This window comes from Pan troglodytes, chromosome 3 (genome assembly GCF_028858775.2).
Source record: "Pan troglodytes isolate AG18354 chromosome 3, NHGRI_mPanTro3-v2.0_pri, whole genome shotgun sequence".
Taxonomy (NCBI): domain Eukaryota; kingdom Metazoa; phylum Chordata; class Mammalia; order Primates; family Hominidae; genus Pan; species Pan troglodytes.
In genome coordinates this window covers 133,039,725-133,111,813 of record NC_072401.2, presented here as the reverse complement: position 1 = coordinate 133,111,813, position 72,089 = coordinate 133,039,725, and the positions used below count along the sequence as shown (strand labels likewise).

General features: G+C 48.8%; 1 long non-coding RNA gene and 1 pseudogene across 1 annotated transcript; both read right to left on the bottom strand.

Moving 5' to 3' along the window:
- Positions 1–25,574: 25,574 nt before the first annotated feature.
- Positions 25,575–40,357, bottom strand: LOC134809918 (uncharacterized). The gene is made up of 4 exons (XR_010156708.1): positions 35,416–40,357; positions 26,782–26,908; positions 26,105–26,194; positions 25,575–25,881 (listed from the first exon to the last, which is right to left on the bottom strand). It is a non-coding gene; the product is annotated as an uncharacterized LOC134809918 (long non-coding RNA).
- Positions 32,232–32,341, bottom strand: LOC129143913 (small nucleolar RNA SNORA70; annotated as a pseudogene).
- Positions 40,358–72,089: the final 31,732 nt, after the last annotated feature.

Genomic DNA, 72,089 nt, shown 5'->3' with positions numbered 1-72,089 from the left:
AGTCAATAAGATTCTCTTGATTAAATCTAGTGATCTTATTATTTATTTATGAATTGACATATAATAATTGTACATACTCATGGGGTATAATTTGATACCTGGATACCTATCCATGTTGTATAATGATCCATTCAGAGTGAATCTATTATCTTACATATTTATCATTTCTTTGTGGTGAGAACATTCGAAGACAACTCTTCAAGCTATTTTGTAATATACGATATTTCACTGTTAACCATACTTTCTCTACATGCAACAGAACACCAGAATTTATTGCTCTTATCTAGTTGTAATTTTATACCATCAATCAAAGTTTCCTCATCCTTCTTTTCGTCCTCCCGTCTTTAGTCTCCAGTAACATTTTTCTGCTTTCTGCTTCTATGATATTAACTTTTTTTAATGTTTGTATTTTCTTTTTTTTTTTAGACTTCACTTATGAGTGAGATCATGCTGTACTTGTCTTTCTGCGTCTGGCTTATTTCACTTACCACGATGTCTTCTGGATTCATCCATATTGTCATAAATGGCAAGATTTTATTTTTTATGGCTAAAGAGTACTTCATTGTATACAGATAGTGCATTTTCTTTATGCATTCATCTGTTGCCAGACACTTAGGCTTATTCTGTATCTTGGCTATTATACATAGTGCTGCAATAAAAATGACTAGATGCATTGCAATTAGCTTTAAAAAGATGGAACAGCATTGTAAGGACAGACCATGAATCTAAGCCCTTAGGTTGAATACTTAGGTTGAATAAAATTGTTGGAGGAAGTGGCTATTTGATGTATGTAGTGAAAGGGATTCTTACTTGGCAGGTATTATTAGGAGAAAAAAAAAGAGAGAGAGACAAAGTTGAAGGAGAGGGGAAAACTGCCACAGCAGGTTAAGCAACTTGCTTTAAAATAATTGGGATTAGTAAGTGTGCAAAGATAGAACTGGTGATGAAAGAGTGAGACTGGAATTAGGAATTAATTTGTAACACTAATGTTGCAGGTTGGGTCCTGGTTATGAGACTAAGCGGATGCTCATTCTTTGGAGCTATAACTCTGACCAGTGCCACATTAACAGATTTGGAAAATATGAGATTAACTATGAAGGTACAGAAAATAAAGGTGTTAAAATTATTTCTATATTTTAGATCTAATTGTTAATAATATAGTATATACACATACATACTATATTATATATATATTACATATATATAATAACATATATATGCAAAAAGCTATGGTAAATAGAAAACATTAGCTGGGCATGGTGGCTTATGCCTAAAATCCCAGCACTTTGGGAGGTGGAGGCAGGAGGATACTTGAGCCCAGGGGTCTGAGACTAGCCTGGGTAATATGGCAAGACCATGTCTCTACAAAATGTAAAGAAAAGTAGCTGGGCCTGGTGGCACACACCTGTCATCAAAGCTACTCTGGAGGCTGAAGTGTGAGTATCACTTGAATTCAAGAGGTCGAGGCTGTAGGGAGCTGTGTTCCAGCCCCCTCACTCCAGCCTGGGTGAGAGCACAAGACCCTGTCTAAAAAGAAGAAAAAGAAAAAAGAAACATTATTGAGGAGAAGAGATAAATAGAGTCTTAGAAATTTGAATTGATACATGAGTAAAGAATGACCCAATTATTTTATACTGGGAATGGGAAAATAAATTTTATACAAGTCCACAAAATAGTTTTTAAAGGATAGACAATATAATACAGGGGTTGGGGGCATGGTTACAACAATGTTAGAAATGCTGAAAGAGCAAAAGAGGCCTGCTACTCCAGATGATGAGCAAATGAAGGAAGCCACTTCCATCCTTAACTGTGAAAAATGAATAGGGGAAGGTGGTGCATTCTGGGTCCCATGATTCCAGACTGACCATTGGCCCTATTTGAGTGCAGCTGCTGTTAGGCAGAAACTCTGGACTCCAAACTCTCAGTAAAACTTCTGAAGACACTGCTGTTGCTATTGCAGCTGTCAGCACCATTGATTCAGCTGAGAAGCAGCCCAGAATATCACACTGACACCCACGCTGTTGGTTGTGTTTTTTGAACCAGATTGAAATTAATATCTATTGTATGGTTCAATTTCTATGAAGTTCAATGTCAAGCAAATGTAATTTATAAAGATAAAAGTAAGAACAGTGGTTGCCTATAGTAATGATTGGAGGTTCACAACAGAGACTCCTGGATTCTAGTAATACTCAATTCATATTCATGTAGGTTGTGATGACATTCTAAAAATGTTTAAAGCTATATGCTTAAGATCTGTGTCTTTCGCATGTTCATATCGTATTTCATATTCCAATTAATAAATCAGTAAAAAAAGTTCCAGTTCAGGATACAATACTGTAGAACAATCCAAATTATTAATTTATTCCTAAAGTTTTTAAAATATTAGAATAAATACACAGCATTTTGTTAAAACAATATGGTAAACCTAAATGTAAAAAAAAAATTAAATTGAGTTAGGAGTTTCAAAAAGACATTTCGTATGCCTTTTCAACTTTCAATTTCATATGAAAGTTGAAAAAACTTGAACTCAGTAAGTGTGCATGTGTATGTAAAACAAATTACTGCATATAAAAACTTCTTTGAGACATCTAGAAAATATTTAGCAGTGTGCCATAGTTTAGAGGCATTTTAAAATGCTTTTTAGTGGTACATAAAAAATTAATTAATGACAGAGTCTATGAAAAACAAGTAGAGCAGCTTGAAATAATTCACATATTTTTCACGTAAAACTTTTAGGAGAAGTCCAGTGATGTCACGATAGCTCTACAATGTTGATTTATTTTGTTGCTTTTATATGCTTATTTTATATATAGAATAGCTGAAAACAGCTATGAATTCTAAAGCATGGTAACAGGGGTAAAAGGTCACACACATTTCTTTTAGATGCTGCAAATATTGCTTCTGTTCACATGTTATGGTCCAAAAATTAGTTACATTGCCTCATCAAAGTGCAAGGAGGCTGGTAAATGTACTCTAATTTGCTAAGTGCCTTGCAAGATATAGAGATGTATATTGAGAAGACAAAGAATGGAAGTGAGAATTACTTGTAATTTTGACTTCCAAGTATCGGAGAACATTCCCAAAGAAATATTATACTAAATTTCTGCCTGATTAATTATTTCAGCATCTCTTTCATGATCTTTGCTTAAGGGCAGTGCTTCCAGCTGAGGCTGCATAGAGTCTCATATTCCATAGACTAACTGTCTAGGGTAATTCAGACTTATAACCTAAGTTTATGTTACAACTTTTCTAACTTATGTTCCTTTGATGGAGTTTATCCTCATTGCCCCACCCCCCAACTGGTTTACTAATAAAGTATAGTCTAAAACAGAGACATTATTCTTTTTATGTTCTTTAATCTCCATTGAAATAAACATAATTTGTAGAATTATTAACTAATAGAAATTAATTGAAAAGAAGCATCTTTCTTTTATATGAACAATGACACAGTTCAAATTTATCTTGAAAACAGTTTTAAGCACAAGTAATTACCCTGAATATGTAAATAACCCATTTATAAGTAGGTCAATAGGAAAACCTTTCAACCAATTTCAAACATGGTATCATTTCTAGATCTTATGAAATAATGGAACATGTTTTGGAAGATAAGAGAAGTTTACTCAGCCAATAATAACAGGTCTCAATAAATTATTTTTTAACAGCTAGTTTATCCCTGGATATACCTTACTATATCCTATTTTTAGATATGGCATTTGAAAACCTCCAAGAATATAGAGATAATTTAAATTGAGCTATTATGGTTAGTATTTATTTTTAAAGTTCTGAATTTTCTTAAAAAATTCAATATTCTATGGTATATTAACAAGATTGATTGGAATAATGCATTTTTTTAATGTAGTGGGTTGGTGATATGTTTTTCTGCTGAGAAAGAAGGCTGTTCATAATCTTAAATTATATTAGGTTTTAGAAACAATGAAAATTGTGGGATTCCCTTAATGGCTTTCTTACACTTGAGTTCTAAAATATTTATCAATCTGAAATATATTTTACATTATGTTGAAAAATGACTATTAATAGTTTTTGCTAAAAAAATTATCAACTTTTTGTGCATCACCATTTCAGAGTTGGGCTTATAAAAATATCAGTATCTGTCCTACATATATACCAATGTTTTTCAATTTTTAGTCAATTAAATATGTTTCATTGATTTTCTGCTGTGTGCCTAAAACTGTGCATGATGATATTACAGAAGGTACTGTGAAAAGGCTTAAAGCAGTATATTTAACCACTGCCTACCAGAGTAGTACATAGAGAAGCAAACCTAATCTATAAGCAACAATGAGAGCATGCTACAGATAACTTTTAATATTGTAAATATATATGATACGGATGATAAAATCTTTATGAAATAATCTATAGGAGAGGTGAAATGGGTCTCTGCCAGGAGAATGCAAAGGCAGTAAAAAATTAAAAACCAAAATATTGAGAATTATTTTGAGGAAAGTGTTAGTAGAATTTAATAATACATTTAATAGAAACATAAGATTAAAAATGCAAAGATGAATTCAAAGTTGCTTACATTCAAAAATAACTCATTAAATGTACAGTGTTTTAAGCACACTTTTGATCTATGAAGAGTATAAATATGAATAAGACATAGTTCTTTATGCTAGACATAGAGAATATTTTTTGTACAGAAATAAAATCTAGAGTATGTAATATTAGGGGAAAGAAAATGCCCATAGATGTCAATAAACCTTGTTCCCTCTATTTTTTTTTACTCGTTTCATTTCCTGTAATAATTGTGGTAACAGTAATACTGAAACAATTAAACCTCCAAATCTTAAAACAATAAAAGTTATTGCTTGCTTAAATAATAGGAATGCTATTTGTGATTTCCCGCAGGGTCATTCAAAGATTCATTATTTTCCCATCTGTGGTTTTGCCATCCTCAATACATAGCTCTTGGGGGTTTTCTGTGGATTGTTTTAATGTTAGCCAACCAGAGAGAATAAAAAGAGTATTAAAAATTATTACCTGTGGGTCTATGTGACCCTGTAAGAAGGCTATATCACTACTATATACTTAGAACCTAAATTTCTATGCCAAAATATAGGCAAATATAGCAAATATTGTCCAAATTTACAGGGTAAGAGAAAATGAATTGTGTCTTCATCTTACAGTTTCTAATAAAATCCCCAACATTGAACTTAAATGACTCTCCAGTTGTTCATTAGGAGCATATGCTGTTGGTTGACTGCCAGCATACATTATCTCACCTTTTCTTTCTAAGATAGAACATATTCAATATATCCAAGGCTTCCAAGGCTTCAGTACTTCTCTAAGTTTACTGTCTCGTCTTCAGATTCAGGTATGATGTGATTACTCTAAGTATAGCCTGATTCTTTGCCAAAAATAAGAACAAAAATAAACATATGACCCAATTCAGTACAAAGGCAAATCAGGGCAAATTACCTTAAGAGTTTTTAAAATAAATGTTTCTCTTGGTGTCTCTTTCTTGGTCTTCTGGGTAGAGTTGTATCTGAATATGATGACCCTAAATGTCTGCAGACATTTTTGCAGCAATGTTAAGGGTAAAAGTGACACAGCCAATAGCAAAGAAGTGCCAGAAAATACGTAAGAAACTGTGACCTATTTTTACCTCTTGATTGACTTTTATGTTAAATAATGAATTTACCTTATGCTTGAAAGAATTTGAAATAGTATTTGGCAGTGAAGAATTTACTTCTCCCATATTTTCATTCAAGAGAAATTTCCATGAGGAGGGTTGTTGGTGCGTTACCTCCAACTCAACCACTTCAGAGCTACTACAGTGGTAATGCATGTTGAAGAAAAGAGTCAAACTCCGTGAAATATTTGAAGAGATTTATTCTGAGGCAAATATGAGTGACCTCGGCCTGTCACACAGCCCAGGAGATCCTGAGAACATGTGCCAAGGTTGTTGGGCTACAGCTTGGATTTATACATGTGAGGGAGACATAAGACATCAATCAGTACACCTAAGATATACATTGGTAAAATCAGGAAAGGTGAGACAACTCAAAGCAGGTGGGGGTGGGGTGGGTGAAGGCTTCCAGGTTAAAGGTGAATTCGAAGATTTTCTGATTGGCATTTGACAACTGGCTAAAATAATTTATCTAAAGACCGGAATCAATAGACAGGAGTGTATGGGTTAAGATAAGGTGTTTTAGAGACCGAGGTTCTTATGCAGATGAAGCTTGCAGGTAGCAGGCTTCACTGAGAATAGATTGTAAATGATTTTTATCAGACATAAAAAGGAAAAAGGACTTGGAATCAGGAAAAATCAGGAAAAAGACTTGGAAAGAGAACGGGATTCTCTACAAAATGGAGACTTTCCCCACAGAAACAGCTTTGTAGGGCCATTTCAAAATATGTCAAAGAAATGTATTTTTTTGGTGAAATACTTTGATTTCTTTCAAGGCCTGCTATCTGTCATGTTGATATCTTATTGCTACGAAGAGTCTATTTTGTCATTCTTAAGTCTCTACTTTAATGTTAACACTGTTCAGCTATGCATGAATTCCGAAAGGATGAAAGTAAATAACGAGGCATGTTCAACCACCCATTTCCATCATGGCCTTCATTACTGTTTCAGGTTTAGTTTAAAATGCCCTTGGCCAAGATAAAGGGCCCATTTAGTTGGTTAACGGACATTGAATTTTATTTTTGGTTTACATGCAGGTGCCATGCTCTCCTTAGGTTGCTCCCTGCCAATGCTGAGCAAGGAAGATATTACAGGGCTTTTCATTCTTGTCCCACATGGACTCATCTAAGGGTCAAAATTCACTTTGGTGCTCTTTCAGTCTGGCTGACAATTTCTCAGATCTGCACTCTTCTCTGAGGCTCCTCCTTTCCAATTATCTTTCATGCTCTCTCTTCTTTTGAGGTGCCAGGCTTGCATCATGATCTGGAGGCTCTTGCAGGCTCCTTTTGCTCTATCTTCTCTTTATTCTTCAAAGGCGTTTTCTCTGGTTACTCTCTTATATGTGTAATTCCATCTTGGTGTGTGATTCTTGGGAAACCCAAACTGGCTTATAATTTTTCTTACTTTCAGTAAAAGCTTATTTGCTGATGCATCATTCATTAATTCATTAAATGTATTGCGTTTTGTATGGGAAAACAATGATGCCAAAGTGTCTATAGCTATATAGTCTGATATGTGCTATAATAAGAATTTGGAAAAATTATTATTGGTTCACAAACGCAGAAATTTAGGAGGTTAGATACATTTAAAGTAAAATTTCATTAAGAAGTGTGAGCTTAAATAGATGAAGATAACATGGGGTGTTTGTAAAATATATTAGTAAAATACAATGACATACCCAAAGTCCTGTTAAATCAAATTAAATATGGCCTGAGAAAAACGCCATACTTCTATATTTCAGTCCTTGTGAGTGAACTGCAACCTAACTCAATAGGTACACAAGACTAAAACCTAACTTAGGAGTATGTGCCTGTAACAATCGCTGAGTCTTGGCCAAGTCCAGCAGCCATATTTCAACTAGTCGCATACAGCTGAGTGTTCAAATAAGGCAAGTGCCAAGCCGTAACCAATCCAGCTGTTTCTGTACCTCACTTCTGATTTCTATACGTCACTTAACTTTGTATTGTCTATAAATTCGTTCTGACCATGAGACACCGCTGGAGTCTCTCTGAATCTGCTGTGATTGTGGGGGCTTTCCAATTTATGAATCATTCATTACTCAATTAAACTGTAAATTTATTTTGGCTGAAGGTGTTTTTTTTTTTTTCTTTTTTAGCAGTCCTCACCATGATGATCCATACATGTGTCTAATATAATCTTTCTAGCTTTCTTTTTTGGTTGTGTTTAGTCATACTGTTGCTGATTCAGCTTTGTACAAAATGTTGGAGCAAAATGACTATCAATAATATAGAGATCTGCAAGGATTCCCACACAAGTGAAATATGCATGGTGGAAAGAGGCAATTCTTAAGGCAAAGAGCCAAGCATGTACCAAACACCAATGCCCTTGCACACCAAAGCTAAAGATTCTACAATTTGCCAAAGATAAGAATGTACCTTTCACAACAGCAAGGACCTCATATATTGTCTTATTATATATCCCTAAAATCTAGCACAGTGTTGAATAAGAGGAAGTAGAAATAATTTTGAGAAGGAATTAAACATGAATTTGTAGAAGTCAAGTCTTACCCATTGAAAAAATATCTCCCCCATATTTGTAATTCATTAAATTGTTTGAAAGGGAAAAGAAACTAAAGGGAATACTCCATAGAGAAAGTTGTTTCAGAAATTATGCAAATTTATTCTAATAACTAAGAAATAGTGAAAATGTATTAGAAAGGTTAGGTAGAGGCACATTTCAGATTTAGACTAAGGTGCAAATGGCTTTCTACTTAATGATAGAGAAAAGCGTAAATAAAAGTACATTGTATACATGAAATGGTTTTGTTTGAATTGGGTATAGAATCTCAAATGAGAAATATATAATAAAGAATTGAATATATGGAAATACAGATATAGACGGCCAGAGCACCTACTTGTAGCTCTTAATAGCAGAATTATCAGTCAACTGAAAAGATATTTTAAGACCTCCAAGAATAAGTAGATAATTTCTATTCTGTATTTTGTTAATGAAAGAAAACCAGGGTAATAACTGCTTGAATTTTCATCACTAGCATGTTTCCTACATACATAAACATAGTCAGTAGTGAGTATATTCACATATAAATTAACAAAGAATTCTAGTAAACCCCAACATCCAATCGGGAAAAATGTTGTAACTCTATATATTCATTAAATTGTTCACAAACTGACATCTTTTAGCATATAATATGGTTTCCTTTAGCTTGTTAAAGAGAATGGACTCATGACTAAAACATAAGAACACCCAATGAAGCTCAACTGAATCAATTCAACTATAAAAAATAAAATGACTAGTGATCATCTCTTTATTATTATTGAAAGAATAACTTACAAGTAAAAACATTTAATTTTTGAAAACAGCTTTATATTTATTGAATTTATGCATATACTGTTAGTTGCATTTCAAAATAAAATGGCTGCCTTAAAAGTGATGCAAAATTACATATTTATACGTTCTCTGAATTAAGCAGGATTAATTGAAAAGTGGTTATGAAGGCATGACTGCAAGCTACAAATTCAGCCTATTTTTAGTAACTTGCTCTAGCTGAGATGTTATATGTTCAGATTTGTTGACATGAAGCTTTATTGAGAAGCATTACTTATTCCCAATAACTCAAGGAGGAGCCTGTTTTGGGAGGAAAAACCACATCAAGTATGTTTTGTTGAATCAAGAGGATTTTATTTTTAGAAAACTACTAATGATTTTTTCTGAAAACGTGACTATTTTGAAATCTAAGAAAAGTCAAATATTTGATACTTAACGTAATTTGGAACTTGTCATAAAACTACTCAGTTTAGTTGGTCATAATATACTCATTCCTAACTTATTCCACTTTACAAAAAAAGTAAAAGAAAAGCATAAATAAATACATAAATAAATAAGGAAAGAGAAACAAACAAAAGAAACATTGGAAACTGACTAGGTAACAATTTATAGAATCAAGGATTAATTTCCACCAATTATGGCATGAATAAAATTAATCAACTAAAATATATTTTAAAAATCAAGAAGTTAGTAGGAAAACAGCTCCCTGAGGACCCCTGGAACAGTAATTAGGCTGGCACTCTGTGCCTGTTAGACATTACCATTTTCTTTAATGTTTGTATGAAACGACACCAATTTATCTTTAAGCAATTTATCTTTAAGTTGCTAAAGTGATGCAAACAGCTGTCATGTAACAATCACCAAGAGAGGACCCATTCTAGTTCACAAACTGCCCTGATGCTTTTTGTAAAAAACAATCCACTTCAGGATAATGTGTTGTTCCTGGTTTCTATGTCTCTTTAACTTCTTTAAATAAGAAGCATTCCATAGTCCTTCTTCAACCTTCACAGCATCCTAAACATTTTTTGAAGGTAATATTCCAATGGATTCTATTTTTAGAATGTCTCCCAATTTCGATTTGTCTGGTGTTTTCTCATAATGAGATGTCAAGACATGCATTATTGGCAATAAAATCACCAACATGATGCTATGCTCTTCTTATCATATTTCTTCAGGTTATATATGAAATTAATTTTTCCCATCAGTGGTGATTTTAATTTTGATCATTTGAAAGGTAATGTCTTCCAGGTTTCTCTACTGCAAAGGTACTCCTCATTATATTGATATAACATGACAAAAAATCATATTTTATATATATAGACTATCTATTGTATACATGTATATATACATGTAATTAATCTAAAATTAAGTGTTTTGTGGAGAGATACTTTGAGACTGTGAAAATATCCCATTTCTTCTCCAACATTTACCCACTAGGTTTAGCATCCATTGATGCCTCAAGACTCAATCAAATACAATGTGAAGATTTTCAAATGATAATTTTTTAACATACAATATCAACCCTTTTCCTTTTATTGGTTGGCACTCTGTGGGAAAATAATAGTGCTTCCTTCTTTTATTCATTCATTAATTCATGGATTTATCTCAAGTGGACCCATGGATTCCTCTTTCTTTCAGTGGGCCATGATCTGTTCCTTTACTTATTTTATTGATTCAGTTTTGCTAATTTTGCTAGTAGGAACTATTCAAGTTTCTCAGCTCTTTTAATATGTCTTTCTTAGCATTTGAGCACTCCCTTATTTTCCTTGTTTTTTTTTTATCTCAGATTATGAATGGTCATTGCAAATCTATCAAAATATACTGGATTTCTGTATATTATATCCTGTGATCCAGATAAACACACAATTTTACTAACTTTTTTGCAAATATCATTTTTATTTTCTGCACAGAATAATATCTGTGAAGAAAGACATCTTTCTTTCTAAATTGTATGTATTCTTACTTCTCTCATTGCATTGCTAAGACGCATAGTATAAGCTTCAAAAGAATTTATCAGAGCAAGCATGCTTGTCTTTTTCTAGGTATCAGGGCAAAAATATTCAGTCACCTTAACGTTATTGGAAAGTTAAGGTACATAGTATAAACCTTAGAGCACCCAACAGGACAAAATAAGCAAAAACATATGACTAATAATCTATTAGTTGAAATAAAATAAAATTCAAAATTAAACACTTAATCCAAGATAAAGCATCAAAAGTGGAAAACATTAATAAAGAACAGATTAAATTTTATGGAAAATAAATTTTATGATAGTAGATTTAAGGCCAAAATATAGATAACAATATTAAATATAAGTAGTGTAAAACTACTATTTAAAATAAGAATTTTAAGACTAAATTTAAAAAGTAATGTTAAACCAATATAAAGACAAAGATTGGTCAGAAAAAATAGGTTGAAGATAGCTGTACTTCACCATGATACAGTAAGAGGAACTACACTAAATTCTTTACAAAACGAACAAACAAAAAACAAAAACGCATACACACAAATAAAAACTAAGTGCAGACAAAATATAATCAACAGTGATTTTTTAACCATTGACAAGAAGCTGAGGATGCTGATCCCTGATAAAAGAAAAAATAAAATCTGACTTATCCCAAGTTTTCTCTCAGTTTCCAGAAGACACAGTGAAAGGATAATCCAAAGAAACTATAACTCTCCCTGTATATTGAGAAATTGGAGATTGGGGCTTAGAAAGGAAAATTTAGCTAGAATTGCAGAGCTAAATAGAAGAGAGAGAGCATTTGCACAGAGATGGTGATATGGTATGGCTTTGTCCCCACCCACATCTCATCTTGAATTCCCATGTGTTGTGGGAGGGACCAGGTGGGAGATAATTGAATCATGGTGGCATGCCATCCCATTCTCATGATAGTGAGTAAGTCCCACAAGATCTTATGGTTAAATAAGAGGGAATTTTTCTGAACAAGCTCTCTCTTTGCCTGCCACCATCCATGTAAGATGTGACTTGCTCTTCCTGGCCATCTGCCATGATTGTGAGGTTTCCCCAGCCATGTGGAACCATAAGTCCATTAAACCTCTTTCTTTCGTAAATTTCCCAGGCTGGGGTATGTCTTTATCAGTAGCATAAAAATGGATGAATACAGGAATATAGGAAGTGTCTGCTTTGTCCTGGCTTTTACCTTTGCCTGTAACATTCCACCCCAGAGGCTCACATGGCTTCTCCTTTCTCTTCAAGTCTTGCTAATCATTCCTTGTTGATTCCTTAAAATCAACACATAAATATGTGTATCCCTTTCTTAAGCAAGTGATCCCTTTCATCCTTTACCTTTCTGTATTTGTTAGTAGAATTAACCATCTGCTAGCATACTATAAAATTTACTTATGTATTGTATATATTATCTATTCTAGTGATATGATTTGGCTCTGTTCCCACACAAAATCTCATCTTAAATTATAATCGGATTTATAATCCCCATGTTTTGGGGGAGGCACCTCCGGGAGGTGATTAGATCATGGGGTGGTTCTCACATGTTGTTCTCGTGATAGTGAGTGAGTTCTCATGAGATTTGGTGGTTTTATAAAAAGCTTTTACCCCCTGCACTCTGCAGTTTTCCTTCCTGCCACAATGTGCAGAAGGACATGGTTTGCTTCCCCTTCTGGCATGATTGTAAGTTTTCTGAGGCCTCCCCATACCTGTAGAATTTTGAGTCAATTAAGCCTCTTTCCTTTATATATTAACCAGCATCTAGCAGCTCTTTATAGCAGTGTGAGAACAGACTAATACAACAAGTGAACAGGTATTTTTGCTTATTGTCCATTGTCAAAACCACTTATTGATTTTTACATTGACTATTGTCTATCTTCTGTGGTTTGTTACCTCCAACAATAAGGTAATCAAGGGTCAACATTTTTTGTTTATTCAGTAAAATGCTCTCAGTGAATTGGGCATTGGGTGGCACAGAGTAAGTATTTAATGTATCTATTAATTTTGTATATAAATGAATAAATTTTCTAAATTTTGCTAATAATGTTAACAGAAGACCCAAAAAGTATAATCAGTAAATTAGTTGTATTTTGAAGAAAAAAATTAATCTATGTAACAAATTAATGTAAAAATTCTCAGTATATACACTTGAGTAATAATCACTGTAACATTTACCTATTTAAAAAGAATAAAATTTAACAGTGAAGGCACCTGAGTCTGGAATTTGTTTCCCCTAAGAAGGTATTAAATTAAAATTCAGTATCTTTAATAAATCTAAAGATATGAAGAAATTTTATTTATTCTTGAGTAATTGTAAAGATTATTTTGCTAACCATAGAATTTATTCAACCATTATCAAATTTATTGGCATAAAGTTTTTATAATTTAAGTCATTATCATTTTGATATTTGTAGTATCTTTACAACACCCACCATCTTCCCAACCTTGCCCACTTTATTTCCTGAAAGTGGTAGCTGACAGATTTCTGTCTTTGTATCTTTCTCAGACTATCTAGAATTTAATTCATTTTATTCCTTTTATCAAAGAATCAGTTTTAAATTTCATCTTTTCCTTTTGTATTTCTGTTATGTCTTTATAAAATTTTAGTTTTTCTCTATATTTACTTTCTACTTCTTCTTGTTTAATTTGGTTTTCTTTTCACTTTTTCAGGTAGACATTTGTGTCATTAATTTTAGACATTTCTCCTTTTTCTAATACATACATTAAAAACTTCGTATTTCTCCAAAGGAATCCTGAAGTTGTAGTGTTTTTATTTTTATCCAGACCAAAATACTTTCTAATTTATCTTTTGATTTACTATTTGCTACAAGGCATCATTAGAAGTTTATTATATCTAAATATTTGGGGATTCCATTGTAGTTTTGGTTTTGTTTTTTATTTTAAATTTAATTCCATTGGGTGAGAGAACATACTCTCCATGATCTAATCCTGTTAAATTTGTTGAAACTTTATTATTTGTTGCCTAACACGTGATGAATGTCAGTGCACTTGGAAAATAAAATGAGTTTTTGCTGGTGATGAGTATAATATTCTATGCATCCTAGAACTTGTTAGGTTATAATGTCATTAAATTTGTAGATATTTTCTTTAAAATTTTTTATTTACTTGTTTAATAATATCAGAAAATAGTTTTCAAATCTTTAAATATATTGTGGATTTGTATTTTTTTTGTTCAATTCTGTAAGTTTTTGGCTTGAGTATTTTAAATGCAGAATTGTTTGTTAATGTGTGAAAAAACATTTTGCATTATCAGGTTCTCTTGATGAATTGGACCAATTATATTGATCTTTATCCTGCTAAAAATATTTCTTGATTTGTGGCCCATTTTGTCTGATATTAATAGAAGTCTTCAGTTTTTATATACTTAGTGTTTATACCATAGAAATACTGCCAACCTCTTATCTTAAAAGGCTCCAGAAATTTGAACTTTCATGTAAAATATTTTCAATATTAATTTATAATATTTTATAACATTACATAGTAATTTTGAAAAAATATTTGTTATTTATATAAAAAGCCTACTGAGGTTTTGACTGATATTGCAATTAATCTAGAAATCAATTCAGTAGAACTCCCTTCTTAACACTATAAAGCATTCAAATTATTGAACTTGGTTTCTCTCTCCATTTATTTAGGTCTGCCTTAATGTCTCTCAGCACTGCATTGCAGTTTTCTAAGTATCGAACAGAATGGTTCATAGTGGATATTTCTGCATTCTTTCTTATAGTAGGAGGAACCATTTGGTATTTCACTATATTAACTATATTTTTAGATATGTTTATTACTTTTGAAATAATTTGTTTCTCTTGACTACTTTTCTGTAAGTCTTTATTATGAATACATGTAAAATGTCATCAAATGCTTTTCTACTTTTAATAAAATAATCCTATACAAATTTTTTAAATCAAAATGTAGGTCTGTAGTTTTCTGTTAATCTCTACCTATTTTTTTCCTTTAAGGGTAATCTGTACCTCATATAATGTGCTGTTAGGGTTGCTTCCTCTTTTATTTCTGTTTTATTTTTATTTTATTTATTTGCATAGAATTGTTACTATTTATTCTTTAAAGATTGTGAGAATACAAGAGTGAAACCTTCCTGACCTGGAATTATTTTGTGTGTGAGTTTCAAATTATAGATTTAATGTATTTAATAGTTGCAGGATTATTCATGGTGTCTCTTTATTTTTAAGTGAATTTTGTAAACTCTTTTCTCTCAAGTAATGTGTCCGTTTACCAAACTTTTAAAATGTATTTGCATAAAGTTTAAACATTGTGTGCTTACTATCATTTTATAACCTATAGTATAATTAGTGACAGTCTTTCTTTCATTACTGGCTTTAGTATTTAGTATTTTTTCTCTTTTTTGTTGAGCATAGCTAGAATTTTTTCATTTTTTAATAAATTAGCTTTTTATTTTATTGATATTCCATTTTAGTGTTCTTTCAATTTTTATTGATTTTTGTTCTTATATGTATTTTATTATTTCTTTGTACCTTAGTACATTTCGACTGCAATAGAAAAAATACCTTTTTGTTGTGGCTTATAAACAACATAATTTTATAATTTATAATAATATAAACTTATAACTTATAAATTTACCTCTCACAGTTCTGGAGGCTGAGAGGTCAGAAATCAAGGCACTCAAAGATTTGATGTCTGGTGAGGGCCCATTTCCTGGTCCATAGATGTTTCCTTCTCTCTGCATCCTCACGTAATGGAAAGAGCAAGGTAGCTCTCTGGGGTCTCTTTTGTAAGAAAACTACTCATTTACTATCCTTAATGTAGTACTAATTTAGTACCCTTATAAAAGAGCCCCAGATCTCTACTTTCAGGATCTAAGCACCTCCCAAAAGACCCCATCTCCTAATACCATAAATTTGGGAGTTAGGATTTCTACATAGGAAATTCGAGGAGACACAAACATTCAGACAACAGCATTCTGTTTTGTTTGGGTTTAATTTGCTTTAGGAACTGATTAGATTCTTTTGTCTTTTCTAACGTAAACACATGGCACTATTACATTTATCTAATTTTTTATTTCTAAAAAATTTTTAATTATTATGGATACATAATACTTGCACGTATATATGGGGTACATACGGATACAAGCATACAATGTACAATTATCAAATCAGGATTCTGATATTCATCACCTTAACATGTATAGTTTCTTTGTGTTAATATTGTTTAGTTATCTTAATAAATTGACCCCTTTATAATCAGTGAGTATATTTTCGATCACTGGTAATATATTTTGTTCTGAAATATATTTAGTTTGACATTAATATAGTAACTCTAGTTTTCTATAAATTTTTTTCATACTACACACACAGATATCTATGTATTTATATTTATAGTAGAATTTTAGTAGACAGAATTAGATTTCTGATTTTTCATTGATGTGTATGAATGATTTACATGTAATGTAATGTGATTATGAATAAGCTTAGTTTTAAATATACCTTCCTGCTATGTCTTCTATTTATCTTATATGCTCCTTGTTCAATTATTTATCCTTTTTTTTACATTTTGTAGATTAGTTAAATATGTACTTCATTATTTTTGTTATTTCTACTATTGGTTTACTAATGTACTTCTTTTTTAGGTTCTGCTTTAAGGTTTAAAATATAAATACTTCTGCTTTAAGGTTTAAAATATAAATACTTCTGTTTTAAGGTTTAAAATGTAAATACTTCTACTTTAAGTTTTAAAATATAAATACTTAGCTCATCACAGCCTACTTTCAAATAATAGTATATCACTTGATATGCAGTATAATACATTGCCAGTTTTTTCTGCAGACACACATATACATCTCATAAAATTTTACTTCTGCCTTAGGAATCTTTCTTATAAATGACAATGGAAGATGGCTGACAATGAAATTCTTCAGATTTTGTTCAGTGCTGAGACAACATTGAGATGAGCAAATTACCTCTGGTGAAAAACTTAATGAGGCACTCTCTCGGGTCACACAAGGCACAAGTCTTGCACTCTCAATCTCAAATATATAACCCTGAAAGTGAGTAGCTCTTTAGGTTTTGGGACCTAGTTGTGTCATTTACTTTACCCTAGTTCCAAACCTATTTTTAATTTTCTAAAAATAAACGAGCCCTATTTTACTTTAGTGCTTAAAATTTTCTACTTGTTATAAAAATGTAGATTAAGCTGTTTTTTCTTAGTTATTTATGATTGCTCCATTGTCTCCAAGCTTTCATAGTTTCTGAAGAAAATTGCCCGTATTTGTGTGTGTGTGTGTGTGTTTCTTTTGATGTGGATTATTTTTTCATCTCTGATGCCTTTTAAGATTTTTCTCTTTATCACTGATTTTCAGAAATTAGACAATAGTTTACCTTGCCGTTTTGTCTTTATTTGTGATTCTAATAACATTTTGGCAATCATTTCTTCGAATTTTTGGTTTTATTCTTCTCTACCACATACTCACACACATACATCCACTCAGTCTTCTTCTGGGACTCCATCTCTTCTTGTATTATGCTACTTGATATTGTCCAACACAGTGTGGTAGTATTTTCAAATGTGTCTATGTTTTCTGTTTTGGATAGCTTATATTGTTATGTTATCAAAATCACTGGTATTTTTTTCTACAATGGTTAAAGTGCTGTTAAATTTATTCATACATTTTTAATCTAGTCTACTTATTTTTTCTGTTTTAGGAGTCTGCTTGTTTGTTTTTATTTCTTCCATTTTTATTTTCTCATAATATACATATTTTCCCATCTTATTTGAAAAAATAAAGCATATTTTTAACACCTGAATTAACATGTTTCAACACTAATTATTATGTTCATCGAAACCAGATATTGTGAATTCTATATTGTTTTGTGATGGATTTTGTTGAATTCCTTTTGTATATTTGTATTTTGTTCTCAAACATAGTTAAATTATTTGGCATCAGTTTGATGCTTTTAGAGATTGCTATAAAATTTTCTTAGAGAAGATATAGAGTTGCTTTAGGTTTAGGAATGAGTGAGTTCCATCACAAAAGCAGGATTCTTCCAAAGATTCTCCCCAATAGCTCATATATTACCCTGTCTTCTACTTTGGTTTGTGGCAACAATAATATTTGCAGAGCTTTCTGAGCTTTGAGAATTGTTCTTCAGACCCTTTGTGTTGGCATTTTACCCCAGGCTTCAGTTATTTTCTCTCATGTATTCACAGTTTAGTATTCAATGAAGGACTCAATAATTTCCTAGGAAGGTCTGCAGGCACACGGTCATCTGTATTCATTAGCATGGGCTGCTATAACAAAATGCCATAGACTGAGCAGCTTATAAACCACAGAGATGTATTTCTCAGTCTAACCTCACATGGTGGAAGAGGGAGGGGTCTCCCTGTGGCACCTTTCATAAGGGCTCCACTCCCATGATCCAGTCATCTATCAAATGGCCCATTTTTTAATATTATCACCTTGGTGGTGAGAATTTTAATATACAAATTTGGGGAGGTCAATTAGACCACAGCATAATTCTTGGCAGATAAAAGAAGCCATAAGAAAGCTGGTGTGATCAGACCAGAATGAGCCAGAGGAAAGTTTTAAGATACAATAAAATATTAGGCTAGACTATCAAAGTACTTTGTCATTACAAATTATATCTTTCAGGTGAAATCTACCCAGTCCTTGCTTGTACATCTTGCTAAAGTTTTAATTTTTCCATTGATTTCATTATATTTTTCATGTCTTTCCTATCAATTTAATTTTCAATTATCTTCACTTCTTATACATACTGCTATATATTATTTAATCATTCTGCCTTAAATTCTTTTGTGTACAGTTATAATACTTCAGCCTAGTTTACTAGGAACTCATTATAGTTGTTCCTCTGTATTTGTGGGGTACTGGTTCTAGGAACCCTCAGACACAAAAATCTACAGATGCTCAAGACCCTTCTATAAAATGATGTATAATAGTATTTTATACACCTACATCCACACTGTCACATACTTTAAATCATCTCTAGATTTCTTATGATACCAAGTACGATGTAAATGTGATGTAGATAGTTATACTGTGTTCTTTAGGGGATAATGACAAGGCAAAATTCCATACGTGTTCATATTGTCATAAATGTTTTTCCAAATATTTTTGATCCATGGATGGTTGAATCCACACATGCAGAACCTATGGATATGGAGGTTCCACTGTACTTTTTTCTGTCCTCCTAACTACATATTGGTTTCCATTTTTGTCTTTATTAAATCTTAAATTGTAGTCATATTACAAATTCGATCTTTTCTATTGTTTCATTTTTTTCTATTTCTTGAACAGTACTCTGTTTCTGTTTCAATGCATTAGTATCCACTTATTTATGTTTACCAAAATATTATACAGTCAAATAATTCAGGAAGACTTTGAAAATTTAAAGTCAGCAGATTTGTATTAGCCTTAATTATATCATCTGTAATAAATCAGGTTATCCTGTCATTAGGATTAAATATTAAAATCTGTTTAAGACATCTTAAAGAATATTTGAGATATTATATATACTTAATATGGATATTTGTTTTCTTCCCTTCATTTTCTGATTTATTTTAGCCTTTTCATTTGTGTGGTTTTATGTATCTTACAGTTACATAAACTCCTTAGTATCTGGAAACTTGTCTTATTTTAATGTACCATTCATCTCCTTAGCACAATTTCTTACACATATATGTTCTACAAATGTTTATTAAATGAATTAGTGTCAACTACATGCATGCTTTATTCATTAAACTGTCAAAGGATTGATCTGCTTTACGGCTTTGTCAAACTATAGAACTTTAATTCTTTTGCCATATTTTAAAAATAATACATGTTTAGGTAATAAAATCAATATTCATACTCATAAAATAACAGATTGTAAAAGCATTGCAGGCTAACCACATACATTTTGGAAAAGAAACTGAAATTAATTCTTAAATTCTTTCAAATTCTTCATCTTATTTACTCTTTTTATAAAGTAAATGTTTATCTTGTATTTTAGTTTTAAGCTCTTAGAATCTTCAACAATATAGTTTTTTGTACATAAAATATTTAAATCAACTTAATCTATGTACATGTTTCAAGTAAAATTACATAAAATGCAACAATGCATTTATTTTTCTATTCATATTTTTCTAATAAATCTTGTAAATTTAAATAATTATTTTAGTTAAGGCTATGAAATTCTACCTAGGCAGGTTAGGGGTTAATTTCCCAATTTATATGCAAACTGAACAATTTTCTCTGGGCTCTTTATCATTTCATCTTTCCACTTAACTTTCTCTATTATAACCAAATAATATTTATTGTATTTTGCCCCATTTAAACTAATGAATAAAAATTTCCCTCAGTGTAAACTCTATGTTGATGTTTCAAATAGAATATTTTATTCCCTGTGTGTTTTGAGTAGTAGCACCTTTAATGTTTTATCTATTTATATTTGTACAAGGCATATTAAACATCTGAAATGAACACAGTACTAATTAGCATAAAGTCAATGTTAGCCTTAGACTTTACAGGTAAGTCTACAGAATACAGAAAGAAAAAATATAATGTCATATGTACTTCTTAAACAGTTGTATCAGTGGAAAAACTGATGATGCATTCATGTTTTCCCCAATATTCAGTGAGGAGAGCAAAAATGAGTAATAGGAAGGCAAGAAAAAATATTAACTGTGTCACTGTAACAGGCACTAGACGATGAGGTCATAGAATGTATTTATCTTTATTTATTCAGAAATTAGCTCCATACCTAGCACATAAACACTCCCATCTCAGGTCTCAGTTCACTTGTGCTTCTGTAACAAAATAGCTGAGAATGATAAAAACAGAAACTTGTTTCTCACAGTCCAGGAGGCTGAAAAGTTCAAGACCATGGTTCTGGCAGGTTTGGCACCAAGTGAGGTCCCAGTTTCTGCTTCTAAAATGGTAACTTGAATGCTGTGGCCTTACATTAGCTAGTTCCCTTCAGCCCTTTTGTAATGCACTAATCCCATCTATGAGTACAGAGTCCTCATGGCCTAATTACTCCTAAAAGCCTGACTTCTTAATACTATTGCATTGAGGATTAAGTTTCAAAATGGCTTTTAGAGGGGAGACAAACATTCAAGCTAAAGTATAATAATCCATAATTTTAGAATGAATGAACAAAAAGTCACTTGCATTTAAATGTGAAAAGGTAGATACTTTCGGTGTCAGTTATTTTCTGTACAATTGTCATTATTCCTCATAAAAATTCAGGGCAATCAGTTGGCTTTCAATTAAATTTACACATTAGTTATAAACATTTTAAATGTTAACTCTGTTTCTACCCATTTTAAATGTTAACTCTGTTTCTACCCTTCATGATATTTAATATGTATATTAATTTTACAAGAATTACTTAAATAGTTTTCTTCCAACTTTCTAATTCTCTTTCCCTTGTTGAAATGAGCAAACACACAAAATATCAAGTGACAGACAATGCATTGCTAATGTCTTACTTTGGTAAGATACTTTCATTAGTATTTCGAATAGAACTGAGATTTTTATTTTTATATATTTTTTAACCAAACCTCACTCATATTATAGATGATCTAAAGTATTAATGTAATACAAAACCATTGTATTTCTTGGCACAAGGAAAAAATGTGGGTCATGTCAAACACCTGCAATGACAGTAAAATCATGTCACAAATAGATAAGCTAATTATGTTGAAAAATGATTATGCACACACTATGTAAAGCATTGTCCTTTTCCTCTGTTGGAGGGCATTTATTCATAGACATCATGTGTACTTTCTTCCCAAAGGGTAAGGTTGACCTAGAACCCTATGGACGACCCTTTATAGTTAAGCTTGCCAACTACTTGTCAGAAATGATTAGTGAGAAATGTTGGAAAGAAAATCTCCCCTGTTGATAACAGGGGGCAAATAGAAGATGCCCTGAAGTTGTCATAAGGAATCACATTTTTTTCAATAAGAATATTTTTTATTTGATAATATCTAATATCACAGATCAACCTTTATTTATACATATTCTAGACATGTATTGAACTTGACAGGTTTCAGTAATAGAAAATTCTGTGGCAACTCACAAAAGAGTATGTGTGCATTGTAATCATTTTTATTATAAATAACTGTGTCTTTTCTTGATAAAATGAAGATATAATAAATCATGATTTCCCCTCAATCATATCTTTTAGAAACTGAGTTTATGTGTCTTTGGATTTATAATAATCCCAAACTCACATTTTATGTTAAAATACTCATTAAAATGCGATAATTTATTACAACTTTATTTTGGATTATATTCTGAATGTCTTACAACATAAGAGCTAAAGAATGCTATACATTTTTTGAAACAGATTTATATAAGCCTCACAGTCTGTATTATGAAATCAATATTAATGTTGGAGTAACATTTTGATCTATTAGATTCATAAAATTAGTGAGAATTCTTCAGTATTATTTTGAATCCTCTCTTTATATCTCTTAATAATTCAGATAACACTGATTTGAGCTACAGGAAAATGTAATATGCATTGTGTTTGAACAAAGTGTGTTATAATTTTGGATATACATCAACCTATACTGCATCCCTATGTTGTGTAAGACTGAATATCCTAGATCATATTGGATTATTACAGTCAATAATATTTTACATTAAACATCAAAAAATAATATGGCATTCATTTATAACCCAGAAAAATGAGTAACTCCCTGGAGAAATTTAGTTTTCATTGCTCCTTATGCTAATAACTTTAAAGTTCAAATGCTAACTTTCTATCTCCATTTTATTTAGAATGTATAATAAATCTTTCATGAAAAAAGATGGATTTCTATTTTTTTTCTTTTTTTTTTTGAGATGGAGTCTCTCTCTGTTGCCCAGGCTGGAGTCCTGTGGCGCGATCTTGGCTCACCACAAGCTCCACCTCGTGGGTTCACACCATTCTCCTGCCTCAGCCTCCCGAGTAGCTGGGACTACAGGCACCCGACACCACGCCTGGCTAAATTTTTTTGTATTTTTAGTAGAGGCGGGGTTTCACCGTGTTAGCCAGGATAGTCTCAATTTCCTGACCTCGTGATCTGCCCGCCTTGGCCTCCCAAAGTGCTGGGATTACAGGCATGAGCCACCACGCCTGGCCTCTATTTTTGAAAGTTACCTTTTGTCGTTTTTTTATCTGCAGTAGTGTGGATTAGAAACCTGGCTCAGTCCTACCACTAAAATAATTCTTAAAAGTTGGATGAAACATTAAAAAAATCTTGCTTTAGTGTCACAACGATCAGGCAAGAAGACAACAATTTTACGAAAATTAAGATTTTACCTTGAGAGCATTCTCTGGTCCTGATAAGGATGAGGCCATGTTTCTTGGGATTGTAAAAAGCAGGGGACCAGAGACAAAGCTCAAAGTCCAGCCAAACTGGAAGTGTAGTAAGAGAACACTCTTACACTATTGGTGGGAGTGTAAATTAGTTCAACCATTGTGGAAGACAGTATGGTGATTCCTCAAGGATCTAGAACTAGAAATACCATTTGAGCCAGCAATCTTATTACTGGGTATATACTCAAAGGATTATAAATTATTCTACTATAAAGACACAGGCACACGTATGTTTATTGCAGCACTATTTACAATAGCAAAGACTTGGAACCAACCCAAATGTCCATCAATGATAGACCGGATAAAGAAAATGCGGCATATATACACCATGGAGTACTATGCAGCCATAAAAAGGATGGGTTTGTGTCCTTTGCAGGGACGTGGTTGAAGCTGGAAGCCATCATTCTCAGCAGACTAACACAGGAACAGAAAACCAAACACCACATGTTTTCATAAGTGGGAGCTGAACAATGAGAACACATGGTCACAGGGAGGGGATCATCAGGGAGGGGCTGTAGGGGGTGGGGGCCTAGGGGAAGGATAACATTAGGAGAAATACCTAATGTAGGTGACGAGTTGAAGGGTGAAGCAAACCACCATGGCACATGTATACCTATGTAACAAAACTGCAGGTTTTGCACATGGACACAGGGAGAGGAACATTACACACCAGGGCCTGTTGGGGGTGGAGGGCAAGGGGAGGGAGAGCATTAAGACAAATACCTGCATGTGGGGCTTAAAACCTAGATGACGGGTTGATAGGTGCAGCAAACAACCATGGCACATGTATACCTATGTAACAAATCTGTATGTTCTGCACATGTATTCCAGGACGTAAAGTGAAATATAAAAAAAAAAGAATGCCCTTTTCTGGGGTTCTCACTAATATGACCTGGGTAACTTGAAAATCCTCAAGACAGAAATTTAAAGTGATCTCATTCTGTTTATAACCCTGGGCCCTTGGTACAAACAAATTTATATAATCCTTTTGGGAACCCTATTTCAATTCTATCCTAAAATTATTTGCATAAATATACTTCCATTAGTTAGGAATTGACAGTAAAACAAAACAAAACACACAGAGAAAGATGGTGCATGAAAAGAATATAGGAGGAAAACAGGGAGATAAAAGAATCACATGAAGAAAGACTCCACATACTGGAATTATAAGAATGTATAACAAGTTTGAATTAAGTAAGAATTAAAATGAATGATTTAAAAGTTTAATTCAAACAATAGTAAACACACAACTGACACATTCATAATATATTAGAGATAGCTAAAGTGAGAATAACCACATAATGTAAAACATAGTTAAATTCACTGTGACTATTAAGAGATGTATAAAAATGAACAATAAAGAGAAAGGATTAAGTGATATGAAAGACAGAATGAAAATGACTATCATATATTAAACTGGAATCTAAGATATTCATTAGTGAAATTCACTGACATACCTAATGAAAGACATCAAATTCTCAGATTCAGGAGAAATAAGACATTACACTCAAGATACATAAGATGAATTCATTCCTCGGCACACCTAAGTTTTCATCATAACCTGTACCTTCAATCATCTTCATTCTTCCTGACCTGATCTATTTTTCTCATCGTATTTACCACCTTCAAACATATGGTACATATCCTATTTACTTTGGGTATCTTATATTACAATATAATCTCAAAACAGATTTTGTTGATTTGATTTACGAGATGTAACCAAAGGGCCTAGATTATCTTTATAGCATAGTATATGTTCAAAATTTATTACCAAATAAAGTACATTTATGAAAGGTGAAGGAGAATATAAAACAGAGGGAAGATCTTCAGAACTACCACAACAAAATGACACATAACTTAAATGTCAAAATACCAACACTGATTTCTTATCAACAGCAATAAAAAGTAGGAAAAAATTTGGAAAATATCCTCAATGAGTTTAGACACACTTCTATACATTAGAGGTTTATAAAACACAAAAACTCCTTTTATAAATGAGTCAAAATAATGACATTTTAGACAAAGAATAACAGAAAATTTATCATCCAAAAGCACCTTCTAAAGAAATCTCAAAAGACAAATTTCAAACAAAGGAAAATGATCACAGATAAAAGATTTGGGATAAATAAATAATGAGAAAAATAGAATATATACGGGAGGTATAAAAAAGAAAATAAAATTTACTTCAATACAAAATTGAAATGTGTAAAGATGTTTTGGTGGGGGTCTCCATTGCTCTTCAGCTTTGATTATTTATTTAAAAAACTCTCAGAACTCAGAGAAGCAATTATACTCATGTTTATCATTTATTAAAACAAAAGGATGCAGATTCATATCAACAAAGGAAAAAGATTCTCAGGGCAAATTCCAGGAGACTCCAGGCACAAATTTACAAGTGTCCATCACAGCAGAATCACATGCAGATACACTTCAATCTCCCAGTAATGCTGCATACAACCACATGTGAATTATTGGCAATTAAAGCAGCTTATTTATTTTTTGATGTCCCAGGTTTTTATTGGTGGTTAATCACATAGGCATGCAATGCCCACGTGGCAAAACTCAGCAAATTCAGCTTCCTTTCCATGATCCCTCTAGAACAAAAGCAGGCATTCGGCATAAATCATATCTTAGAATAAACGTATCTGGTTAAATTGATACCACATGGTTCAAATAAATACAGCATGACTCAGGGCCTCAGGCATATAAAGTCAGTCATTCACCATAAACCCAAGGCCTCAGATATACAAAAACACTCTTCATGGTAAGACTGTTTCCAGAACTCAGAGGCTAGCTAGTCCTAAAAACAAACCTTACCTTTGAATGTGCGGGGTTGAAGAAACCCTGGCCTGCTGAGTTAACACATTCTTCCCTAATCCATATTTATTGTCCCTGGTCTAATCTCTCCTGTAGCAAAACAAGCATATTTTTCTGAGCATCTACATTGAATACAGCATTTATATGACAGTAACAACAGTAATATTAACATGAATATGCCTAGCATTTTATGGACACAGTGTAGGGTAAAGATTGATTTTTAAAAATTACTAATGCATCCTACAAGGCCATTACATACACTTTAATATTTTGTACAAACCAAATTACTCATTCCTCCTCTCAATCTGCTTTTATTTTTACCTTTTGATAAATCTGTGCAGAACTATTTAGCATTGAAATTAGATAATGGTTAGCTAAATTCTGTTTTCTCAGGCCATTTATTATTCACCCAGATTACATTCTGAAGAGGCTTTAACTCAATATCTTAATATATTTGATTATCAATATAAGCATTATATAACTTATCTACATAAGATAGTTGAATCTTACCAACAATACCAGTGTAATGTCATATTGCAGTATGGTCATGTTACAATTCAGTTTTATTACAGAAAAAGTTATTAAGAACGATAGAGCTATTTGCTACAGCTACTCAACATAATTGGTTCTTGTCTTTATACCATATAGTATTATAAATAAGTGTTATTGCTACTCACCATGATTTGATTATTTCTGGGTTTCTAATGGGTTGTGGACTTAGCCAGTCACCCTGTCTCAGTTCACAGGCCCTAATTGACAATGGTCTCTACTATATGCTGTCATACACCAGGATACACTCCCTTCCTATAGACAAGACACAAGAATAAGAATAGTTTATATCTCTGCTACCTATACTACAGGATGTCTTATCCTTATCTATTCTTGGGGCAATGGCAATAACAATGAATTAATATAAATTATGAGTGACCTCAGAGATGGGGTCCCTAAGATTATATAAATGTGTCCTTCTGCATCTAAGAAGAACCATTGCCCTATGGTTATTTAGGCCTCAATCTGCGTTAAAGTGATAAAGTGATGCTATTGAGTCATAATACAAGCTCATTACCGGTGCCGGGTCCTAGCATTATCCATCATTAATTGTTGAGTCTACCTTACCCAGTTCACTGAAACTTCATCATTTTTTCCAGGTTGAATCCCATCCCTTCCTCTCTCATAGATGAGAATTCCCTCTAATCTATTTATTTTAGTTAATAAGTCTTCTTTCCTTAAAAGCCATTCATGATTAAAAATGAATTCAGCTTTTCTCACAATGCCTAGATCAGCATCTATCTCCCTGAAGGTTTTTTTCTGTTTGTAGGCCAATGCTTAACCCAAGATGGTTGTTGTCATTGTGTACTAGATTTAACTGGAATGAGGAACCATGTTTTACACTCCAGACTGTTTGGTTCTCAGTATGAGGATAAAAATAAGAAAAAACAAAATAACAAACAAGCAACAACAAAAAACAAGAGTTCTCTACAATTTTCAAGAAACAGAAGAGGAAGAAATGCTTCTCAATTCATTTTATGAAGCAAGCATGACACTTAAACAGAATAAGACAAAGATGATAAAAAAAAGAAAAGGAAAAAAAAACACAAAACTTTAGACCAATGTAACCTAGATGCAAATCTACAAATATACCCTAGATGCAAAATCCTCAATAACTTGAATACGACACTATGTAAAAAAGTGACACACATGATCAAGCCATGTTTATTCCAGAAATGCAAGACAGTTTCAATATTTAAAAAAATCTAATAATATAGTTCATCATATTAATATTCTAAAATAGGAAAACGCATGATCATTTCAATAAATGCAGAGGAAAAAGACAATATTCAACAGTTACTTGTGATAAAAATTCAGCAAACCAGAAATAGCAGAAAATTCCTTCATCTTGATAAAGAGCATACAAAAAATCCATCATATTTAGCTGTGAAACACTGAATGTTTTCCACATGTATGCTCAGGAATAAAGCAAAGATGTTTGCTTTTATCACTCTTTTTCAACATAATACTTAGAGTTCTATCCAGTTTGTAAGGAAAAAAAGGGAGAATAAAATAAATGCAGATTGGAAAGAAATAAGTAAAACTGTTCCTATTTGTAAATAATATGATTATACATGTAGAAATTTATACAGCATTTAGGAGAGAGAACGAATGTAGAAAAGCGAGAGGAAGGGGGAGGCAAAAACAAAGGGGAAGGAGAAAGTAAAAGAACAGTGGAAGGAGAAGCAGTGTCTCACAAAATTAAGAAGGATTTAGCAAGATCAGGACAAAAGGAAAAAACAGGTTTCCCGATATTTTTAACTGCATTTCAATAGCTTTCCAAACATAAATATTTCTCAGGTAGTTGAATGCTTTGGTCAATTTCGAGAGTGATGGAAGGCTGTTTTAATGAATTTATAGTGGCCTTTTGTGTAGAGGATTTGCTGGTCTTTTCAAGTGACCATAGTCCACATTGATGGGTTGATTGAATATGGAAACCATCTTGAACTCCCAAGATAAATGCCAATTAGTAATGATATATTTTACAAACACACATGCATGCACACACATACACACACAGACATGAGAGGATTTAATTGGATAATCGTTTGCTGAAGTTTTTGAAATCTAAATTCATCATCTAAATACATATTTGTCTACAGGACATTTTCTTGTAATGTCTTTTTTATGGTTTTGGTATGGGGATAATGGTAGACTCATAAAACATGTTGAAAAGTGTTTCCTCTTTTTTATTTCTTAAAGTTTTGTGTAAAGTATAAATTATATCTCCTTAAATATTAGTAAAATTTGTCAGTTAGTTTATCTAGGTGGGTATTAATAAATTTAAAACATATATATAGGAATGTTCATGTTATTGCTTTCTTTTTGAGTTTGCCTTAGTAGTTAGTCTCTTTTGAGGGATTTGTACATTTAATCTAAATTAACTAATTTACATTTATAAATTTCATCATGGTATTCATTTAGTTATCCTTAAACTATTGTAGGACAATGGAAATGTTACTTCTATCATTCTTTTTTTTGTTGTTTATTTGTTTTGAGACAGAGTCCCGTTCTGTAGCCCGGGCTTGAGTGCAGTGGCCTGATCTCCACTCACTGCAAATTCCACCTCTCAGCTTCAAGCAATTCTTGTGCCTCAGCCTCTCGAGTAGCTGGGAATACAGGCATGCACCATCACGCTCAGCTAATTTTTGTATTTTTAGTAGAGACAGGGTTTCACTATGTTGGCCAGGCTGGTCTGGAACTCCTGACCTCAAACGATCCGCCTGCCTTGGCCTCCCAAAGTGCTGGGATTACAGGCATGAGCCACCACCCCCAGCCACTTCTATCATTCTTAAAATTTGTAAATTATTTATTTCCTATTATTTTCTCTTTAGTCTGGCCAGAGATTTAACAATTTTATTGACCCCTTCAAAGATCTAAGTTTAGTTTAATTTACTTAGCTATATAATTTTTCTCCATTTAATGTTGTTTATTTCTTCATTAACCTTTATTATTTTCTTCCTTCTGATTGCCTCAGAATTAATTTGTTCTCATTTTTATAATAACAAGTTGGAAGCTTTCATCATAATTTCAAGGTAATTTTTCTTTTCTAATGCAAGCTCTTAATGGGATAGATTTTTCCCTAAACACAGAAATTTCCACATTTTGATATGTTATACTTTTTAAAATTTCTCTTACTTTTGGCTAGGTTCATGTTTAAATATACATATGTGCAAGTATATTTTCCCTTGATTTATATGGATTTAGAGGTTAAAAAAAGGCAAAAAAATTATTTTGGAAATTTCTAGGAGACTTAGTTCACCATAATTGTTACATAATTGTGCACATGTTGCAAGTAATGTATTAAGAAAAGTATTTATATCTGTATACATTTGGTACTTAAAGATGAAATTAATGCGCAGTTGTCTAACTATAATAATTTCCTTATAATCACACTAGTTTTCCTTTGGTTCCACAAGATGATGAACCTCACTGTAGTGTGACCAAGCAAAATGAGGTACAAAAACAGTCCAATTAATGTGAAAATATCTCAAATTCATATGAATTTTTAAAATATTTTATATGTAAATTAAATTAGAAATTAAATATATAATATATTTTACTTCAGAAATATTTGCTTGCCTTTTGGGACTCAAAGTTCAAAACCTTCTATTGTCATCTTTAAATAACTAATTTTTAAGTTAATTTCTACTTGGTTCTATGAAAATACTACCACACAATGTGGACATAAAGAAAACATTTACAGAAAAATTGTCCATATGGACACATTTTAAGCAGATGATCTAATTAGCATAGTAGCCACCAAACTGGTAAATAAACAGTTTTGTTGATTTGCTGCTTAATCAGCATCTACTCAGAATTCTGTAATATTGTTTAGTAAAACAGTTTATTTCAATCCATGAATGTATTTTATAAATTTATGCCCGGTAAACTTCCAGGTAAACCATCGAAATATTAACTGTTTTCTACAAGTGATGGTCTTTTTTTTTTTTTTAAGATGCTTTCTATAGTGAATTGATGAGAGTTAATGAAGACTAAAATGCTTATTCTGTAATAAAAGCCAATGCTGGCATGCTGATATATAATCTCTATAGATCAAAAAATATTCAGGCCTTATTCTCAGATTTTTAATAGTGGCACTAAGTGGTCTTAAAAATTTATTATTTAGACACCTTATCCTATATTTTAAAAACATTTTCTTAGTATACTGTGGATGTTATACAAGTCATATAATGGATAGATAATTTCTTACGTAAATTTACAATATAATTTTTTTAAATAAAACTTGTGAAATTATTTTCAAATGTTATAAATGTTAATCAGTTTTGTTATATTGGTTCCAATATTTCTCATATATGGAAAATGTCATTTTCTCTGGGAATTAATATTTGGAGCTGCTGTTTAAGAAAAACCATGTTTGATGTTGGAAAATGCTATGTCCGGTATAACTATAGATGTTTGGAAAGCAGCTCAGTTATGCTAAAGATAAAGAAAGGAGAGAAAAATGACAGAAGGGGAGGTTTGAACAAAACAAAATAATACCTGAAAATGTTGAATGGATATGTAATATTTGTGAATGTTTATGTTCTCTATTTCACCATTATTTAAACATTTATATTCTCAAAGGGAGACAATAATTATATTTTGAAATCATTTTATTTTTTTACAGAGTGCTGCATTTTTTCTTTTCAATTTCAATTTGGTGAGCAAGCAAAATCGGTCAGAATATTATACATAATTAGGTTTCCTTTTTGAGATTTGTTGAAACTCTTTATCCTTTATGTATGTATTTCAAGTAGTATAATAAAAAAGAAATATAAAATGATTAGATATACATAAAAGTATTGTAGATTATGTTTTTGATATTTTCTTTCTTTTAATATATTTTGCAGATATAGCCATTCCAGATTATGATTTCACAAACTAAGATGATTCTCAGTAGGGAAGCGTTACTGCATGTCGTTTTCATCAAAGGGAGCTTAGTTTATTTGCCTGTCTGAATATTGACATTATATTACTAATTTACACATTGGGGAAAGGGTCAAGAGAACTCCAAATTTTTGTTGACTTGATATTAACCTGAAAGGGGAATGTTAATAACTGACAAAATATTTCCACAGTAGTTAGACATCAAGATAAAGTTGTGTTTTTTAATCTACTGCATATTGTTGAATTATTTAAATAGATAGATAGATTGATTGATTTATTAGATGTACAGGAAATAGAATTCATTGGTGGGCTGAGTAAAGAGGGGGCAGCTCTTTTCTAATGCAGGGCTAGCTGCTTGTCCAGGGGCCCATGATTCCAGGGCTATATCTAGCCCCACAGCCATCCAGGATGAGTTGTTTCTCAGCCAACAAGTCTTAAAATGTATATGCATTTAACTTAGTAAAATCGCACTTGTTTGAGATGTGGCTTTTTGGGCATTCACTGAACTTGAACTTGGCCCTAAATAAGGCCTCAGTCACATGCTCCAGGTTTTGCAGCTTGGTATGGATGAACATGGCCAATGTAAACTCTGACCTCTGGGTCCTGAGGCTTTCCAAAGGCATACTACATCCGGTCTTAAACCTAGACTAGGGAAAGCACTAGATCCAAGACATAAATGTCCAATGGCTGTTGTACACAAGGAACAGGCTGCTGTACACTACCTAGGATGCTGCTGTTTGCAGCCCTTGCACACCAGGCCCCATGAGAAAAAGAGCTGCGTGGCTTAATTGATTGTAGAAATTATTTTATATATTAAGTTTTTGGGGATTAGTATCTTTTATTCAAGATAGCTAAATGTAATTTATATTAGACCATATACAGTAAGTTGTAAATTATAGAAGTTGTGCATATCAAAATCATATTCAGTGGGCAATATGGCCTTTAATATAATAAAGTTTATTGATAAAAATTAAAATAAAATAATGTGGTTTTGTAGTGCTCTTGTATGTTAACTAAAACAAATTAATAAAACCTATGAAACCCATAATCATTTAAACTATCTACTTACACTTTGGGAGGCCAAGGTGGGCAGATCACCTGAGGTCAGGAGTTCAAAACCAGCCTGGCCAACATAATGACATCCCATCTTTACTAAAAACACAAAAATTAAACAGGCGTGGTGGTGCATGCCTGTAATTTCAGCTACTCAGGAAGCTGAAGCAGGGAGAACTGCTTGAACTCGGGAAGGGGAGGTTACGGTGAGCCAAGACTGGGCCACTGAACTCCAACCTGGGCGACAGAGGGAGACTCCATCTCAAAAAAAAAAAAAAAAAAAACCACAACAAAAAAACTATCTACTTAAATACCATTTTATTAAAATAAATATTTTTCTGTGATCTTAGGTTTGTTTTGTCTCAACACTATAAATAGTGTATTGGTTGTCTCAAAGTGTTAAATAGAAGCATATTTTAGGGCATTGCTGAAATATCTACCAACTTTTCTTACTCTAAGTTATGCAATGGTGTATTGATTATTGCATTGGAACTTGTTAAGCAGTTTGTATGTCTGAAAAACCAAGGTTCAGAGGTATGTAGGTTAAATCCGGCAATCAAATATCACAGAGATATTTCAGAATATTATTTTTGTATACCAGAAAATACTTTTCAAAAAAAAAAAAGTAAGGTCATTAGGAAGGCATTGTAAAGTTAATCTTTTCCAGCAAAGCTATTACATTTATTTTTCTGGAGTTCTTTAGTTATAAAAAGCAGAATGTAGTTATAGGATCTAGTCAGCATTAAATTGATTAAAAAAATGAAAAACACTTTCATCTTTAAATAGATTAACAATTAAGCATGTTGTTTATGTTGTCCCACTGATATACTAGAATATGCTACATTCTTTGGGGCATCTTTTAGACCATAGGGCTAAAATTTTGAGAATCACAGGAGACAATTAGGAGCTCAGCACAAAGCAAAATGTTATGAATCAGGAAAATAAATAGAACAGAGATCAAAATTAGATAGATGCAGAATTGGAATGATACTGAAAACAAGAGAGGGAACTGCAGAAAATACTATGGCAGATCATTCATTCCTTTGAATGGTGAAAGTAGTTAATACAATGGCTGACAATTGAAATGAAAAACCAGACCCAGATGAAAAAATGCAAACCAGTAAACTTGCCTAGTCCCATTATTTTACTCAATTGTAGGAAATACATGGAAAAAAAGTTGTTCATTATGAATCCTTTTTTCTAACGTAGGAAGAAGGCACCACTACATCTTTCTCATTTTTTTACTCAAATGTTTGTGTTTTCTCATAGAACTTACAATTTTAATTTATTTTTCAATATATGGTGCCCGTACAGTCTAGTTAGATTCATAGTTGCAATGTTTCATGTGGTATATTTGCTCCCTATGGAATAGAACATAACATTAATCTCTAGATGTGTCACTAGAGAGATTTGTATATATCCACATAAATCTACAGTTGCAACAAGAAAAATTATCCAGTGAAAATTTTGTGACATGAATGTCTTTCAACTTTTTAAAAAGTAAAGAGAAAATGATGAAAAAATATGAGTTGGAAATCAGAATGAACAAATCATGAAAACATAGTGTACCCCTTCAAAAAGTTTGAAAATTAGGAGAAATTGGTAGAACAGCTGTATTATCATTTACAAAAATGTTTCTCTACCTATAGAACAAACAATTACTTTGTCCTCTAATTTCCAAATAACTTACAGAACATTTCTTTCCTACTGTCATTGGAAAGGCAGGCTGGCAGGCTGAGTTCATAGCCCAATTGGTTCCTCACATCAAATGATTCCCTTTATTATTTCCTTATTTTCTCTTTAATTCTGGCACTCCTTCATGATTGAACTTACAGATGTTCTTTTGTCTACTAATCTTCGAGTAAGCCTGTGCTCTCTATAACTTTCAGTCTCAATTTCCTTCTACCATCAGCCTTTTGTCTAAACATTCTTATTCTGGTTTGTTTCCCTGAACTCTTGACATCAATCTCTGTTCCTTCAATATTATGCTTCTTCTACTAGAAGCACTCTTACCCAGATTTCACCCATTTTCCATTTTACTCTTCTCAATCTCTGTGTCTGAGTTAATTGCTTCCTTAGGTTTCTATGTAGGATTGTCTCTCCATCTGTAATTTTTCTATATCTCTCATGTTAATATACCTATATCGTTTACTGAAAAATTTCTCCCTTAAAAAAAATCAATGTGTTGGTTTACTTTCTTAAAATGCCCTCATAAACTGCAAGGTCAAAGAAGGTAAGTATGATATTCGGATATTAATATCTACCACTTAATACAGAAAATATTCCAGCACTTGTATAGGTAGTATAAGACATAATTTTAGAACTCTAAAATAAAAACTCACAAATTGAATTTAAATATCCATTTCCTACTGCTATCTCCTTTTCCTTTTAACACACTAATATCATTTGGATCTGTGTCCCCACCCAAATCTCACGTCAAACTATAAGTCCCACTGTTGGAGGTGGGTCGTGTTGGGAGGCAATTAGATCATCGAGGGGTTTCTCTTAAATGGTTTGGCACCATCTCCCTGGTGCTGTTCTTGTGATAGTGAGTGAGTTAGTGTCAGTCTGGTTGTTAAAAGTGTATAGAACCTCCTCACCTCTCACTCTTCTTCCTGCTTCCAGCCATGTGAAGTGCTAGCTCTCCCTTCACCTTCTGCCATGATTGTAAGCTTACTGAGGCCCACACCCAGGCAGCCCCAGAACCAGCCGGGTTCTGCTCTCCGCGACTACCAAGCCACCGGTGAGAGAGCAGCCAACGGACACACAGGCAGATCTGTCCTCGACATCACCAGGGCGCCACTTTTGGGGAGACTCACCCGCAGAGCGTCCGCTCACGCCTGAGGCTGGGATCCCGCGCTGTCTCTCCTGCGATCTGTCTCAGGTTTCTTCCTCCTGAGGTGTCTTCCTGCTGGTGGACCCTCCGCGAATCCCGGCCTCCGGAGACCGTCCTGGTAACTGCCCTGTCCAGGACTGGTCACAGCCCCGACTCTGAACAAGCTCACACAAGGCTCCTGCTTAGCCAAGTCTCAGGGACCCATACCCAAGCAACGGTGGCGGTCACTGTGACCCAAGCAGCGGCTCGAGCCTCGCGCATGCGCACTGGCGAGGCCGACACCCGCCACACACCCTTACTCCGAAGAGTCAGGCTGCGGACCCTTTAAAACATGGCGGCGACGCGGCGGCTGCGGGGACTGGGGCGGCGGTGCTGGAGGTTGCGGCGCCGGCTGCGGCGCAGCCCGAGGCGGCGGGTGGGAAGAGGACTACCAGAGGGGCCTGCGGGAGACCCAGGGTCGGACCCACAGGAGTCCTGTCGTCAGGACCTCCTTGATCGGTCTTCTGCTTCGGTTCCCGGTGAAGGAGGAGCTTCGGGGTGCTGGCTGGGCTGCGCGGACTCCTCTTGGGCTTCGATGATGGATCCCACCGGGTGATCGGGAATGGGGTCACAATGCAGTGAGGCGGAAAGGGTCTCGCCGGGGCACGGAAAGATCCCCAGGGCCGCAAGGCGTGCTGTCGTCGGCAACGGCACTGACCCATGAGCCCACTGCCTCCCTCCTTCCTGGGTGGAGCAGGGGCCTGCCTTCATCTCCAAGGCCCGGGGGCTCCGGCATCCCGACGCGGCTTCCGGCGACACGGGCAAAGACAGACAGAGGCGAGTGCGAGCTGGAGCCCGTGTGACCACACGTGGCACTGACGTCCCCCAAGAGCACATGCAGTGAGCGTGTGTCTTTGAGGCCGTAGGGGGCGACGACGAGACGGACAGTGATGTCCAGGCGTGCGCCCGGGGGCCACTGGAGACCTGCCCCCACAAAGCGGAGGAAAAGCCAAGCGCACCTGCAGACCTGCGAGACAGGGCCTGCGCGCGAGTCCAGGCCACATTCAGGGAGGCCCGCCAGAGGAGCCGAGAGCTTTGGACCGAGTACACCCCACCCCCACGCCGCCACCGCCTAGGTACCCCTGACGCAACCTCCCCTGCACCCAGCCAAAACTCAGTCCCGTTGGCTCCCTGACATCCGTGGCAGCCAAAAGATTCAGTGCCAGAGGGCGCTTTCCCCAGGAGCGGAGCAACCGGTTGGCCCTCAAGGATCAGACAGGAAGTGCAGGTGGGATGCAACACCGCCTTTCCTGGAAGGCCAATGTGGGGAACGCTGGGCTTGCCTCCCCCTCTTCCTGGACCGAGCGCGCAGCCATCACTTGGGCCATGGAGACCAAGAGAGCTTCCCTGTCCCACACAGGTATGGAAGCCCAGAGCTCCAGGATCACCACACCTGCCCAATCATCCAGAAAGAGGTGTGGAGAGGGAAACGATCATGACACGGAAGCCCACGGGGTTTCTCCCTGATGGACTGGGAAGTCTTCTTTGTTGAAGACATTGAGCCAGACTAAGAAGCCGCCAGGCTTCTCAGAGACGGGGCAGACACAGCAAGAGGGAGGACAGAGCAGAGGCCAGAGCCCAGGCAGGATACGGGGCCATGCCACCACCACGGGCATCCGGGGAGGAGTGTCAAACGGGTGACTCGGCCAGGAAGGCCAGCCTTTGAGTGACAGAGATGCTTGCCCCATCCCCTTGCCGGCTTCCTTCTCCGTCCCTGCGTCGAGCTGTGGCCACATTTCTCGATGAGGGAGAGGGCGAGAGGCGTGAGAACCATCTTCTTGAAGGTCTGCGGGCACCCTCCTGCGGGTGGACAGTGAGCGCCTGGGAGGCCGTTGTCCTCGGTTGGAGAGCGGTCGTCTGCATCTAGCCTAGCAAAGAGGCTGCTCCGGATGGGGAGGGGACGAAAACCCCTGCGGTTCCGACGCAGATGCCCGCGTTGCCCAGGCCTTCACAGACCCCCAAACCGGAACCGCCGGGAAACCGACTGCCAACCGGCCACACGACCCAGGCAGAGACGCGGGGAGAGGCTGACCAGAAGAAAGGCCGACCTGCAAGAAACCCACCCTCCGGCGCACAGGGCACATGTGTCCCGAGGCACACGCACACACAGACGGACAGAGATAGAAAGAGAGGGCGACCGGAAGAGCGAGGAGGGAGGGAGGGAGAGAGAGAGAGGGAGACGTAAGAGAGAGACAGAAGTGGGCACACAGACACGCACGCGCGCACGCACGCACACAGACACACACACACAGACACACACACACACACACACACACACACCCAGGACGCACACAGACATACAGCAAGTAACACCCACCCCCAGGCAGCCCCTGAAGCTGCCGGGTTCTGCTCTCCGCGACTACGAAGCCACCGGTGAGACAGCAGCCCACGGACACCCAGGCAGACCTGTCCTCGACATCACAAGGGCGCCACTGTTGGGGAGACTCACCCGCACACCGTCCGCGCACGCCTGAGGCTGGGATCCCGCGCTGCCTCCCCGGCAATCTGTCTGAGATTTCTTCCTCCTGGGGTTTCTTCCTGCTGGTGGACCCTCCGCGAATCCCGGCCTCCGGAGACCGTCCTGGTAACTGCCCTGGCCAGGACTGGTCTCAGCCCCGACTCTGAGGCACGATCACACAGGGCTCCTACTTCGCCAAGTCTCAGGGACCCATCCCCAGGCAACGGTGGCGGTCACTGTGACCCAAGCGGCGGCTCGGGCCTCGCGCATGCGCACTGGTGAGGCCGACTCACCCGCCCCACTCCCCCCCCCCTTACTGGGCAGAGTCAGGCTGCGGACCCTTTAAAACATGGCGGCGACGCGGCGGCTGCGGGGACTGGGGCGGCGGTGCTGGAGGTTGCGGCGGCGGCTGCGGCGCAGCCCGAGGCGGCGGGTGGGAAGAGGACTACCAGAGGGGCCTGCGGGAGACCCAGGGTCGGACCCACAGGAGTCCTGTCGTCAGGACCTCCTTGATCGGTCTTCTGCTTCGGTTCCCGGTGAAGGAGGAGCTTCGGGGTGCTGGCTGGGCTGCGCGGACTCCTCTTGGGCTTCGATGATGGATCCCACCGGGTGATCGGGAATGGGGTCACAATGCAGTGAGGCGGAAAGGGTCTCGCCGGGGCACGGAAAGATCCCCAGGGCCGCAAGGCGTGCTGTCGTCGGCAACGGCACTGACCCATGAGCCCACTGCCTCCCTCCTTCCTGGGTGGAGCAGGGGCCTGCCTTCATCTCCAAGGCCCGGGGGCTCCGGCATCCCGACGCGGCTTCCGGCGACACGGGCAAAGACAGACAGAGGCGAGTGCGAGCTGGAGCCCGTGTGACCACACGTGGCACTGACGTCCCCCAAGAGCACATGCAGTGAGCGTGTGTCTTTGAGGCCGTAGGGGGCGACGACGAGACGGACAGTGATGTCCAGGCGTGCGCCCGGGGGCCACTGGAGACCTGCCCCCACAAAGCGGAGGAAAAGCCAAGCGCACCTGCAGACCTGCGAGACAGGGCCTGCGCGCGAGTCCAGGCCACATTCAGGGAGGCCCGCCAGAGGAGCCGAGAGCTTTGGACCGAGTACACCCCACCCCCACGCCGCCACCGCCTAGGTACCCCTGACGCAACCTCCCCTGCACCCAGCCAAAACTCAGTCCCGTTGGCTCCCTGACATCCGTGGCAGCCAAAAGATTCAGTGCCAGAGGGCGCTTTCCCCAGGAGCGGAGCAACCGGTTGGCCCTCAAGGATCAGACAGGAAGTGCAGGTGGGATGCAACACCGCCTTTCCTGGAAGGCCAATGTGGGGAACGCTGGGCTTGCCTCCCCCTCTTCCTGGACCGAGCGCGCAGCCATCACTTGGGCCATGGAGACCAAGAGAGCTTCCCTGTCCCACACAGGTATGGAAGCCCAGAGCTCCAGGATCACCACACCTGCCCAATCATCCAGAAAGAGGTGTGGAGAGGGAAACGATCATGACACGGAAGCCCACGGGGTTTCTCCCTGATGGACTGGGAAGTCTTCTTTGTTGAAGACATTGAGCCAGACTAAGAAGCCGCCAGGCTTCTCAGAGACGGGGCAGACACAGCAAGAGGGAGGACAGAGCAGAGGCCAGAGCCCAGGCAGGATACGGGGCCATGCCACCACCACGGGCATCCGGGGAGGAGTGTCAAACGGGTGACTCGGCCAGGAAGGCCAGCCTTTGAGTGACAGAGATGCTTGCCCCATCCCCTTGCCGGCTTCCTTCTCCGTCCCTGCGTCGAGCTGTGGCCACATTTCTCGATGAGGGAGAGGGCGAGAGGCGTGAGAACCATCTTCTTGAAGGTCTGCGGGCACCCTCCTGCGGGTGGACAGTGAGCGCCTGGGAGGCCGTTGTCCTCGGTTGGAGAGCGGTCGTCTGCATCTAGCCTAGCAAAGAGGCTGCTCCGGATGGGGAGGGGACGAAAACCCCTGCGGTTCCGACGCAGATGCCCGCGTTGCCCAGGCCTTCACAGACCCCCAAACCGGAACCGCCGGGAAACCGACTGCCAACCGGCCACACGACCCAGGCAGAGACGCGGGGAGAGGCTGACCAGAAGAAAGGCCGACCTGCAAGAAACCCACCCTCCGGCGCACAGGGCACATGTGTCCCGAGGCACACGCACACACAGACGGACAGAGATAGAAAGAGAGGGCGACCGGAAGAGCGAGGAGGGAGGGAGGGAGAGAGAGAGAGGGAGACGTAAGAGAGAGACAGAAGTGGGCACACAGACACGCACGCGCGCACGCACGCACACAGACACACACACACAGACACACACACACACACACACACACACACACCCAGGACGCACACAGACATACAGCAGGTAACACCCACCCCCAGGCAGCCCCTGAAGCTGCCGGGTTCTGCTCTCCGCGACTACGAAGCCACCGGTGAGACAGCAGCCCACGGACACCCAGGCAGACCTGTCCTCGACATCACAAGGGCGCCACTGTTGGGGAGACTCACCCGCACACCGTCCGCGCACGCCTGAGGCTGGGATCCCGCGCTGCCTCCCCGGCAATCTGTCTGAGATTTCTTCCTCCTGGGGTTTCTTCCTGCTGGTGGACCCTCCGCGAATCCCGGCCTCCGGAGACCGTCCTGGTAACTGCCCTGGCCAGGACTGGTCTCAGCCCCGACTCTGAGGCACGATCACACAGGGCTCCTACTTCGCCAAGTCTCAGGGACCCATCCCCAGGCAACGGTGGCGGTCACTGTGACCCAAGCGGCGGCTCGGGCCTCGCGCATGCGCACTGGTGAGGCCGACTCACCCGCCCCACTCCCCCCCCCCTTACTGGGCAGAGTCAGGCTGCGGACCCTTTAAAACATGGCGGCGACGCGGCGGCTGCGGGGACTGGGGCGGCGGTGCTGGAGGTTGCGGCGGCGGCTGCGGCGCAGCCCGAGGCGGCGGGTGGGAAGAGGACTACCAGAGGGGCCTGCGGGAGACCCAGGGTCGGACCCACAGGAGTCCTGTCGTCAGGACCTCCTTGATCGGTCTTCTGCTTCGGTTCCCGGTGAAGGAGGAGCTTCGGGGTGCTGGCTGGGCTGCGCGGACTCCTCTTGGGCTTCGATGATGGATCCCACCGGGTGATCGGGAATGGGGTCACAATGCAGTGAGGCGGAAAGGGTCTCGCCGGGGCACGGAAAGATCCCCAGGGCCGCAAGGCGTGCTGTCGTCGGCAACGGCACTGACCCATGAGCCCACTGCCTCCCTCCTTCCTGGGTGGAGCAGGGGCCTGCCTTCATCTCCAAGGCCCGGGGGCTCCGGCATCCCGACGCGGCTTCCGGCGACACGGGCAAAGACAGACAGAGGCGAGTGCGAGCTGGAGCCCGTGTGACCACACGTGGCACTGACGTCCCCCAAGAGCACATGCAGTGAGCGTGTGTCTTTGAGGCCGTAGGGGGCGACGACGAGACGGACAGTGATGTCCAGGCGTGCGCCCGGGGGCCACTGGAGACCTGCCCCCACAAAGCGGAGGAAAAGCCAAGCGCACCTGCAGACCTGCGAGACAGGGCCTGCGCGCGAGTCCAGGCCACATTCAGGGAGGCCCGCCAGAGGAGCCGAGAGCTTTGGACCGAGTACACCCCACCCCCACGCCGCCACCGCCTAGGTACCCCTGACGCAACCTCCCCTGCACCCAGCCAAAACTCAGTCCCGTTGGCTCCCTGACATCCGTGGCAGCCAAAAGATTCAGTGCCAGAGGGCGCTTTCCCCAGGAGCGGAGCAACCGGTTGGCCCTCAAGGATCAGACAGGAAGTGCAGGTGGGATGCAACACCGCCTTTCCTGGAAGGCCAATGTGGGGAACGCTGGGCTTGCCTCCCCCTCTTCCTGGACCGAGCGCGCAGCCATCACTTGGGCCATGGAGACCAAGAGAGCTTCCCTGTCCCACACAGGTATGGAAGCCCAGAGCTCCAGGATCACCACACCTGCCCAATCATCCAGAAAGAGGTGTGGAGAGGGAAACGATCATGACACGGAAGCCCACGGGGTTTCTCCCTGATGGACTGGGAAGTCTTCTTTGTTGAAGACATTGAGCCAGACTAAGAAGCCGCCAGGCTTCTCAGAGACGGGGCAGACACAGCAAGAGGGAGGACAGAGCAGAGGCCAGAGCCCAGGCAGGATACGGGGCCATGCCACCACCACGGGCATCCGGGGAGGAGTGTCAAACGGGTGACTCGGCCAGGAAGGCCAGCCTTTGAGTGACAGAGATGCTTGCCCCATCCCCTTGCCGGCTTCCTTCTCCGTCCCTGCGTCGAGCTGTGGCCACATTTCTCGATGAGGGAGAGGGCGAGAGGCGTGAGAACCATCTTCTTGAAGGTCTGCGGGCACCCTCCTGCGGGTGGACAGTGAGCGCCTGGGAGGCCGTTGTCCTCGGTTGGAGAGCGGTCGTCTGCATCTAGCCTAGCAAAGAGGCTGCTCCGGATGGGGAGGGGACGAAAACCCCTGCGGTTCCGACGCAGATGCCCGCGTTGCCCAGGCCTTCACAGACCCCCAAACCGGAACCGCCGGGAAACCGACTGCCAACCGGCCACACGACCCAGGCAGAGACGCGGGGAGAGGCTGACCAGAAGAAAGGCCGACCTGCAAGAAACCCACCCTCCGGCGCACAGGGCACATGTGTCCCGAGGCACACGCACACACAGACGGACAGAGATAGAAAGAGAGGGCGACCGGAAGAGCGAGGAGGGAGGGAGGGAGAGAGAGAGAGGGAGATGTAAGAGAGAGACAGAAGTGGGCACACAGACACGCACGCGCGCACGCACGCACACAGACACACACACACAGACACACACACACACACACACACACACACACCCAGGACGCACACAGACATACAGCAGGTAACACCCACCCCCAGGCAGCCCCTGAAGCTGCCGGGTTCTGCTCTCCGCGACTACGAAGCCACCGGTGAGACAGCAGCCCACGGACACCCAGGCAGACCTGTCCTCGACATCACAAGGGCGCCGCTGTTGGGGAGACTCACCCGCACACCGTCCGCGCACGCCTGAGGCTGGGATCCCGCGCTGCCTCCCCGGCGATCTGTCTGAGATTTCTTCCTCCTGGGGTTTCTTCCTGCTGGTGGACCCTCCGCGAATCCCGGCCTCCGGAGACCGTCCTGGTAACTGCCCTGGCCAGGACTGGTCTCAGCCCCGACTCTGAGGCACGATCACACAGGGCTCCTACTTCGCCAAGTCTCAGGGACCCATCCCCAGGCAACGGTGGCGGTCACTGTGACCCAAGCGGCGGCTCGGGCCTCGCGCATGCGCACTGGTGAGGCCGACTCACCCGCCCCACTCCCCCCCCCCTTACTGGGCAGAGTCAGGCTGCGGACCCTTTAAAACATGGCGGCGACGCGGCGGCTGCGGGGACTGGGGCGGCGGTGCTGGAGGTTGCGGCGGCGGCTGCGGCGCAGCCCGAGGCGGCGGGTGGGAAGAGGACTACCAGAGGGGCCTGCGGGAGACCCAGGGTCGGACCCACAGGAGTCCTGTCGTCAGGACCTCCTTGATCGGTCTTCTGCTTCGGTTCCCGGTGAAGGAGGAGCTTCGGGGTGCTGGCTGGGCTGCGCGGACTCCTCTTGGGCTTCGATGATGGATCCCACCGGGTGATCGGGAATGGGGTCACAATGCAGTGAGGCGGAAAGGGTCTCGCCGGGGCACGGAAAGATCCCCAGGGCCGCAAGGCGTGCTGTCGTCGGCAACGGCACTGACCCATGAGCCCACTGCCTCCCTCCTTCCTGGGTGGAGCAGGGGCCTGCCTTCATCTCCAAGGCCCGGGGGCTCCGGCATCCCGACGCGGCTTCCGGCGACACGGGCAAAGACAGACAGAGGCGAGTGCGAGCTGGAGCCCGTGTGACCACACGTGGCACTGACGTCCCCCAAGAGCACATGCAGTGAGCGTGTGTCTTTGAGGCCGTAGGGGGCGACGACGAGACGGACAGTGATGTCCAGGCGTGCGCCCGGGGGCCACTGGAGACCTGCCCCCACAAAGCGGAGGAAAAGCCAAGCGCACCTGCAGACCTGCGAGACAGGGCCTGCGCGCGAGTCCAGGCCACATTCAGGGAGGCCCGCCAGAGGAGCCGAGAGCTTTGGACCGAGTACACCCCACCCCCACGCCGCCACCGCCTAGGTACCCCTGACGCAACCTCCCCTGCACCCAGCCAAAACTCAGTCCCGTTGGCTCCCTGACATCCGTGGCAGCCAAAAGATTCAGTGCCAGAGGGCGCTTTCCCCAGGAGCGGAGCAACCGGTTGGCCCTCAAGGATCAGACAGGAAGTGCAGGTGGGATGCAACACCGCCTTTCCTGGAAGGCCAATGTGGGGAACGCTGGGCTTGCCTCCCCCTCTTCCTGGACCGAGCGCGCAGCCATCACTTGGGCCATGGAGACCAAGAGAGCTTCCCTGTCCCACACAGGTATGGAAGCCCAGAGCTCCAGGATCACCACACCTGCCCAATCATCCAGAAAGAGGTGTGGAGAGGGAAACGATCATGACACGGAAGCCCACGGGGTTTCTCCCTGATGGACTGGGAAGTCTTCTTTGTTGAAGACATTGAGCCAGACTAAGAAGCCGCCAGGCTTCTCAGAGACGGGGCAGACACAGCAAGAGGGAGGACAGAGCAGAGGCCAGAGCCCAGGCAGGATACGGGGCCATGCCACCACCACGGGCATCCGGGGAGGAGTGTCAAACGGGTGACTCGGCCAGGAAGGCCAGCCTTTGAGTGACAGAGATGCTTGCCCCATCCCCTTGCCGGCTTCCTTCTCCGTCCCTGCGTCGAGCTGTGGCCACATTTCTCGATGAGGGAGAGGGCGAGAGGCGTGAGAACCATCTTCTTGAAGGTCTGCGGGCACCCTCCTGCGGGTGGACAGTGAGCGCCTGGGAGGCCGTTGTCCTCGGTTGGAGAGCGGTCGTCTGCATCTAGCCTAGCAAAGAGGCTGCTCCGGATGGGGAGGGGACGAAAACCCCTGCGGTTCCGACGCAGATGCCCGCGTTGCCCAGGCCTTCACAGACCCCCAAACCGGAACCGCCGGGAAACCGACTGCCAACCGGCCACACGACCCAGGCAGAGACGCGGGGAGAGGCTGACCAGAAGAAAGGCCGACCTGCAAGAAACCCACCCTCCGGCGCACAGGGCACATGTGTCCCGAGGCACACGCACACACAGACGGACAGAGATAGAAAGAGAGGGCGACCGGAAGAGCGAGGAGGGAGGGAGGGAGAGAGAGAGAGGGAGATGTAAGAGAGAGACAGAAGTGGGCACACAGACACGCACGCGCGCACGCACGCACACAGACACACACACACAGACACACACACACACACACACACACACACACCCAGGACGCACACAGACATACAGCAGGTAACACCCACCCCCAGGCAGCCCCTGAAGCTGCCGGGTTCTGCTCTCCGCGACTACGAAGCCACCGGTGAGACAGCAGCCCACGGACACCCAGGCAGACCTGTCCTCGACATCACAAGGGCGCCGCTGTTGGGGAGACTCACCCGCACACCGTCCGCGCACGCCTGAGGCTGGGATCCCGCGCTGCCTCCCCGGCGATCTGTCTGAGATTTCTTCCTCCTGGGGTTTCTTCCTGCTGGTGGACCCTCCGCGAATCCCGGCCTCCGGAGACCGTCCTGGTAACTGCCCTGGCCAGGACTGGTCTCAGCCCCGACTCTGAGGCACGATCACACAGGGCTCCTACTTCGCCAAGTCTCAGGGACCCATCCCCAGGCAACGGTGGCGGTCACTGTGACCCAAGCGGCGGCTCGGGCCTCGCGCATGCGCACTGGTGAGGCCGACTCACCCGCCCCACTCCCCCCCCCCTTACTGGGCAGAGTCAGGCTGCGGACCCTTTAAAACATGGCGGCGACGCGGCGGCTGCGGGGACTGGGGCGGCGGTGCTGGAGGTTGCGGCGGCGGCTGCGGCGCAGCCCGAGGCGGCGGGTGGGAAGAGGACTACCAGAGGGGCCTGCGGGAGACCCAGGGTCGGACCCACAGGAGTCCTGTCGTCAGGACCTCCTTGATCGGTCTTCTGCTTCGGTTCCCGGTGAAGGAGGAGCTTCGGGGTGCTGGCTGGGCTGCGCGGACTCCTCTTGGGCTTCGATGATGGATCCCACCGGGTGATCGGGAATGGGGTCACAATGCAGTGAGGCGGAAAGGGTCTCGCCGGGGCACGGAAAGATCCCCAGGGCCGCAAGGCGTGCTGTCGTCGGCAACGGCACTGACCCATGAGCCCACTGCCTCCCTCCTTCCTGGGTGGAGCAGGGGCCTGCCTTCATCTCCAAGGCCCGGGGGCTCCGGCATCCCGACGCGGCTTCCGGCGACACGGGCAAAGACAGACAGAGGCGAGTGCGAGCTGGAGCCCGTGTGACCACACGTGGCACTGACGTCCCCCAAGAGCACATGCAGTGAGCGTGTGTCTTTGAGGCCGTAGGGGGCGACGACGAGACGGACAGTGATGTCCAGGCGTGCGCCCGGGGGCCACTGGAGACCTGCCCCCACAAAGCGGAGGAAAAGCCAAGCGCACCTGCAGACCTGCGAGACAGGGCCTGCGCGCGAGTCCAGGCCACATTCAGGGAGGCCCGCCAGAGGAGCCGAGAGCTTTGGACCGAGTACACCCCACCCCCACGCCGCCACCGCCTAGGTACCCCTGACGCAACCTCCCCTGCACCCAGCCAAAACTCAGTCCCGTTGGCTCCCTGACATCCGTGGCAGCCAAAAGATTCAGTGCCAGAGGGCGCTTTCCCCAGGAGCGGAGCAACCGGTTGGCCCTCAAGGATCAGACAGGAAGTGCAGGTGGGATGCAACACCGCCTTTCCTGGAAGGCCAATGTGGGGAACGCTGGGCTTGCCTCCCCCTCTTCCTGGACCGAGCGCGCAGCCATCACTTGGGCCATGGAGACCAAGAGAGCTTCCCTGTCCCACACAGGTATGGAAGCCCAGAGCTCCAGGATCACCACACCTGCCCAATCATCCAGAAAGAGGTGTGGAGAGGGAAACGATCATGACACGGAAGCCCACGGGGTTTCTCCCTGATGGACTGGGAAGTCTTCTTTGTTGAAGACATTGAGCCAGACTAAGAAGCCGCCAGGCTTCTCAGAGACGGGGCAGACACAGCAAGAGGGAGGACAGAGCAGAGGCCAGAGCCCAGGCAGGATACGGGGCCATGCCACCACCACGGGCATCCGGGGAGGAGTGTCAAACGGGTGACTCGGCCAGGAAGGCCAGCCTTTGAGTGACAGAGATGCTTGCCCCATCCCCTTGCCGGCTTCCTTCTCCGTCCCTGCGTCGAGCTGTGGCCACATTTCTCGATGAGGGAGAGGGCGAGAGGCGTGAGAACCATCTTCTTGAAGGTCTGCGGGCACCCTCCTGCGGGTGGACAGTGAGCGCCTGGGAGGCCGTTGTCCTCGGTTGGAGAGCGGTCGTCTGCATCTAGCCTAGCAAAGAGGCTGCTCCGGATGGGGAGGGGACGAAAACCCCTGCGGTTCCGACGCAGATGCCCGCGTTGCCCAGGCCTTCACAGACCCCCAAACCGGAACCGCCGGGAAACCGACTGCCAACCGGCCACACGACCCAGGCAGAGACGCGGGGAGAGGCTGACCAGAAGAAAGGCCGACCTGCAAGAAACCCACCCTCCGGCGCACAGGGCACATGTGTCCCGAGGCACACGCACACACAGACGGACAGAGATAGAAAGAGAGGGCGACCGGAAGAGCGAGGAGGGAGGGAGGGAGAGAGAGAGAGGGAGATGTAAGAGAGAGACAGAAGTGGGCACACAGACACGCACGCGCGCACGCACGCACACAGACACACACACACAGACACACACACACAGACACACACACACACACACACACACACACACCCAGGACGCACACAGACATACAGCAAGTAACACCCACCCCCAGGCAGCCCCTGAAGCTGCCGGGTTCTGCTCTCCGCGACTACGAAGCCACCGGTGAGACAGCAGCCCACGGACACCCAGGCAGACCTGTCCTCGACATCACAAGGGCGCCACTGTTGGGGAGACTCACCCGCACACCGTCCGCGCACGCCTGAGGCTGGGATCCCGCGCTGCCTCCCCGGCGATCTGTCTGAGATTTCTTCCTCCTGGGGTTTCTTCCTGCTGGTGGACCCTCCGCGAATCCCGGCCTCCGGAGACCGTCCTGGTAACTGCCCTGGCCAGGACTGGCCTCAGCCCCGACTCTGAGGCACGATCACACAGGGCTCCTACTTCGCCAAGTCTCAGGGACCCATCCCCAGGCAACGGTGGCGGTCACTGTGACCCAAGCGGCGGCTCGGGCCTCGCGCATGCGCACTGGCGAGGCCGACTCACCCGCCCCACTCCCCCCCCCCCCTTACTGGGCAGAGTCAGGCTGCGGACCCTTTAAAACATGGCGGCGACGCGGCGGCTGCGGGGACTGGGGCGGCGGTGCTGGAGGTTGCGGCGGCGGCTTCGGCGCAGCCCGAGGCGGCGGGTGGGAAGAGGACTACCAGAGGGGCCTGCGGGAGACCCAGGGTCGGACCCACAGGAGTCCTGTCGTCAGGACCTCCTTGATCGGTCTTCTGCTTCGGTTCCCGGTGAAGGAGGAGCTTCGGGGTGCTGGCTGGGCTGCGCGGACTCCTCTTGGGCTTCGATGATGGATCCCACCGGGTGATCGGGAATGGGGTCACAATGCAGTGAGGCGGAAAGGGTCTCGCCGGGGCACGGAAAGATCCCCAGGGCCGCAAGGCGTGCTGTCGTCGGCAACGGCACTGACCCATGAGCCCACTGCCTCCCTCCTTCCTGGGTGGAGCAGGGGCCTGCCTTCATCTCCAAGGCCCGGGGGCTCCGGCATCCCGACGCGGCTTCCGGCGACACGGGCAAAGACAGACAGAGGCGAGTGCGAGCTGGAGCCCGTGTGACCACACGTGGCACTGACGTCCCCCAAGAGCACATGCAGTGAGCGTGTGTCTTTGAGGCCGTAGGGGGCGACGACGAGACGGACAGTGATGTCCAGGCGTGCGCCCGGGGGCCACTGGAGACCTGCCCCCACAAAGCGGAGGAAAAGCCAAGCGCACCTGCAGACCTGCGAGACAGGGCCTGCGCGCGAGTCCAGGCCACATTCAGGGAGGCCCGCCAGAGGAGCCGAGAGCTTTGGACCGAGTACACCCCACCCCCACGCCGCCACCGCCTAGGTACCCCTGACGCAACCTCCCCTGCACCCAGCCAAAACTCAGTCCCGTTGGCTCCCTGACATCCGTGGCAGCCAAAAGATTCAGTGCCAGAGGGCGCTTTCCCCAGGAGCGGAGCAACCGGTTGGCCCTCAAGGATCAGACAGGAAGTGCAGGTGGGATGCAACACCGCCTTTCCTGGAAGGCCAATGTGGGGAACGCTGGGCTTGCCTCCCCCTCTTCCTGGACCGAGCGCGCAGCCATCACTTGGGCCATGGAGACCAAGAGAGCTTCCCTGTCCCACACAGGTATGGAAGCCCAGAGCTCCAGGATCACCACACCTGCCCAATCATCCAGAAAGAGGTGTGGAGAGGGAAACGATCATGACACGGAAGCCCACGGGGTTTCTCCCTGATGGACTGGGAAGTCTTCTTTGTTGAAGACATTGAGCCAGACTAAGAAGCCGCCAGGCTTCTCAGAGACGGGGCAGACACAGCAAGAGGGAGGACAGAGCAGAGGCCAGAGCCCAGGCAGGATACGGGGCCATGCCACCACCACGGGCATCCGGGGAGGAGTGTCAAACAGGTGACTCGGCCAGGAAGGCCAGCCTTTGAGTGACAGAGATGCTTGCCCCATCCCCTTGCCGGCTTCCTTCTCCGTCCCTGCGTCGAGCTGTGGCCACATTTCTCGATGAGGGAGAGGGCGAGAGGCGTGAGAACCATCTTCTTGAAGGTCTGCGGGCACCCTCCTGCGGGTGGACAGTGAGCGCCTGGGAGGCCGTTGTCCTCGGTTGGAGAGCGGTCGTCTGCATCTAGCCTAGCAAAGAGGCTGCTCCGGATGGGGAGGGGACGAAAACCCCTGCGGTTCCGACGCAGATGCCCGCGTTGCCCAGGCCTTCACAGACCCCCAAACCGGAACCGCCGGGAAACCGACTGCCAACCGGCCACACGACCCAGGCAGAGACGCGGGGAGAGGCTGACCAGAAGAAAGGCCGACCTGCAAGAAACCCACCCTCCGGCGCACAGGGCACATGTGTCCCGAGGCACACGCACACACAGACGGACAGAGATAGAAAGAGAGGGCGACCGGAAGAGCGAGGAGGGAGGGAGGGAGAGAGAGAGAGGGAGATGTAAGAGAGAGACAGAAGTGGGCACACAGACACGCACGCGCGCACGCACGCACACAGACACACACACACAGACACACACACACAGACACACACACACACACACACACACACACACCCAGGACGCACACAGACATACAGCAGGTAACACCCACCCCCAGGCAGCCCCTGAAGCTGCCGGGTTCTGCTCTCCGCGACTACGAAGCCACCGGTGAGACAGCAGCCCACGGACACCCAGGCAGACCTGTCCTCGACATCACAAGGGCGCCACTGTTGGGGAGACTCACCCGCACACCGTCCGCGCACGCCTGAGGCTGGGATCCCGCGCTGCCTCCCCGGCGATCTGTCTGAGATTTCTTCCTCCTGGGGTTTCTTCCTGCTGGTGGACCCTCCGCGAATCCCGGCCTCCGGAGACCGTCCTGGTAACTGCCCTGGCCAGGACTGGTCTCAGCCCCGACTCTGAGGCACGATCACACAGGGCTCCTACTTCGCCAAGTCTCAGGGACCCATCCCCAGGCAACGGTGGCGGTCACTGTGACCCAAGCGGCGGCTCGGGCCTCGCGCATGCGCACTGGCGAGGCCGACTCACCCGCCCCACTCCCCCCCCCCCCTTACTGGGCAGAGTCAGGCTGCGGACCCTTTAAAACATGGCGGCGACGCGGCGGCTGCGGGGACTGGGGCGGCGGTGCTGGAGGTTGCGGCGGCGGCTGCGGCGCAGCCCGAGGCGGCGGGTGGGAAGAGGACTACCAGAGGGGCCTGCGGGAGACCCAGGGTCGGACCCACAGGAGTCCTGTCGTCAGGACCTCCTTGATCGGTCTTCTGCTTCGGTTCCCGGTGAAGGAGGAGCTTCGGGGTGCTGGCTGGGCTGCGCGGACTCCTCTTGGGCTTCGATGATGGATCCCACCGGGTGATCGGGAATGGGGTCACAATGCAGTGAGGCGGAAAGGGTCTCGCCGGGGCACGGAAAGATCCCCAGGGCCGCAAGGCGTGCTGTCGTCGGCAACGGCACTGACCCATGAGCCCACTGCCTCCCTCCTTCCTGGGTGGAGCAGGGGCCTGCCTTCATCTCCAAGGCCCGGGGGCTCCGGCATCCCGACGCGGCTTCCGGCGACACGGGCAAAGACAGACAGAGGCGAGTGCGAGCTGGAGCCCGTGTGACCACACGTGGCACTGGCGTCCCCCAAGAGCACATGCAGTGAGCGTGTGTCTTTGAGGCCGTAGGGGGCGACGACGAGACGGACAGTGATGTCCAGGCGTGCGCCCGGGGGCCACTGGAGACCTGCCCCCACAAAGCGGAGGAAAAGCCAAGCGCACCTGCAGACCTGCGAGACAGGGCCTGCGCGCGAGTCCAGGCCACATTCAGGGAGGCCCGCCAGAGGAGCCGAGAGCTTTGGACCGAGTACACCCCACCCCCACGCCGCCACCGCCTAGGTACCCCTGACGCAACCTCCCCTGCACCCAGCCAAAACTCAGTCCCGTTGGCTCCCTGACATCCGTGGCAGCCAAAAGATTCAGTGCCAGAGGGCGCTTTCCCCAGGAGCGGAGCAACCGGTTGGCCCTCAAGGATCAGACAGGAAGTGCAGGTGGGATGCAACACCGCCTTTCCTGGAAGGCCAATGTGGGGAACGCTGGGCTTGCCTCCCCCTCTTCCTGGACCGAGCGCGCAGCCATCACTTGGGCCATGGAGACCAAGAGAGCTTCCCTGTCCCACACAGGTATGGAAGCCCAGAGCTCCAGGATCACCACACCTGCCCAATCATCCAGAAAGAGGTGTGGAGAGGGAAACGATCATGACACGGAAGCCCACGGGGTTTCTCCCTGATGGACTGGGAAGTCTTCTTTGTTGAAGACATTGAGCCAGACTAAGAAGCCGCCAGGCTTCTCAGAGACGGGGCAGACACAGCAAGAGGGAGGACAGAGCAGAGGCCAGAGCCCAGGCAGGATACGGGGCCATGCCACCACCACGGGCATCCGGGGAGGAGTGTCAAACGGGTGACTCGGCCAGGAAGGCCAGCCTTTGAGTGACAGAGATGCTTGCCCCATCCCCTTGCCGGCTTCCTTCTCCGTCCCTGCGTCGAGCTGTGGCCACATTTCTCGATGAGGGAGAGGGCGAGAGGCGTGAGAACCATCTTCTTGAAGGTCTGCGGGCACCCTCCTGCGGGTGGACAGTGAGCGCCTGGGAGGCCGTTGTCCTCGGTTGGAGAGCGGTCGTCTGCATCTAGCCTAGCAAAGAGGCTGCTCCGGATGGGGAGGGGACGAAAACCCCTGCGGTTCCGACGCAGATGCCCGCGTTGCCCAGGCCTTCACAGACCCCCAAACCGGAACCGCCGGGAAACCGACTGCCAACCGGCCACACGACCCAGGCAGAGACGCGGGGAGAGGCTGACCAGAAGAAAGGCCGACCTGCAAGAAACCCACCCTCCGGCGCACAGGGCACATGTGTCCCGAGGCACACGCACACACAGACGGACAGAGATAGAAAGAGAGGGCGACCGGAAGAGCGAGGAGGGAGGGAGGGAGAGAGAGAGAGGGAGATGTAAGAGAGAGACAGAAGTGGGCACACAGACACGCACGCGCGCACGCACGCACACAGACACACACACACAGACACACACACACAGACACACACACACACACACACACACACACACACCCAGGACGCACACAGACATACAGCAAGTAACACCCACCCCCAGGCAGCCCCTGAAGCTGCCGGGTTCTGCTCTCCACGACTACGAAGCCACCGGTGAGACAGCAGCCCACGGACACCCAGGCAGACCTGTCCTCGACATCACAAGGGCGCCACTGTTGGGGAGACTCACCCGCACACCGTCCGCGCACGCCTGAGGCTGGGATCCCGCGCTGCCTCCCCGGCGATCTGTCTGAGATTTCTTCCTCCTGGGGTTTCTTCCTGCTGGTGGACCCTCCGCGAATCCCGGCCTCCGGAGACCGTCCTGGTAACTGCCCTGGCCAGGACTGGCCTCAGCCCCGACTCTGAGGCACGATCACACAGGGCTCCTACTTCGCCAAGTCTCAGGGACCCATCCCCAGGCAACGGTGGCGGTCACTGTGACCCAAGCGGCGGCTCGGGCCTCGCGCATGCGCACTGGTGAGGCCGACTCACCCGCCCCACTCCCCCCCCCCCTTACTGGGGAGAGTCAGGCTGCGGACCCTTTAAAACATGGCAGCGACGCGGCGGCTGCGGGGACTGGGGCGGCGGTGCTGGAGGTTGCGGCGGCGGCTTCGGCGCAGCCCGAGGCGGCGGGTGGGAAGAGGACTACCAGAGGGGCCTGCGGGAGACCCAGGGTCGGACCCACAGGAGTCCTGTCGTCAGGACCTCCTTGATCGGTCTTCTGCTTCGGTTCCCGGTGAAGGAGGAGCTTCGGGGTGCTGGCTGGGCTGCGCGGACTCCTCTTGGGCTTCGATGATGGATCCCACCGGGTGATCGGGAATGAGGTCACAATGCAGTGAGGCGGAAAGGGTCTCGCCGGGGCACGGAAAGATCCCCAGGGCCACAAGGCGTGCTGTCGTCGGCAACGGCACTGACCCATGAGCCCACTGCCTCCCTCCTTCCTGGGTGGAGCAGGGGCCTGCCTTCATCTCCAAGGCCCGGGGGCTCCGGCATCCCGACGCGGCTTCCGGCGACACGGGCAAAGACAGACAGAGGCGAGTGCGAGCTGGAGCCCGTGTGACCACACGTGGCACTGACGTCCCCCAAGAGCACATGCAGTGAGCGTGTGTCTTTGAGGCCGTAGGGGGCGACGACGAGACGGACAGTGATGTCCAGGCGTGCGCCCGGGGGCCACTGGAGACCTGCCCCCACAAAGCGGAGGAAAAGCCAAGCGCACCTGCAGACCTGCGAGACAGGGCCTGCGCGCGAGTCCAGGCCACATTCAGGGAGGCCCGCCAGAGGAGCCGAGAGCTTTGGACCGAGTACACCCCACCCCCACGCCGCCACCGCCTAGGTACCCCTGACGCAACCTCCCCTGCACCCAGCCAAAACTCAGTCCCGTTGGCTCCCTGACATCCGTGGCAGCCAAAAGATTCAGTGCCAGAGGGCGCTTTCCCCAGGAGCGGAGCAACCGGTTGGCCCTCAAGGATCAGACAGGAAGTGCAGGTGGGATGCAACACCGCCTTTCCTGGAAGGCCAATGTGGGGAACGCTGGGCTTGCCTCCCCCTCTTCCTGGACCGAGCGCGCAGCCATCACTTGGGCCATGGAGACCAAGAGAGCTTCCCTGTCCCACACAGGTATGGAAGCCCAGAGCTCCAGGATCACCACACCTGCCCAATCATCCAGAAAGAGGTGTGGAGAGGGAAACGATCATGACACGGAAGCCCACGGGGTTTCTCCCTGATGGACTGGGAAGTCTTCTTTGTTGAAGACATTGAGCCAGACTAAGAAGCCGCCAGGCTTCTCAGAGACGGGGCAGACACAGCAAGAGGGAGGACAGAGCAGAGGCCAGAGCCCAGGCAGGATACGGGGCCATGCCACCACCACGGGCATCCGGGGAGGAGTGTCAAACGGGTGACTCGGCCAGGAAGGCCAGCCTTTGAGTGACAGAGATGCTTGCCCCATCCCCTTGCCGGCTTCCTTCTCCGTCCCTGCGTCGAGCTGTGGCCACATTTCTCGATGAGGGAGAGGGCGAGAGGCGTGAGAACCATCTTCTTGAAGGTCTGCGGGCACCCTCCTGCGGGTGGACAGTGAGCGCCTGGGAGGCCGTTGTCCTCGGTTGGAGAGCGGTCGTCTGCATCTAGCCTAGCAAAGAGGCTGCTCCGGATGGGGAGGGGACGAAAACCCCTGCGGTTCCGACGCAGATGCCCGCGTTGCCCAGGCCTTCACAGACCCCCAAACCGGAACCGCCGGGAAACCGACTGCCAACCGGCCACACGACCCAGGCAGAGACGCGGGGAGAGGCTGACCAGAAGAAAGGCCGACCTGCAAGAAACCCACCCTCCGGCGCACAGGGCACATGTGTCCCGAGGCACACGCACACACAGACGGACAGAGATAGAAAGAGAGGGCGACCGGAAGAGCGAGGAGGGAGGGAGGGAGAGAGAGAGAGGGAGATGTAAGAGAGAGACAGAAGTGGGCACACAGACACGCACGCGCGCACGCACGCACACACACACACACACACAGACACACACACACAGACACACACACACACACACACACACACACACACCCAGGACGCACACAGACATACAGCAAGTAACACCCACCCCCAGGCAGCCCCTGAAGCTGCCGGGTTCTGCTCTCCGCGACTACGAAGCCACCGGTGAGACAGCAGCCCACGGACACCCAGGCAGACCTGTCCTCGACATCACAAGGGCGCCACTGTTGGGGAGACTCACCCGCACACCGTCCGCGCACGCCTGAGGCTGGGATCCCGCGCTGCCTCCCCGGCGATCTGTCTGAGATTTCTTCCTCCTGGGGTTTCTTCCTGCTGGTGGACCCTCCGCGAATCCCGGCCTCCGGAGACCGTCCTGGTAACTGCCCTGGCCAGGACTGGCCTCAGCCCCGACTCTGAGGCACGATCACACAGGGCTCCTACTTCGCCAAGTCTCAGGGACCCATCCCCAGGCAACGGTGGCGGTCACTGTGACCCAAGCGGCGGCTCGGGCCTCGCGCATGCGCACTGGCGAGGCCGACTCACCCGCCCCACTCCCCCCCCCCCCTTACTGGGCAGAGTCAGGCTGCGGACCCTTTAAAACATGGCGGCGACGCGGCGGCTGCGGGGACTGGGGCGGCGGTGCTGGAGGTTGCGGCGGCGGCTTCGGCGCAGCCCGAGGCGGCGGGTGGGAAGAGGACTACCAGAGGGGCCTGCGGGAGACCCAGGGTCGGACCCACAGGAGTCCTGTCGTCAGGACCTCCTTGATCGGTCTTCTGCTTCGGTTCCCGGTGAAGGAGGAGCTTCGGGGTGCTGGCTGGGCTGCGCGGACTCCTCTTGGGCTTCGATGATGGATCCCACCGGGTGATCGGGAATGGGGTCACAATGCAGTGAGGCGGAAAGGGTCTCGCCGGGGCACGGAAAGATCCCCAGGGCCGCAAGGCGTGCTGTCGTCGGCAACGGCACTGACCCATGAGCCCACTGCCTCCCTCCTTCCTGGGTGGAGCAGGGGCCTGCCTTCATCTCCAAGGCCCGGGGGCTCCGGCATCCCGACGCGGCTTCCGGCGACACGGGCAAAGACAGACAGAGGCGAGTGCGAGCTGGAGCCCGTGTGACCACACGTGGCACTGACGTCCCCCAAGAGCACATGCAGTGAGCGTGTGTCTTTGAGGCCGTAGGGGGCGACGACGAGACGGACAGTGATGTCCAGGCGTGCGCCCGGGGGCCACTGGAGACCTGCCCCCACAAAGCGGAGGAAAAGCCAAGCGCACCTGCAGACCTGCGAGACAGGGCCTGCGCGCGAGTCCAGGCCACATTCAGGGAGGCCCGCCAGAGGAGCCGAGAGCTTTGGACCGAGTACACCCCACCCCCACGCCGCCACCGCCTAGGTACCCCTGACGCAACCTCCCCTGCACCCAGCCAAAACTCAGTCCCGTTGGCTCCCTGACATCCGTGGCAGCCAAAAGATTCAGTGCCAGAGGGCGCTTTCCCCAGGAGCGGAGCAACCGGTTGGCCCTCAAGGATCAGACAGGAAGTGCAGGTGGGATGCAACACCGCCTTTCCTGGAAGGCCAATGTGGGGAACGCTGGGCTTGCCTCCCCCTCTTCCTGGACCGAGCGCGCAGCCATCACTTGGGCCATGGAGACCAAGAGAGCTTCCCTGTCCCACACAGGTATGGAAGCCCAGAGCTCCAGGATCACCACACCTGCCCAATCATCCAGAAAGAGGTGTGGAGAGGGAAACGATCATGACACGGAAGCCCACGGGGTTTCTCCCTGATGGACTGGGAAGTCTTCTTTGTTGAAGACATTGAGCCAGACTAAGAAGCCGCCAGGCTTCTCAGAGACGGGGCAGACACAGCAAGAGGGAGGACAGAGCAGAGGCCAGAGCCCAGGCAGGATACGGGGCCATGCCACCACCACGGGCATCCGGGGAGGAGTGTCAAACGGGTGACTCGGCCAGGAAGGCCAGCCTTTGAGTGACAGAGATGCTTGCCCCATCCCCTTGCCGGCTTCCTTCTCCGTCCCTGCGTCGAGCTGTGGCCACATTTCTCGATGAGGGAGAGGGCGAGAGGCGTGAGAACCATCTTCTTGAAGGTCTGCGGGCACCCTCCTGCGGGTGGACAGTGAGCGCCTGGGAGGCCGTTGTCCTCGGTTGGAGAGCGGTCGTCTGCATCTAGCCTAGCAAAGAGGCTGCTCCGGATGGGGAGGGGACGAAAACCCCTGCGGTTCCGACGCAGATGCCCGCGTTGCCCAGGCCTTCACAGACCCCCAAACCGGAACCGCCGGGAAACCGACTGCCAACCGGCCACACGACCCAGGCAGAGACGCGGGGAGAGGCTGACCAGAAGAAAGGCCGACCTGCAAGAAACCCACCCTCCGGCGCACAGGGCACATGTGTCCCGAGGCACACGCACACACAGACGGACAGAGATAGAAAGAGAGGGCGACCGGAAGAGCGAGGAGGGAGGGAGGGAGAGAGAGAGAGGGAGACGTAAGAGAGAGACAGAAGTGGGCACACAGACACGCACGCGCGCACGCACGCACACAGACACACACACACAGACACACACACACACACACACACACACACACCCAGGACGCACACAGACATACAGCAGGTAACACCCACCCCCAGGCAGCCCCTGAAGCTGCCGGGTTCTGCTCTCCGCGACTACGAAGCCACCGGTGAGACAGCAGCCCACGGACACCCAGGCAGACCTGTCCTCGACATCACAAGGGCGCCACTGTTGGGGAGACTCACCCGCACACCGTCCGCGCACGCCTGAGGCTGGGATCCCGCGCTGCCTCCCCGGCGATCTGTCTGAGATTTCTTCCTCCTGGGGTTTCTTCCTGCTGGTGGACCCTCCGCGAATCCCGGCCTCCGGAGACCGTCCTGGTAACTGCCCTGGCCAGGACTGGTCTCAGCCCCGACTCTGAGGCACGATCACACAGGGCTCCTACTTCGCCAAGTCTCAGGGACCCATCCCCAGGCAACGGTGGCGGTCACTGTGACCCAAGCGGCGGCTCGGGCCTCGCGCATGCGCACTGGCGAGGCCGACTCACCCGCCCCACTCCCCCCCCACCCTTACTGGGCAGAGTCAGGCTGCGGACCCTTTAAAACATGGCGGCGACGCGGCGGCTGCGGGGACTGGGGCGGCGGTGCTGGAGGTTGCGGCGGCGGCTGCGGCGCAGCCCGAGGCGGCGGGTGGGAAGAGGACTACCAGAGGGGCCTGCGGGAGACCCAGGGTCGGACCCACAGGAGTCCTGTCGTCAGGACCTCCTTGATCGGTCTTCTGCTTCGGTTCCCGGTGAAGGAGGAGCTTCGGGGTGCTGGCTGGGCTGCGCGGACTCCTCTTGGGCTTCGATGATGGATCCCACCGGGTGATCGGGAATGGGGTCACAATGCAGTGAGGCGGAAAGGGTCTCGCCGGGGCACGGAAAGATCCCCAGGGCCGCAAGGCGTGCTGTCGTCGGCAACGGCACTGACCCATGAGCCCACTGCCTCCCTCCTTCCTGGGTGGAGCAGGGGCCTGCCTTCATCTCCAAGGCCCGGGGGCTCCGGCATCCCGACGCGGCTTCCGGCGACACGGGCAAAGACAGACAGAGGCGAGTGCGAGCTGGAGCCCGTGTGACCACACGTGGCACTGACGTCCCCCAAGAGCACATGCAGTGAGCGTGTGTCTTTGAGGCCGTAGGGGGCGACGACGAGACGGACAGTGATGTCCAGGCGTGCGCCCGGGGGCCACTGGAGACCTGCCCCCACAAAGCGGAGGAAAAGCCAAGCGCACCTGCAGACCTGCGAGACAGGGCCTGCGCGCGAGTCCAGGCCACATTCAGGGAGGCCCGCCAGAGGAGCCGAGAGCTTTGGACCGAGTACACCCCACCCCCACGCCGCCACCGCCTAGGTACCCCTGACGCAACCTCCCCTGCACCCAGCCAAAACCCAGTCCCGTTGGCTCCCTGACATCCGTGGCAGCCAAAAGATTCAGTGCCAGAGGGCGCTTTCCCCAGGAGCGGAGCAACCGGTTGGCCCTCAAGGATCAGACAGGAAGTGCAGGTGGGATGCAACACCGCCTTTCCTGGAAGGCCAATGTGGGGAACGCTGGGCTTGCCTCCCCCTCTTCCTGGACCGAGCGCGCAGCCATCACTTGGGCCATGGAGACCAAGAGAGCTTCCCTGTCCCACACAGGTATGGAAGCCCAGAGCTCCAGGATCACCACACCTGCCCAATCATCCAGAAAGAGGTGTGGAGAGGGAAACGATCATGACACGGAAGCCCACGGGGTTTCTCCCTGATGGACTGGGAAGTCTTCTTTGTTGAAGACATTGAGCCAGACTAAGAAGCCGCCAGGCTTCTCAGAGACGGGGCAGACACAGCAAGAGGGAGGACAGAGCAGAGGCCAGAGCCCAGGCAGGATACGGGGCCATGCCACCACCACGGGCATCCGGGGAGGAGTGTCAAACGGGTGACTCGGCCAGGAAGGCCAGCCTTTGAGTGACAGAGATGCTTGCCCCATCCCCTTGCCGGCTTCCTTCTCCGTCCCTGCGTCGAGCTGTGGCCACATTTCTCGATGAGGGAGACGGCGAGAGGCGTGAGAACCATCTTCTTGAAGGTCTGCGGGCACCCTCCTGCGGGTGCACAGTGAGCGCCTGGGAGGCCGTTGTCCTCGGTTGGAGAGCGGTCGTCTGCATCTAGCCTAGCAAAGAGGCTGCTCCGGATGGGGAGGGGACGAAAACCCCTGCGGTTCCGACGCAGATGCCCGCGTTGCCCAGGCCTTCACAGACCCCCAAACCGGAACCGCCGGGAAACCGACTGCCAACCGGCCACACGACCCAGGCAGAGACGCGGGGAGAGGCTGACCAGAAGAAAGGCCGACCTGCAAGAAACCCACCCTCCGGCGCACAGGGCACATGTGTCCCGAGGCACACGCACACACAGACGGACAGAGATAGAAAGAGAGGGCGACCGGAAGAGCGAGGAGGGAGGGAGGGAGAGAGAGAGAGGGAGATGTAAGAGAGAGACAGAAGTGGGCACACAGACACGCACGCGCGCACGCACGCACACAGACACACACACACAGACACACACACACACACACACACACACACACACCCAGGACGCACACAGACATACAGCAAGTAACACCCACCCCCAGGCAGCCCCTGAAGCTGCCGGGTTCTGCTCTCCGCGACTACGAAGCCACCGGTGAGACAGCAGCCCACGGACACCCAGGCAGACCTGTCCTCGACATCACAAGGGCGCCACTGTTGGGGAGACTCACCCGCACACCGTCCGCGCACGCCTGAGGCTGGGATCCCGCGCTGCCTCCCCGGCGATCTGTCTGAGATTTCTTCCTCCTGGGGTTTCTTCCTGCTGGTGGACCCTCCGCGAATCCCGGCCTCCGGAGACCGTCCTGGTAACTGCCCTGGCCAGGACTGGTCTCAGCCCCGACTCTGAGGCACGATCACACAGGGCTCCTACTTCGCCAAGTCTCAGGGACCCATCCCCAGGCAACGGTGGCGGTCACTGTGACCCAAGCGGCGGCTCGGGCCTCGCGCATGCGCACTGGCGAGGCCGACTCACCCGCCCCACTCCCCCCCCCCCCTTACTGGGCAGAGTCAGGCTGCGGACCCTTTAAAACATGGCGGCGACGCGGCGGCTGCGGGGACTGGGGCGGCGGTGCTGGAGGTTGCGGCGGCGGCTGCGGCGCAGCCCGAGGCGGCGGGTGGGAAGAGGACTACCAGAGGGGCCTGCGGGAGACCCAGGGTCGGACCCACAGGAGTCCTGTCGTCAGGACCTCCTTGATCGGTCTTCTGCTTCGGTTCCCGGTGAAGGAGGAGCTTCGGGGTGCTGGCTGGGCTGCGCGGACTCCTCTTGGGCTTCGATGATGGATCCCACCGGGTGATCGGGAATGGGGTCACAATGCAGTGAGGCGGAAAGGGTCTCGCCGGGGCACGGAAAGATCCCCAGGGCCGCAAGGCGTGCTGTCGTCGGCAACGGCACTGACCCATGAGCCCACTGCCTCCCTCCTTCCTGGGTGGAGCAGGGGCCTGCCTTCATCTCCAAGGCCCGGGGGCTCCGGCATCCCGACGCGGCTTCCGGCGACACGGGCAAAGACAGACAGAGGCGAGTGCGAGCTGGAGCCCGTGTGACCACACGTGGCACTGACGTCCCCCAAGAGCACATGCAGTGAGCGTGTGTCTTTGAGGCCGTAGGGGGCGACGACGAGACGGACAGTGATGTCCAGGCGTGCGCCCGGGGGCCACTGGAGACCTGCCCCCACAAAGCGGAGGAAAAGCCAAGCGCACCTGCAGACCTGCGAGACAGGGCCTGCGCGCGAGTCCAGGCCACATTCAGGGAGGCCCGCCAGAGGAGCCGAGAGCTTTGGACCGAGTACACCCCACCCCCACGCCGCCACCGCCTAGGTACCCCTGACGCAACCTCCCCTGCACCCAGCCAAAACCCAGTCCCGTTGGCTCCCTGACATCCGTGGCAGCCAAAAGATTCAGTGCCAGAGGGCGCTTTCCCCAGGAGCGGAGCAACCGGTTGGCCCTCAAGGATCAGACAGGAAGTGCAGGTGGGATGCAACACCGCCTTTCCTGGAAGGCCAATGTGGGGAACGCTGGGCTTGCCTCCCCCTCTTCCTGGACCGAGCGCGCAGCCATCACTTGGGCCATGGAGACCAAGAGAGCTTCCCTGTCCCACACAGGTATGGAAGCCCAGAGCTCCAGGATCACCACACCTGCCCAATCATCCAGAAAGAGGTGTGGAGAGGGAAACGATCATGACACGGAAGCCCACGGGGTTTCTCCCTGATGGACTGGGAAGTCTTCTTTGTTGAAGACATTGAGCCAGACTAAGAAGCCGCCAGGCTTCTCAGAGACGGGGCAGACACAGCAAGAGGGAGGACAGAGCAGAGGCCAGAGCCCAGGCAGGATACGGGGCCATGCCACCACCACGGGCATCCGGGGAGGAGTGTCAAACGGGTGACTCGGCCAGGAAGGCCAGCCTTTGAGTGACAGAGATGCTTGCCCCATCCCCTTGCCGGCTTCCTTCTCCGTCCCTGCGTCGAGCTGTGGCCACATTTCTCGATGAGGGAGAGGGCGAGAGGCGTGAGAACCATCTTCTTGAAGGTCTGCGGGCACCCTCCTGCGGGTGGACAGTGAGCGCCTGGGAGGCCGTTGTCCTCGGTTGGAGAGCGGTCGTCTGCATCTAGCCTAGCAAAGAGGCTGCTCCGGATGGGGAGGGGACGAAAACCCCTGCGGTTCCGACGCAGATGCCCGCGTTGCCCAGGCCTTCACAGACCCCCAAACCGGAACCGCCGGGAAACCGACTGCCAACCGGCCACACGACCCAGGCAGAGACGCGGGGAGAGGCTGACCAGAAGAAAGGCCGACCTGCAAGAAACCCACCCTCCGGCGCACAGGGCACATGTGTCCCGAGGCACACGCACACACAGACGGACAGAGATAGAAAGAGAGGGCGACCGGAAGAGCGAGGAGGGAGGGAGGGAGAGAGAGAGAGGGAGATGTAAGAGAGAGACAGAAGTGGGCACACAGACACGCACGCGCGCACGCACGCACACAGACACACACACACAGACACACACACACAGACACACACACACACACACACACACACACACCCAGGACGCACACAGACATACAGCAAGTAACACCCACCCCCAGGCAGCCCCTGAAGCTGCCGGGTTCTGCTCTCCGCGACTACGAAGCCACCGGTGAGACAGCAGCCCACGGACACCCAGGCAGACCTGTCCTCGACATCACAAGGGCGCCACTGTTGGGGAGACTCACCCGCACACCGTCCGCGCACGCCTGAGGCTGGGATCCCGCGCTGCCTCCCCGGCGATCTGTCTGAGATTTCTTCCTCCTGGGGTTTCTTCCTGCTGGTGGACCCTCCGCGAATCCCGGCCTCCGGAGACCGTCCTGGTAACTGCCCTGGCCAGGACTGGTCTCAGCCCCGACTCTGAGGCACGATCACACAGGGCTCCTACTTCGCCAAGTCTCAGGGACCCATCCCCAGGCAACGGTGGCGGTCACTGTGACCCAAGCGGCGGCTCGGGCCTCGCGCATGCGCACTGGCGAGGCCGACTCACCCGCCCCACTCCCCCCCCACCCTTACTGGGCAGAGTCAGGCTGCGGACCCTTTAAAACATGGCGGCGATGCGGCGGCTGCGGGGACTGGGGCGGCGGTGCTGGAGGTTGCGGCGGCGGCTGCGGCGCAGCCCGAGGCGGCGGGTGGGAAGAGGACTACCAGAGGGGCCTGCGGGAGACCCAGGGTCGGACCCACAGGAGTCCTGTCGTCAGGACCTCCTTGATCGGTCTTCTGCTTCGGTTCCCGGTGAAGGAGGAGCTTCGGGGTGCTGGCTGGGCTGCGCGGACTCCTCTTGGGCTTCGATGATGGATCCCACCGGGTGATCGGGAATGGGGTCACAATGCAGTGAGGCGGAAAGGGTCTCGCCGGGGCACGGAAAGATCCCCAGGGCCGCAAGGCGTGCTGTCGTCGGCAACGGCACTGACCCATGAGCCCACTGCCTCCCTCCTTCCTGGGTGGAGCAGGGGCCTGCCTTCATCTCCAAGGCCCGGGGGCTCCGGCATCCCGACGCGGCTTCCGGCGACACGGGCAAAGACAGACAGAGGCGAGTGCGAGCTGGAGCCCGTGTGACCACACGTGGCACTGACGTCCCCCAAGAGCACATGCAGTGAGCGTGTGTCTTTGAGGCCGTAGGGGGCGACGACGAGACGGACAGTGATGTCCAGGCATGCGCCCGGGGGCCACTGGAGACCTGCCCCCACAAAGCGGAGGAAAAGCCAAGCGCACCTGCAGACCTGCGAGACAGGGCCTGCGCGCGAGTCCAGGCCACATTCAGGGAGGCCCGCCAGAGGAGCCGAGAGCTTTGGACCGAGTACACCCCACCCCCACGCCGCCACCGCCTAGGTACCCCTGACGCAACCTCCCCTGCACCCAGCCAAAACCCAGTCCCGTTGGCTCCCTGACATCCGTGGCAGCCAAAAGATTCAGTGCCAGAGGGCGCTTTCCCCAGGAGCGGAGCAACCGGTTGGCCCTCAAGGATCAGACAGGAAGTGCAGGTGGGATGCAACACCGCCTTTCCTGGAAGGCCAATGTGGGGAACGCTGGGCTTGCCTCCCCCTCTTCCTGGACCGAGCGCGCAGCCATCACTTGGGCCATGGAGACCAAGAGAGCTTCCCTGTCCCACACAGGTATGGAAGCCCAGAGCTCCAGGATCACCACACCTGCCCAATCATCCAGAAAGAGGTGTGGAGAGGGAAACGATCATGACACGGAAGCCCACGGGGTTTCTCCCTGATGGACTGGGAAGTCTTCTTTGTTGAAGACATTGAGCCAGACTAAGAAGCCGCCAGGCTTCTCAGAGACGGGGCAGACACAGCAAGAGGGAGGACAGAGCAGAGGCCAGAGCCCAGGCAGGATACGGGGCCATGCCACCACCACGGGCATCCGGGGAGGAGTGTCAAACGGGTGACTCGGCCAGGAAGGCCAGCCTTTGAGTGACAGAGATGCTTGCCCCATCCCCTTGCCGGCTTCCTTCTCCGTCCCTGCGTCGAGCTGTGTCCACATTTCTCGATGAGGGAGACGGCGAGAGGCGTGAGAACCATCTTCTTGAAGGTCTGCGGGCACCCTCCTGCGGGTGCACAGTGAGCGCCTGGGAGGCCGTTGTCCTCGGTTGGAGAGCGGTCGTCTGCATCTAGCCTAGCAAAGAGGCTGCTCCGGATGGGGAGGGGACGAAAACCCCTGCGGTTCCGACGCAGATGCCCGCGTTGCCCAGGCCTTCACAGACCCCCAAACCGGAACCGCCGGGAAACCGACTGCCAACCGGCCACACGACCCAGGCAGAGACGCGGGGAGAGGCTGACCAGAAGAAAGGCCGACCTGCAAGAAACCCACCCTCCGGCGCACAGGGCACATGTGTCCCGAGGCACACGCACACACAGACGGACAGAGATAGAAAGAGAGGGCGACCGGAAGAGCGAGGAGGGAGGGAGGGAGAGAGAGAGAGGGAGATGTAAGAGAGAGACAGAAGTGGGCACACAGACACGCACGCGCGCACGCACGCACACAGACACACACACACAGACACACACACACAGACACACACACACACACACACACACACACACACCCAGGACGCACACAGACATACAGCAAGTAACACCCACCCCCAGGCAGCCCCTGAAGCTGCCGGGTTCTGCTCTCCACGACTACGAAGCCACCGGTGAGACAGCAGCCCACGGACACCCAGGCAGACCTGTCCTCGACATCACAAGGGCGCCACTGTTGGGGAGACTCACCCGCACACCGTCCGCGCACGCCTGAGGCTGGGATCCCGCGCTGCCTCCCCGGCGATCTGTCTGAGATTTCTTCCTCCTGGGGTTTCTTCCTGCTGGTGGACCCTCCGCGAATCCCGGCCTCCGGAGACCGTCCTGGTAACTGCCCTGGCCAGGACTGGCCTCAGCCCCGACTCTGAGGCACGATCACACAGGGCTCCTACTTCGCCAAGTCTCAGGGACCCATCCCCAGGCAACGGTGGCGGTCACTGTGACCCAAGCGGCGGCTCGGGCCTCGCGCATGCGCACTGGTGAGGCCTACTCACCCGCCCCACTCCCCCCCCCCCTTACTGGGCAGAGTCAGGCTGCGGACCCTTTAAAACATGGCAGCGACGCGGCGGCTGCGGGGACTGGGGCGGCGGTGCTGGAGGTTGCGGCGGCGGCTTCGGCGCAGCCCGAGGCGGCGGGTGGGAAGAGGACTACCAGAGGGGCCTGCGGGAGACCCAGGGTCGGACCCACAGGAGTCCTGTCGTCAGGACCTCCTTGATCGGTCTTCTGCTTCGGTTCCCGGTGAAGGAGGAGCTTCGGGGTGCTGGCTGGGCTGCGCGGACTCCTCTTGGGCTTCGATGATGGATCCCACCGGGTGATCGGGAATGGGGTCACAATGCAGTGAGGCGGAAAGGGTCTCGCCGGGGCACGGAAAGATCCCCAGGGCCGCAAGGCGTGCTGTCGTCGGCAACGGCACTGACCCATGAGCCCACTGCCTCCCTCCTTCCTGGGTGGAGCAGGGGCCTGCCTTCATCTCCAAGGCCCGGGGGCTCCGGCATCCCGACGCGGCTTCCGGCGACACGGGCAAAGACAGACAGAGGCGAGTGCGAGCTGGAGCCCGTGTGACCACACGTGGCACTGACGTCCCCCAAGAGCACATGCAGTGAGCGTGTGTCTTTGAGGCCGTAGGGGGCGACGACGAGACGGACAGTGATGTCCAGGCGTGCGCCCGGGGGCCACTGGAGACCTGCCCCCACAAAGCGGAGGAAAAGCCAAGCGCACCTGCAGACCTGCGAGACAGGGCCTGCGCGCGAGTCCAGGCCACATTCAGGGAGGCCCGCCAGAGGAGCCGAGAGCTTTGGACCGAGTACACCCCACCCCCACGCCGCCACCGCCTAGGTACCCCTGACGCAACCTCCCCTGCACCCAGCCAAAACCCAGTCCCGTTGGCTCCCTGACATCCGTGGCAGCCAAAAGATTCAGTGCCAGAGGGCGCTTTCCCCAGGAGCGGAGCAACCGGTTGGCCCTCAAGGATCAGACAGGAAGTGCAGGTGGGATGCAACACCGCCTTTCCTGGAAGGCCAATGTGGGGAACGCTGGGCTTGCCTCCCCCTCTTCCTGGACCGAGCGCGCAGCCATCACTTGGGCCATGGAGACCAAGAGAGCTTCCCTGTCCCACACAGGTATGGAAGCCCAGAGCTCCAGGATCACCACACCTGCCCAATCATCCAGAAAGAGGTGTGGAGAGGGAAACGATCATGACACGGAAGCCCACGGGGTTTCTCCCTGATGGACTGGGAAGTCTTCTTTGTTGAAGACATTGAGCCAGACTAAGAAGCCGCCAGGCTTCTCAGAGACGGGGCAGACACAGCAAGAGGGAGGACAGAGCAGAGGCCAGAGCCCAGGCAGGATACGGGGCCATGCCACCACCACGGGCATCCGGGGAGGAGTGTCAAACGGGTGACTCGGCCAGGAAGGCCAGCCTTTGAGTGACAGAGATGCTTGCCCCATCCCCTTGCCGGCTTCCTTCTCCGTCCCTGCGTCGAGCTGTGGCCACATTTCTCGATGAGGGAGAGGGCGAGAGGCGTGAGAACCATCTTCTTGAAGGTCTGCGGGCACCCTCCTGCGGGTGGACAGTGAGCGCCTGGGAGGCCGTTGTCCTCGGTTGGAGAGCGGTCGTCTGCATCTAGCCTAGCAAAGAGGCTGCTCCGGATGGGGAGGGGACGAAAACCCCTGCGGTTCCGACGCAGATGCCCGCGTTGCCCAGGCCTTCACAGACCCCCAAACCGGAACCGCCGGGAAACCGACTGCCAACCGGCCACACGACCCAGGCAGAGACGCGGGGAGAGGCTGACCAGAAGAAAGGCCGACCTGCAAGAAACCCACCCTCCGGCGCACAGGGCACATGTGTCCCGAGGCACACGCACACACAGACGGACAGAGATAGAAAGAGAGGGCGACCGGAAGAGCGAGGAGGGAGGGAGGGAGAGAGAGAGAGGGAGATGTAAGAGAGAGACAGAAGTGGGCACACAGACACGCACGCGCGCACGCACGCACACAGACACACACACACAGACACACACACACAGACACATACACACACACACACACACACACCCAGGACGCACACAGACATACAGCAAGTAACACCCACCCCCAGGCAGCCCCTGAAGCTGCCGGGTTCTGCTCTCCGCGACTACGAAGCCACCGGTGAGACAGCAGCCCACGGACACCCAGGCAGACCTGTCCTCGACATCACAAGGGCGCCACTGTTGGGGAGACTCACCCGCACACCGTCCGCGCACGCCTGAGGCTGGGATCCCGCGCTGCCTCCCCGGCGATCTGTCTGAGATTTCTTCCTCCTGGGGTTTCTTCCTGCTGGTGGACCCTCCGCGAATCCCGGCCTCCGGAGACCGTCCTGGTAACTGCCCTGGCCAGGACTGGTCTCAGCCCCGACTCTGAGGCACGATCACACAGGGCTCCTACTTCGCCAAGTCTCAGGGACCCATCCCCAGGCAACGGTGGCGGTCACTGTGACCCAAGCGGCGGCTCGGGCCTCGCGCATGCGCACTGGCGAGGCCGACTCACCCGCCCCACTCCCCCCCCACCCTTACTGGGCAGAGTCAGGCTGCGGACCCTTTAAAACATGGCGGCGACGCGGCGGCTGCGGGGACTGGGGCGGCGGTGCTGGAGGTTGCGGCGGCGGCTGCGGCGCAGCCCGAGGCGGCGGGTGGGAAGAGGACTACCAGAGGGGCCTGCGGGAGACCCAGGGTCGGACCCACAGGAGTCCTGTCGTCAGGACCTCCTTGATCGGTCTTCTGCTTCGGTTCCCGGTGAAGGAGGAGCTTCGGGGTGCTGGCTGGGCTGCGCGGACTCCTCTTGGGCTTCGATGATGGATCCCACCGGGTGATCGGGAATGGGGTCACAATGCAGTGAGGCGGAAAGGGTCTCGCCGGGGCACGGAAAGATCCCCAGGGCCGCAAGGCGTGCTGTCGTCGGCAACGGCACTGACCCATGAGCCCACTGCCTCCCTCCTTCCTGGGTGGAGCAGGGGCCTGCCTTCATCTCCAAGGCCCGGGGGCTCCGGCATCCCGACGCGGCTTCCGGCGACACGGGCAAAGACAGACAGAGGCGAGTGCGAGCTGGAGCCCGTGTGACCACACGTGGCACTGACGTCCCCCAAGAGCACATGCAGTGAGCGTGTGTCTTTGAGGCCGTAGGGGGCGACGACGAGACGGACAGTGATGTCCAGGCGTGCGCCCGGGGGCCACTGGAGACCTGCCCCCACAAAGCGGAGGAAAAGCCAAGCGCACCTGCAGACCTGCGAGACAGGGCCTGCGCGCGAGTCCAGGCCACATTCAGGGAGGCCCGCCAGAGGAGCCGAGAGCTTTGGACCGAGTACACCCCACCCCCACGCCGCCACCGCCTAGGTACCCCTGACGCAACCTCCCCTGCACCCAGCCAAAACCCAGTCCCGTTGGCTCCCTGACATCCGTGGCAGCCAAAAGATTCAGTGCCAGAGGGCGCTTTCCCCAGGAGCGGAGCAACCGGTTGGCCCTCAAGGATCAGACAGGAAGTGCAGGTGGGATGCAACACCGCCTTTCCTGGAAGGCCAATGTGGGGAACGCTGGGCTTGCCTCCCCCTCTTCCTGGACCGAGCGCGCAGCCATCACTTGGGCCATGGAGACCAAGAGAGCTTCCCTGTCCCACACAGGTATGGAAGCCCAGAGCTCCAGGATCACCACACCTGCCCAATCATCCAGAAAGAGGTGTGGAGAGGGAAACGATCATGACACGGAAGCCCACGGGGTTTCTCCCTGATGGACTGGGAAGTCTTCTTTGTTGAAGACATTGAGCCAGACTAAGAAGCCGCCAGGCTTCTCAGAGACGGGGCAGACACAGCAAGAGGGAGGACAGAGCAGAGGCCAGAGCCCAGGCAGGATACGGGGCCATGCCACCACCACGGGCATCCGGGGAGGAGTGTCAAACGGGTGACTCGGCCAGGAAGGCCAGCCTTTGAGTGACAGAGATGCTTGCCCCATCCCCTTGCCGGCTTCCTTCTCCGTCCCTGCGTCGAGCTGTGGCCACATTTCTCGATGAGGGAGACGGCGAGAGGCGTGAGAACCATCTTCTTGAAGGTCTGCGGGCACCCTCCTGCGGGTGGACAGTGAGCGCCTGGGAGGCCGTTGTCCTCGGTTGGAGAGCGGTCGTCTGCATCTAGCCTAGCAAAGAGGCTGCTCCGGATGGGGAGGGGACGAAAACCCCTGCGGTTCCGACGCAGATGCCCGCGTTGCCCAGGCCTTCACAGACCCCCAAACCGGAACCGCCGGGAAACCGACTGCCAACCGGCCACACGACCCAGGCAGAGACGCGGGGAGAGGCTGACCAGAAGAAAGGCCGACCTGCAAGAAACCCACCCTCCGGCGCACAGGGCACATGTGTCCCGAGGCACACGCACACACAGACGGACAGAGATAGAAAGAGAGGGCGACCGGAAGAGCGAGGAGGGAGGGAGGGAGAGAGAGAGAGGGAGACGTAAGAGAGAGACAGAAGTGGGCACACAGACACGCACGCGCGCACGCACGCACACAGACACACACACACAGACACACACACACACACACACACACACACACCCAGGACGCACACAGACATACAGCAGGTAACACCCACCCCCAGGCAGCCCCTGAAGCTGCCGGGTTCTGCTCTCCGCGACTACGAAGCCACCGGTGAGACAGCAGCCCACGGACACCCAGGCAGACCTGTCCTCGACATCACAAGGGCGCCACTGTTGGGGAGACTCACCCGCACACCGTCCGCGCACGCCTGAGGCTGGGATCCCGCGCTGCCTCCCCGGCGATCTGTCTGAGATTTCTTCCTCCTGGGGTTTCTTCCTGCTGGTGGACCCTCCGCGAATCCCGGCCTCCGGAGACCGTCCTGGTAACTGCCCTGGCCAGGACTGGTCTCAGCCCCGACTCTGAGGCACGATCACACAGGGCTCCTACTTCGCCAAGTCTCAGGGACCCATCCCCAGGCAACGGTGGCGGTCACTGTGACCCAAGCGGCGGCTCGGGCCTCGCGCATGCGCACTGGCGAGGCCGACTCACCCGCCCCACTCCCCCCCCACCCTTACTGGGCAGAGTCAGGCTGCGGACCCTTTAAAACATGGCGGCGACGCGGCGGCTGCGGGGACTGGGGCGGCGGTGCTGGAGGTTGCGGCGGCGGCTGCGGCGCAGCCCGAGGCGGCGGGTGGGAAGAGGACTACCAGAGGGGCCTGCGGGAGACCCAGGGTCGGACCCACAGGAGTCCTGTCGTCAGGACCTCCTTGATCGGTCTTCTGCTTCGGTTCCCGGTGAAGGAGGAGCTTCGGGGTGCTGGCTGGGCTGCGCGGACTCCTCTTGGGCTTCGATGATGGATCCCACCGGGTGATCGGGAATGGGGTCACAATGCAGTGAGGCGGAAAGGGTCTCGCCGGGGCACGGAAAGATCCCCAGGGCCGCAAGGCGTGCTGTCGTCGGCAACGGCACTGACCCATGAGCCCACTGCCTCCCTCCTTCCTGGGTGGAGCAGGGGCCTGCCTTCATCTCCAAGGCCCGGGGGCTCCGGCATCCCGACGCGGCTTCCGGCGACACGGGCAAAGACAGACAGAGGCGAGTGCGAGCTGGAGCCCGTGTGACCACACGTGGCACTGACGTCCCCCAAGAGCACATGCAGTGAGCGTGTGTCTTTGAGGCCGTAGGGGGCGACGACGAGACGGACAGTGATGTCCAGGCGTGCGCCCGGGGGCCACTGGAGACCTGCCCCCACAAAGCGGAGGAAAAGCCAAGCGCACCTGCAGACCTGCGAGACAGGGCCTGCGCGCGAGTCCAGGCCACATTCAGGGAGGCCCGCCAGAGGAGCCGAGAGCTTTGGACCGAGTACACCCCACCCCCACGCCGCCACCGCCTAGGTACCCCTGACGCAACCTCCCCTGCACCCAGCCAAAACCCAGTCCCGTTGGCTCCCTGACATCCGTGGCAGCCAAAAGATTCAGTGCCAGAGGGCGCTTTCCCCAGGAGCGGAGCAACCGGTTGGCCCTCAAGGATCAGACAGGAAGTGCAGGTGGGATGCAACACCGCCTTTCCTGGAAGGCC